Consider the following 72,089-nt stretch of genomic DNA (forward strand, 5'->3'; position numbering starts at 1 on the left):
GTATTACTTCTTCTAATACATGGGTATTAGACACTGGATGTGGAACTCACATTTGCAATTCTTTGCAGGGGTTCAAAAGAAGTAGCAAGCAAGCGGGAACATTAAGTCTCTTTATGGGTAATGGAGCCAAAGTGCAAGTGAAGGCTCAAGGAGACTTTGTATTAAAGCTTCCAAGTGGTTTGGAACTTATTTTGAACAATGTTTTGTATGCACCGGATTTATGTCGAAACATTATTTTAGTTTCCCGTTTAAAACAATGCGGTTTTTATCTTAATTTTGTTAATAATGATATCCACGTTTATTTAGATAATGTATTCTATTTTAAGGCTTCGCCTTCAAATGGAATTTATGAATTGGTTCATGATGATACATCATCTAGTAGCTCAATATACCATACTAGCACCAAGAAACTCAAAAGGGATTTGAGTGATTCCTACTTATGGCATTGTTGCCTTGGTCACATAAACAAGAACTAAATGCGTACACTTCAAAAGAATGGACTCTTGAAATCAAATGAGATGGACTCGTTTGATGTATGTGAATCTTGTTTACAAGGCAAAATGACTAAAGCACCTTTCAAAGGGACCTATGAAAGGGCTAAGGACTTATTGGGATTAATACATTCGGATGTATGTGGACCCTTTAAGACCATAGCTAGGAATGGTGAAAGATACTTCGTTACTTTCATTGATGACTTCAGTCGTTTTGGATATGTCTACTTGTTAAGACATAAGGACGAAACTTTTGAAGCATTCAAAGAATATCAAAACGAAGTACAAAATCAAATCAATAAGACAATCATGGTACTTCGTACCGATAGAGGAGGTGAATACCTAAGCGATGCTTTCCAATATCATCTTAGAAGTTGTGGGATTATCTCGCAACTTACTCCACCCGGGACACCACAACTTAATGGAGTTTCCGAAAGGAGGAACCGAACCCAAATGGATATGGTTCGATATATGATGGCTAGAAGCTCGTTACCTCTATCATTTTAGGGTTATTGTCTATGCTCCGCGGCTCGTATTTTAAATATGGCCCCAACCAAGAAAGTGGAACGAACTCCTCATGAGATGTGGTTTGAAAAACCTCCATCTCTATCATACTTAAAGGTATGGGGATGTGAAGCTTATCCTAAGCGTTACGTCCCTAATAAGTTAAATGCTCGATCCACGAAGTGTATCTTCATAGGATATCCCAAGGATAATATGGGGTATTATTTCTATGATCCTTCCGAGCAGAATGTATTTGTTGCTCAGAAGGCGGAATTCCTTTAAACTAAGTTCCTAATGGAAGAAAATAGTAAAAGGAAGATAGATTTTGAAGAGGTTCAATATCAAGTAGATGATACACAATTGGCTGACACTAGCACTCAACATGAAAATGTTGAGAGTGATCAAATGGATGATCAAAATACACATGACGTTCGCAGATCTGGTAGGATTAGTAATCCTCCTGAGAGATATGGGTTTCTCATGGATGGTTGCTATATGGTTGATTTGGATGAACCAACAAACTACCAAGATGCTTTATCAAGGATTGATAAGGATAAATGGCAGGAAGCCATGAACTCTGAGATGCAATCCATGTATGACAACCAAGTTTGGGAACTTGTTGAACAACCTACTGGCTCAAGGCTAGTTGATTGTAAATGGCTTTTCAAAATGAAAACAGACATACATGGAAACTTGGATACATATAAAGCTAGACTTGTAGCAAAAGGTTTCACTCAAACTCAAGGGGTTGACTATGATGAAACTTTTTTGCCTGTGGCAATGCTAAAGTCTATTAGGATATTACTTGCCATTGCTGCTCATTATGATTATGAAATATGGCAAATGGATGTCAAGACCACTTTCCTAAATGGACATCTTGAGGAAGATGTCTATATGGTTCAGCCTGAAGGTTTTGTTGATCCGAAATATCCTAAAAAGGTGGAATCATCTACGGATTGAAACAAGCATCTAGAATGTGGAATCATCGTTTTAATGAGGAGGCCGAGAAATTTGGCTTCATTAAAAATGGTGATGAAGCTTGTATATATAAGAAAGCTAGTGGGAGCACTATCATATTCCTTGTACTATATGTGGATGATATATTGTTATTTGGAAATGATATTCCGGCAATGCAAGGTGTTAAAACTTGGCTAAGTAAGTGCTTCTCCATTAAGGATCTTGGAGAAGCACAATACGTTTTGGGGATTGGGATCTACAGGGATAGATCCAAGAAACTGATAGGTTTGAATCAAAGTGCATACATTGAAAAGATCTTGAAAATGTTCAAGATGGAGAACTCTAAGAAAGGTTTGGTACCTATTCAAAAGGGAACACTTCTCAGTTCATCTCAGTGCCCCACCACGAAAGATGAACAGGAGAGAATGAAGAAAGTCCCATATGCGTCTGCCATTGGGTCAATCATGTATGCAATGATATGCACTAGACCGGATGTATCATGCGCTCTTAGCCTGACAAGTAGATACCAGAATAACCCAGGTAACAGTCATTGGATTGCTGTTAAAAGTATATTGAAATACCTTAGGAGGACTAAGGATATGTTTCTTATATACGGGTCTGGTGAGGAGGAACTCGCTGTAAAAGGTTACGTAGACGCGAGTTTCCAAACTGATCGAGATGATTCTCGATCACAATCCGGTTATGTCTTCACGTTAAATGGAGGAGCAGTCTCTTGGAAGAGTTCAAAACATGATGTTGTTGCTTTATCCACTACAGAGTCAGAGTACATCGCCGCATCATTGGCAGCTCAGGAAGCTATATGGATGAAGAAATTCATCGACGACTTAGGAGTAGTCCCTTCCATTCAGGACCCTCTTGAGATCTTTTGTGACAACGAGGGTGCGATTGCTCAAATCAAGGAACCTCGTGCTCACCAAAAGACCCATCACATTGAGCGGAGATTCAACTACATAAGGGATGAAGTTGAAAAGGGAAAGATATGTATTAGCAAAGTTCACACATATCTTATTATAGCGGATCCTCTCACGAAGCTCTTACATGGACCAAAACATGCAGGACATGTTTGTGCATTAGGGCTTCGATATTCTAGTGATTGGTCATGATCTGTTTTAAGTATTGTAACGGAACGAAATTGTTCAAACTCATTAATATATTTTTGGTATTAATTTATTGTGAGTTATGTTCCTATTTTGCATATTTTATCCATGAATAAGTAATTATTCTAAATTCCGTAGTCGATCACAGTTGTGGGAACAAGTGTGAGGCTTAGACTATTATGAACTTGGATTGGTATACATTCACGGGATGAATGTGGGGCAAGGTTGCGACCAAGGTTTATAGATATTTGTGGGATACGAATATTGGAAGACCCGCCCTCAAGATTTACTAAATGGAGCCTTTGTGGTTGATCACATATAGTCTTGAGTAAAGACGAATATCATTGTATCCTCTGACCTGAGATGCATATTGGGTTCAGATATTTACCAAGTATTGTGCCTTGATTCTTTCCTTCGCTATTCTGAAATATGGTAGTTCACAAGGAAGATCTCAGGCATAACGTAAGGTACATATTTAAGACGTATGTAGTCAAGATGGAATTTGTCCCTTTTATTTGTTGAGAGTCAGATGTCTAAGGTCTGATAAAGTTAAATCTAAAAGAGAGTGATCACTCCGTATCTCTTGGATTTAACATGACATCTAGGACGAAAGGATATAATGAAAGATTCACCTATTCATATTCGAGATGGGAACTCGAAAAGGATGATGTTATTGAATGGCACAAAGTCATAACATATTGGGGGTGATGGACGGTCGTTAGGTGGTATCCATCACTTGCATTAATTTCTTATGTTTCTCGTGCAAGTGGGAGATTGAAGGTTTTTCGTATGCCCGAGAGACATATTAATTTAATGTGGTTAATATGTTATGATCCAAGTAGGGTCATACCCAATAACAAGCTTACCGACACCCTAAACGTATTCAAGCTTAACTATTAAATCATTAAGTAAATACGCGACACTTGGATTTTAGAAAAATCGGTTTTCTAAAATGTTATCACTTGAGATAAATTATTTGGATAATTTATATATAATTGTTTATAAGTTTTAAATGATTATATTGTGTTATATTTTATAAAAGGTTTATAAAATATGAAAGTAACATAAAAATATACATGTTATATATATATATATATATATATATATATATATATATATATATATATATATATATATATATATATATATATATATATATATATATATATATATATATATATATATATATCAAGTTTATATATATGTAAAGACATTGTTATATAAAATATATGGTGGCAGATTTTGGGTCTCCAAGAATCATATGCATGCCATGTTATTGTTACTTTAAAGAACATAAAAAGTCCATATAAGCATGGGGAACTCTTGGACCAAAGCTAGACTTATTCTCTCAAGTGTAACTAGTATTTCCAAGCTTGAAAAAAAAACTGATTTTCAGCTCCTGCTGCTGTCCAAAACCGTGGGGTTTTGTACATTAAAGGAGGTTCCAAGTTTGATTTTCAAGCTCACATTAAGTGTCTAATTAAATCCTAACTAAAGTACTAGGTGTTGGAAGTTGGCTTGGGGTATTATCTCTTGAGGTTTCAAAGTTTTGGAGCTTACATTCATCATCATCTTCCAAACTTGCTGCTGTCCATTTTCAGCACTCAATCTATATTAAGGAGGTAAATTCTTGTTCCCTCTTTTAGTTTGTAAGTATATGTTCAAGGCTTGATAACACATAATGGAATTCATTTAAAAGGATTTAACATATACACTTGTTTATAAATAACAAAATGCTTCCGCTTGTCTAAATTTTCATAAATTGGTTTTGTGATCAAATTAAACATATGAATTTGTTGTTATGTTGAATTCCATCAGTTAAAACCTAATGTAAAATATTAAATAAATAAAAGACTTAATTTAAAGCGTAAAGTAAATAACGATAATGAAATTGCGAATAATAAAAGTGCGATAAAATAAAATTACGATAATTAAAAAGTGCGATAATTAAAAGTGCAATTAAATACAATGACAATAAATAAAAATGTGATAATTAGAAGTGCAATTAAATATGAAAATAAAGGAATTATGCTTATTTAAACTTCCGTAATCATGATGTTTGTCGCGTTGATTTTAGTTTTATGCCCATGGGTTAATTGTTCTTTATCCTGGATTATTCAATTTGTCCGTCCGGTTTTTGTCCATAACAGTCCATCAGTCATAAATATAAAGTGCGAGTATCCTCGTCAAATTATCCTTATACCCGAAGTCAAATATTCCAACTAATTGGGGACTTAAACTGTAACAAGGTCTTAATACTTTGTTTAATAATTACACCAGGATATCGACTGCGTGTAACCTAAGGTTTTAATACTTTGTTATCAATAATGCCAAGTGTCCTTGTACATAATTTCACCCCTGTTTTAATAATTCCATAGACTATTAATCCATTCTCGTGTCCGGTTAAATGAACGATTATTCGTACATATAAATATCCCGCCCATCGTGTCCGATCGAGTGTATATGGTTATTTATAGGGACGTCCAATTGTAAATCTTTATATTAAAATTAACAAACTATCATTTAGTTAAACAAATATAAAGCCCATTAATAGCCCATAGTCTAATTTCCACAAGTGTCGTTCTTTTGTCCAAACCCCAATTATGGTACAAAGCCCAATTACCCAAATTTAAATATTTAGCCCAACATCATGATTACTTCGTTTTAAATAAGCATAATAATAACTTAGCTACGAGACATTAATGTAAAAAGGTTGAACATAACTTACAATGATTAAAAATAGCGTAGCGTTACACGGACAGAATTTCGACTTACACCCTTACAACATTCGCTAACATACCCTTATTATTAGAATTAGAATTAGAATTAAAATTAAAATTATAATATATATATATATATATATATATATATATATATATATATATATATATATATATATATATATATATATATATATATTATACGTTGAGTAAGAAGAAGGAAAAAGATGTGTTTGATGTTCACCAAAAACACGATTTTTATAGGCATGTGGGCTGGAAAAGTTAGCCATGCGATCGCATGGGATTTCTTCCTCCAGGCCATGCGATCGCATGGCCGTCAGTGACAGCTCAAAGTTCTTTGTTTTCTTGTTTGTCGACGTTTTAATTAAATAAATATAATATATAAATAATTATAAGAATTATTTAAATATTATATTATATTTATGTGCATAGTTGACTTGTAATTTTTAGTCCGTTGCGTCGAGAGTTGAGAGTTGACTATGGTCCCGGTTCCGGATTTTCGAACGTCCTTGCGTATAATTTAATATCTTGTACTTTGCGTTTCGCGTCTTATACTCTTGTAATTTTGAGATGTTTCTCATCAATAATTGGAACCTCTTTGATTATACTTTGTACTTTTGAGCTTTTTGGTCGTTTGCGTCTTCAATTCGTCGAATCTGTCTTTTGTCTTCACCTTTTATTATTTAAACGAATATCACTTGTAAATAGAACAATTGCAACTAAAAGCTTGTCTTTCTTGAGAGATAATGCTATGAAATATATGTTCGTTTTTAGCATTATCACTCTTCATAAATGCTTCATCATGTGCTCCACTACGTCAATTATCCTTTATATCCTTGTAGATCGACAAAGGACAAATGATCCAAAAGGGTAACATAAGTTCCCAAAATTTCCAATCAAGGTAATATGACTTTCAATGATGCCTTAAAAGGATCATATATTTTTATTCTTTCTCAAAAAGGATTATTATTTACTAAAAGTGTAAAATTGAGGTGATATTATCAATTTATTAACGAAAGTAAGTCAAATTTCGTTAAAAATGCAAATTTCGTTAAACGGTTGGTCCCTGAAATAAAATAAAAAAAAGGTAAAATAAAAAATGGTCATTTCGATATTCTTTTTTTTACCTTTTTTATTATTAGTTATTTATTTATTTTTTATTTATTTTCTTGTTTTATGGTATTTTTTTACTTTTATTTATCTTTTTACGTTTATTTATTTTTATACTTTTTATATACTTTACCTTTTTTACCTTTTATATATATTTTTACTTTTATTTATTTTTATACTTTTATATTTTTTTATTAAGAGTAATTATTTTTCCGGAACTAAATTCCAATACAACACAACCACGATCTAGAACATTTGCTACAGATTCGTTGCCCATATGAAGAACATCATTGTCCGGCACAAGAGTCTTGAACTAACAACGATCCTTGCAAGCATGCCATGTGGCACCCGAATCAATCCACCAACCAATATTATAACCATGCACATAAAATGCCTCAGAAATTGTGATACATAATTCTTAACAGGATTAATCAAGTTAAGAAATTGACCTTGGTTTGGAGGTGGATCCTTAAATCCTTGTCCCGCACCTGAAGTGCTTGCTCCATCATTATTCTTTACACGGCAATCCCTTTTAAAGTGACTGGATTTACCGCATCTCCAACAAGTCTTTTTGTCCTTCTTGTTGGAACTAGACTTGTTGCCATCAAACTTCCTTTTCTTTTCATTTGATTTCTTGTTATTGTTTTGTTCCCATGGTTATTATCTTCTATCATATTGATAAAAGATGATACTGGTTCCTCACCCTTCCCTTTGCCACACTCTTGCACCCGTATTGATTCCTCAATACGTAAGTGGCCACCCAACTCGGTCAAATAGGTGCTAGATGCCTAGCCTATTGAATGGGGAGATGCAGGCAAGTACACCGTGGTATGCGCCAATAAGACCACCAAAAGCCTTTGTGGCACTAATGGTACACAGAAGTCATGGGTGATCATTGGTCCGATGCTTCGGGATTCATTTCTTCCTTTATGTGTTTTAATATGTGATTAAATTCTTGCCATGATGGGGGAATTTTATCAATTATACATGACACGTAAATGGATTCATCCATTTTCAAGTCATGTTGAGTAAATTGTTCTAAAATCCTAAGAATTTCATGGAATTTCTCCATAACCGGCCTTGTATCAACCATTTTGTAATTGTTAAAATTACTAACCAAGAATTTTTTACTAGAAGCATCTTCGACCATGTAGTTGGCCTCCAACAAATTCTTAGTTCCTTAGCCGACCTAACAGATTGATAAACATCAAATAAGATATTGGACATACCATTCAAGATGTGGCCACGCCATATGAAATCATTATTGTCCCACTTGTTTCTCTTTCGAGTTTGTTCCAAGATTTCATTCTCCATTTCTTCGTGCATAGGGGTTGACAGAACATACACAACCTTCAAATTTGTCAATAAAAACTTCATCTTTTTCTGCTATCTTCTAAAGTCCAGTCATTCAAACTTCTCAAGTTTTGCAAACCTGGAAGTCATTTCCTTCACCGGATTCACCGACCATGATTCTTACAAATACTTGACTAGAATGTTATATAAATGGGTTTGTGGTAGAGAATATGATAGCCAAATTGATCCTTAATCGTATAGTCACTTTCCTAATCAGGTATTTTGACCCAATTAGCCACGAGTTACACGAAATCAAAATTGAGATAAGACAAGGAATGGATAATTGTCTTGGCTAAAATATGATTATCCTAACAACTGTAGAGAGTATTTTTCGGATGTCTGTGTGCTAAAAGTGTGTTTAGAATCTCAAAATTCTGTAACATTTCTCCATGAAATGGAGTATTCTATTTATAATGGGTCAAAATGTGCATTAAAGTGATGAAACCTTTCAAAGTTGGTTGTGATCAAAAGACACAACCCTTGACAATGGACACTATTGAAAGGGTCCAATTATACCCTAATAAAGCACTTAAACATGTCCCAAAACGTTCAAGCCAACAAGACAACCATTTGTGAAACGTTTCAAAACGTTATGAAAAAGTTGCAACTTTTCAGCAGATTTTGCAATGAGGTGCGGCGCACCATTGCATTCTCCAGCTAGAAGGTGCGGAGCATCAAGATGAGATGCGGAGCACCTGAAATCCCCTGGAACCATGGCCCCTTCACGTTATAAGGTGTGGCGCACCAAGAAGCAGGTGCGGCACACCACCTGCTTGGACAACCAACCTTGTTTGTTTTGCACAAACAAGTTTCCCACTCAAACTAACCCTTTAACTCTTTGATGAACGTGTACTCCACACTCTTCAAATCAGAGTTTTTCAACTTAGAAAATCCAACACACTAAAATGATTTGTCGAGTCACACTAAAATTGAAATGTCCCGTTCTTATTGATTAAAAATGTTCCATATTAATTGATTTCGTTGCGAGGTTTTGACCTCTATATGAGACGTTTTTCAAAGACTGCATTCATTTTTAAAACAAACCATAACCTTTATTTCATAAATAAAGGTTTAAAAAGCTTTACGTAGATTATCAAATAATGATAATCTAAAATATCCTGTTTTCACACGACCATTACATAATGGTTTACAATACAAATATTTTACATCGAAATCAGTTTCTTGAATGCAGTTTTTACACAATATCATACAAACATGGACTCCAAATCTTGTCCTTATTTTAGTATGCAACAGCGGAAGCTCTTAGTATTCACCTGAGAATAAACATGCTTTAAACGTCAACAAAAATGTTGGTGAGTTATAGGTTTAACCTATATATATCAAATCGTAACAATAGACCACAAGATTTCATATTTCAATACACATCCCATACATAGAGATAAAAATCATTCATATGGTGAACACCTGGTAACCGACATTAACAAGATGCATATATAAGAATATCCCCATCATTCCGGGACACCCTTCGGATATGATATAAATTTCGAATTACTAAAGCATCTGGTACTTTGGATGGGGCTTGTTGGGCCCAATAGATCTATCTTTAGGATTCGCGTCAATTAGGGTGTCTGTTTCCAAATTCTTAGATTACCAGACTTAATAAAAAGGGGCATATTCGATTTCGATAATTCAACCATAGAATGTAGTTTCACGTACTTGTGTCTATTTTGTAAATCATTTATAAAACCTGCATGTATTCTCATCCCAAAAATATTAGATTTTAAAAGTGGGACTATAACTCACTTTCACAGATTTTTACTTCGTCGGGAAGTAAGACTTGGCCACTGGTTGATTCACGAACCTATAACAATATATACATATATATCAAAGTATGCTCAAAATATATTTACAACACTTTTAATATATTTTGATGTTTTAAGTTTATTAAGTCAGCTGTCCTCGTTAGTAACCTACAACTAGTTGTCCACAGTTAGATGTACAGAAATAAATCGATAAATATTATCTTGAATCAATCCACGACCCAGTGTATACGTATCTCAGTATTGATCACAACTCAAACTATATATATTTTGGAATCAACCTCAACCCTGTATAGCTAACTCCAACATTCACATATAGAGTGTCTATGGTTGTTCCGAAATATATATAGATGTGTCGACATGATAGGTCGAAATATTGTATACGTGTCTATGGTATCTCAAGATTACATAATATACAATACAAGTTGATTAAGTTATGGTTGGAATAGATTTGTTACCAATTTTCACGTAGCTAAAATGAGAAAAATTATCCAATCTTGTTTTACCCATAACTTCTTCATTTTAAATCCGTTTTGAGTGAATCAAATTGCTATGGTTTCATATTGAACTCTATTTTATGAATCTAAACAGAAAAAGTATAGGTTTATAGTCTGAAAAATAAGTTACAAGTCGTTTTTGTAAAGGTAGTCATTTCAGTCGAAAGAACGACGTCTAGATGACCATTTTAGAAAACATACTTCCACTTTGAGTTTAACCATAATTTTTGGATATAGTTTCATGTTCATAATAAAAATCATTTTCTCAGAATAACAACTTTTAAATCAAAGTCTATCATAGTTTTTAATTAACTAACCCAAAACAGCGGCGTAAATCCGGTTTTACGGTGTTTTTCGTGTTTCCAGGTTTTAAATCATTAAGTTAGCATATCATATAGATATATAACATGTGTTTAGTTGATTTTAAATGTCAAGTTATAAGGATTATCTTTTATTTGCGAACAAGTTTTGAATTAACTAAACTATGTTCTAGTGATTACAAGTTTAAACCTTCGAATAAGATAGCTTTATATGTATGAATCGAATGATGTTATGAACATCATTACTACCTTAAGTTCCTTGGATAAACCTACTGGAAAAGAGAAAAATGGATCTAGCTTCAACGGATCCTTGGATGGCTCGAAGTTCTTGAAGCAGAATCAAGACACGAAAACAAGTTCAAGTAAGATCATCACTTGAAATAAGATTGTTATAGTTATAGAAATTGAACCAAAGTTTGAATATGATTATTACCTTGTATTAGAATGATAACCTACTGTAAGAAAAAAAGATTTCTTGAGGTTGGATGATCACCTTACAAGATTGGAAGTGAGCTAGCAAACTTGAAAGTATTCTTGATTTTATGTAACTAGAACTTGTAGAATATATGAAGAACACTTAGAACTTGAAGATAGAACTTGAGAGAGATCAATTAGATGAAGAAAATTAAAGAATGAAAGTGTTTGTAGGTGTTTTTGGTCGTTGGTGTATGGATTAGATATAAAGGATATGTAATTTTGTTTTCATGTAAATAAGTCATGAATGATTACTCATATTTTTGTAATTTTATGAGATATTTCATGCTAGTTGCCAAATGATGGTTCCCACAAGTGTTAGGTGACTCACATGGGCTGCTAAGAGCTGATCATTGGAGTGTATATACCAATAGTACATACATCTAAAAGCTGTGTATTGTACGAGTACGAATACGGGTGCATACGAGTAGAATTGTTGATGAAACTGAACGAGGATGTAATTGTAAGCATTTTTGTTAAGTAGAAGTATTTTGATAAGTGTATTGAAGTCTTTCAAAAGTGTATAAATACATATTAAAACACTACATGTATATACATTTTAACTGAGTCGTTAAGTCATCGTTAGTCGTTACATGTAAATGTTGTTTTGAAACCTTTAGGTTAACGATCTTGTTAAATGTTGTTAACCCAATGTTTATAATATCAAATGAGATTTTAAATTATTATATTATCATTATATTATCATGTATGAATATCTCTTAATATGATATACATACATTAAATGTCTTTACAACGATAATCGTTACACATATGTCTCGTTTAAAAATCATTAAGTTAGTAGTCTTGTTTTTACATATGTAGTTCATTGTTAATATACTTAATGATATGTTTACTTATCATAGTATCATGTTAAATATATATATATATATCCATATATATGTCATCATATAGTTTTTACAAGTTTTAACGCTCGTGAATCACCGGTCAACTTGGGTGGTCAATTGTCTATATGAAACATATTTCAGTTAATCAAGTATTAACAAGCTTGATTGCTTAACATGTTGGAAAAATTTAATCATGTAAATATCAATCTCAATTAATATATATAAACATGGAAAAGTTCGGGTCACTACAGTACCTACCCGTTAAATAAATTTCGTCCTGAAATTTTAAGCTGTTGAAGGTGTTGACGAATCTTCTGAAAATAGATGCGGGTATTTCTTTTTCATCTGATCTTCACGCTCCCAGGTGAACTCGGGTCTTCTACGAGCATTTCATCGAACCTTAACAATTGGTATCTTGTTTTGCTTAAGTCTTTTAACCTCACGATCCATTATTTCGACGGGTTCTTCGATGAATTGAAGTTTTTCGTTGATTTGGATTTCATCTAACAGAATAGTGAGATCTTCTTTAGCAAAACATTTCTTCAAATTCGAGACGTGGAAAGTGTTATGTACAGCCGCGAGTTGTTGAGGTAACTCAAGTCGGTAAGCTACTGGTCTGACACGATCAATAATCTTGAATGGTCCAATATACCTTGGATTTAATTTCCCTCGTTTACCAAATCGAACAACGCCTTTCCAAGGTGCAACTTTAAGCATGACCATCTCTCCAATTTCAAATTCTATATCTTTTCTTTTAATGTCAGCGTAGCTCTTTTGTCGACTTTGGGCGGTTTTCAACCGTTGTTGAATTTGGATGATCTTCTCGGTAGTTTCTTGTATAATCTCCGGACCCGTAATCTGTCTATCCCCCACTTCACTCCAACAAATCGGAGACCTGCACTTTCTACCATAAAGTGCTTCAAACGGCACCATCTCAATGCTTGAATGGTAGCTGTTGTTGTAGGAAAATTCTGCTAACGGTAGATGTCGATCCCAACTGTTTCCGAAATCAATAACACATGATCGTAGCATGTCTTCAAGCGTTTGTATCGTCCTTTCGCTCTGCCCATCAGTTTGTGGATGATAGGAAGTACTCATGTCTAGACGAGTTCCTAATGCTTGCTGTAATGTCTGCCAGAATCTTGAAATAAATCTGCCATCCCTGTCAGAGATAATAGAGATTGGTATTCCATGTCTGGAGATGACTTCCTTCAAATACAGTCGTGCTAACTTCTCCATCTTGTCATCTTCTCTTATTGGCAGGAAGTGTGCTGATTTGGTGAGACGATCAACTATTACCCAAATAATATCAAAACCACTTGCAGTCCTTGGCAATTTAGTGATGAAATCCATGGTAATGTTTTCCCATTTCTATTCCGAGATTTCAGGTTGTTGTAGTAGACCTGATGGTTTCTGATGTTCAGCTTTGACCTTAGAACACGTCAAACATTCTCCTACGTATTTAGCAACATCGGCTTTCATACCCGGCCACCAAAAATGTTTCTTGAGATCCTTGTACATCTTCCCCGTTCCAGGATGTATTGAGTATCTGGTTTTATGAGCTTCTCTAAGTACCATTTCTCTCATATCTCCAAATTTTGGTACCCAAATCCTTTCAGCCCTATACCGGGTTCCGTCTTCCCGAATATTAAGATGCTTCTCCGATCCTTTGGGTATTTCATCCTTTAAATTTCCCTTTTTTTAAAACTCCTTGTTGTGCCTCCTTTATTTGAGTAGTAAGGTTATTATGAATCATTATATTCATAGATTTTACTCGAATGGGTTCTCTGTCCTTCCTGCTCAAGGCATCGGCTACCACATTTGCCTTCCCCGGGTGGTAACGAATCTCAAAGTCGTAATCATTCAATAATTCAATCCACCTACGCTACCTCATATTTAGTTGTTTCTGATTAAATATGTGTTGAAGACTTTTGTGGTCGGTATATATAATACTTTTGACCCCATATAAGTAGTGCCTCCAAGTCTTTAATGCAAAAACAACCGCGCCTAATTCCAAATCATGCGTCGTATAATTTTGTTCGTGAATCTTCAATTGTCTAGACACATAAGCAATCACCTTCGTTCGTTGCATTAATACACAACCGAGACCTTGCTATGATGTGTCACAATAAATCACAAAATCATCATTCCCTTCAGGCAATGACAATATAGGTACCGTAGTTAGCTTTTTCTTCAATAACTGAAACGCTTTCTCTTGTTCATCATTCCATTCAAATTTCTTCCCTTTATGCGTTAATGCAGTCAAGGGTTTTGCTATTCTGGAAAAGTCTTGGATGAACCTTCTGTAGTAACCAGCTAGTCCTAAAAACTGGCGTATGTGTTTCGGAGTTTTCGGGGTTTCCCACTTTTCAACAGTTTCTATCTTTGCCGGATCCACCTTAATACCTTTTTTGTTCACTATGTGACCGAGGAATTGAACTTCTTCCAACCAAAATGCACACTTTAAAAATTTAGCGTACAATTCTTCCTTCCTCAATACTTCTAACACCTTTCTCAAATGTTCACCGTGTTCTTGGTCATTCTTTGAGTAAATAAGTATGTCATCAATGAAAACAATGACAAACTTGTCAAGGTATGGTCCACACACTCGGTTCATAAGGTCCATGAACATAGCTGGTGCATTAGTTAAACCAAACGGCATGACTATAAACTCGTAATGACCGTAACATGTTCTGAAAGCAGTCTTTGGAATATCATCTTCTTTCACCCGCATTTGATGATACCCGGAACGTAAGTCAATCTTTGAATAAACAGACGAGCCTTGTAGTTGATCAAATAAGTCTTCGATTCTCGGTAGTGGGTAGTGGTTCTTGATGGTAAGTTTTTTCAACTCTCGGTAGTCGATACACAACCTGAATGTACCATCTTTCTTCTTGACAAACAAAACAGGAGCTCCCCACGGTGATGTGCTTGGTCGAATGAAACCACGCTCTAAAAGTTCTTGTAATTGGCTTTGCAGTTCTTTCATCTCGCTGGGTGCGAGTCTGTAAGGAGCACGAGCTATTGGTGCAGCTCCTGGTACAAGATCTATTTGAAATTCAACGGATCGATGTGGGGGTAATCCCGGTAATTCTTTCGGAAATACATCGGGAAATTCTTTTGCGACGGGAACATCATTGATGCTCTTTTCTTCAGTTTGTACTTTCTCGACGTGTGCTAGAACAGCATAGCAACCTTTTCTTATTAGTTTTTGTGCCTTCAAATTACTAATAAGATGTAGCTTCGTGTTGCCCTTTTCTCCGTACACCATTAAGGATTTTCCTTTTTCTCGTATAATGCGAATTGCATTTTTGTAACAAACGATCTCTGCTTTCACTTCTTTCAACCAGTCCATACCGATTATCACATCAAAACTCCCTAACTCTACTGGTATCAAATCAATCTTAAATGTTTCGCTAACCAGTTTAATTTCTCGATTCCGGCATATATTATCTGCTGAAATTAATTTACCATTTGCTAATTCGAGAAAAAATTTACTATCCAAAGGCATCAATGGACAACTTAATTTAGCAAAAAAATCTCTACTCATATAGCTTCTATCCGCACCCGAATCAAATAAAACGTAAGCAGATTTATTGTTAATAAGAAACGTACCCGTAACAAGCTCCGGGTCTTCCTGTGCCTCTGCCGCATTAATATTGAAAACTCTTCCGCGGCCTTGTCCATTCGTGTTCTCTTGGTTCGGGCAATTTCTAATAATGTGGCCCGGTTTTCCACATTTATAACAAACTACATTGGCATAACTTGCTCCGACACTACTTGCTCCGCCATTACTCGTTCCGACACCATTTGTTCCTTTCGTTCTATTAACCCCTGGTCCGTAGACCTCACACTTCGCCGCGCTATGACCATTTCTTTTACACTTGTTGCAAAATTTGGTGCAAAACCCCGAGTGATACTTTTCACACCTTTGGCATAGCTGCTTCTGATTATTGTTGTTGTTGTTGCGGTTATTATTGTTGTAGGGATGATTGTTGTAGTTGTTATTGTTGTTGTTGTTGGGCCGTTTGTTGTAGTTGTGATTGATGTTGCGATTGTTGGGATAGTTGTTGCGATTATTGTTGTAATTGCTGTTGTTGTTGTATTGGTGATTCTTATCACCGTTTTCCTCCCACTTTCTTTTGACTTGCTTCACATTGGCCTCTTCAGCAGTCTGTTCTTTAATTCTTTCTTCAATCTGGTTCACTAGTTTGTGAGCCATTCTACATGCCTGTTATATGGAGGCGGGCTCGTGTGAACTTATATCTTCTTGGATTCTTTCCGGTAATCCTTTCACAAACGCGTCGATCTTCTCTTCCTCATCTTCGAACGCTCCCGGACACAATAGGTACAATTCTGTGAATCGTCTTTCATACGTGGTAATATCAAATCCTTGGGTTCGTAACCCTCTAAATTCTGTCTTGAGCTTATTGACCTCGGTTCTGGGACGGTACTTCTCGTTCATCAAGTGCTTGAATGCTGACCACGGTAGTGCGTACGCATCATCTTGTCCCACTTGCTCTAGATAGGTATTCCACCATGTTAACGCAGAACCTGTGAAGGTATGCGTAGCATACTTCACTTTGTCCTCTTCAGTACACTTACTTATGGCAAACACCGATTCGACCTTCTCGGTCCACCGTTTCAATCCGATCGGTCCTTCGGTTCCATCAAATTCCAAAGGTTTGCAGGCAGTGAATTCTTTGTAGGTGCATCCTACACGATTTCCTGTACTGCTAGATCCAAGGTTATTGTTGGTATGTAGTGCAGCCTGTACTGCGGCTATGTTTGAAGCTAGAAAAGTACGAAATTCTTCTTCATTCATATTCACGATGTGTCGAGTAGTCGGTGCCATTTCCTTCAAAATAGTCAAATGGAACAAGTTAATCATACAGAATATTAAGAGTAGTTAATAGTATTTCGTAGCATAATATGAACTCATTTATAAAAGCTTTTTCTTCATATTAGCATTTTATAAGTTTAAATTCGGGTAGTACCTACCCGTTAAGTTCATACTTAGTAGCTAATATACAATTCAACTACTACAATTTTATATGAAAAACTGATTATAATAATATTTCGCGTTCAAACTTTTACACAATATTTTACAAACTTACAATACCGCTTATTTTACATATAGCATAAAATATAGCACACAATAAATTTGATACAAGATGGTTGTGAAGATAATTCTAGCTAGTACACAAGTCGTTCAGCAAAGACAATAAAGACACGTAATTCATACGTCCAGAAACAAGTCATGCATTGTGGTTTTACTAGGATTACTTCCCATCCTTGGTCTTGTGGAACATAACCGTTATGGCCGTTGATAAGACAGCGTGTTGTAACGTCGTCAAAGGGACGAGGGTTACGTAATGTCCAACAGTCCCGTAACAATCTAAAAACCTCATTTCTTACCCCAATTACCGACTCCGTCACTTGTGGGAACGTTTTGTTTAATAGTTGTAGCCCGATGTTCTTGTTCTCACTTTGGTGAGAAGCGAACATTACTAACCCGTAAGCATAACATGCTTCTTTATGTTGCATGTTAGCCGCTTTTTCTAAATCACGAAGTCCTATATTCGAATATATTGAGTCAAAATAATTTGTTAACCCGTTGCGTAAAATAGCATTTGGGTTCCCCGCAATATATGCGTCAAAGTAAACACATCGTAACTTATGGATTTCCCAATGTGATATCCCCCATCTTTCGAACGAAAGCCTTTTATAAACCAAGGCATTCTTGGAACGTTCTTCGAATATCTTACAAACTGATCTCGCCTTAAATAGTTGTGCCGAGGAATTCTGACCGACTCTAGACAAGATTTCATCAATCATGTCTCCGGGTAGGTCTCTTAAAATATTGGGTTGTCTATCCATTTTGTGTTTTTAAACTGTAAAATAGACAAGAGTTAGATTCATAAAAAATACTTATTAATACAAGCAATTTTTACATATATCATAAAGCATAAGCACACTATATTACATATATTACACCACACGAATACAACTATCTTATTCCGACTCGCTCGTTTCTTCTTCTTCGGTTTTGGTTCGTTTTGCCAAGTTTCTAGGGATATATGATGTTCCCCTAATACGAGCCGTCGTTTTCCACATTGGTTTAGAAAAACCTGGTGGTTTTGAGGTTCCCGGGTCATTGTTACAACTTAAGGACTTCGGGGGTTGACGATACATATAAAGTTCATCGGGGTTGGAATTAGATTTCTCTATTTTTATGCCCTTTCCCTTATTATTTTCTTTTGCCTTTTTAAATTCAGTTGGGGTAATTTCTATAACATCATCGGAATTCTCGTCGGAATCCGATTCATCGGAGAATTGGTAATCCTCCCAATATTTTGCTTCCTTGGCGGAAACACCATTGACCATAATTAACTTTGGTCGGTTGGTTGAGGATTTTCTTCTACTTAACCGTTTTATTATTTCCCCCACTGGTTCTATTTCTTCTTCCGGTTCCGATTCTTCTTCCGGTTCCGTCTCTTCTTCCGGTTCCTCTTCGGGAACTTGTGAATCAGTCCACGAATCATTCCAATTTATATTTGACTCTTCATTATTATTAGGTGAGTCAATGTGACTTGTTCTAGAGGTAGACATCTATCACATAATATCAAACGCGTTAAGAGATTAATATATCACATAATATTCACATATTAAAAATATATAGTTTCCAACAAAATTTGTTAAGCAATCATTTTTCAAGTAAACACGGTCGAAGTCCAGACTCACTAATGCATCCTAACAAACTCGATAAGGCACACTAATGCAAAATTATGGTTCTCTAAGACCAATGCTCGGATACCAACTGAAATGTCCCGTTCTTATTGATTAAAAACGTTCCATATTAATTGATTTCGTTGCGAGGTTTTGACCTCTATATGAGACGTTTTTCAAAGACTGCATTCATTTTTAAAACAAACCATAACCTTTATTTCATAAATAAAGGTTTAAAAAGCTTTACGTAGATTATCAAATAATGATAATCTAAAATATCCTGTTTTCACACGACCATTACATAATGGTTTACAATACAAATATTTTACATCGAAATCAGTTTCTTGAATGCAGTTTTTACACAATATCATACAAACATGGACTCCAAATCTTGTCCTTATTTTAGTATGCAACAGCGGAAGCTCTTAGTATTCACCTGAGAATAAACATGCTTTAAACGTCAACAAAAATGTTGGTGAGTTATAGGTTTAACCTATATATATCAAATCGTAACAATAGACCACAAGATTTCATATTTCAATACACATCCCATACATAGAGATAAAAATCATTCATATGGTGAACACCTGGTAACCGACATTAACAAGATGCATATATAAGAATATCCCCATCATTCCGGGACACCCTTCGGATATGATATAAATTTCGAAGTACTAAAGCATCCGGTACTTTGGATGGGGCTTGTTGGGCCCAATAGATCTATCTTTAAGATTCGCGTCAATTAGGGTGTCTGTTCCCAAATTCTTAGATTACCAGACTTAATAAAAAGGGGCATATTCGATTTCGATAATTCAACCATAGAATGTAGTTTCACGTACTTGTGTCTATTTTGTAAATCATTTATAAAACCTGTATGTATTCTCATCCCAAAAATATTAGATTTTAAAAGTGGGACTATAACTCACTTTCACAGATTTTTACTTCGTCGGGAAGTAAGACTTGGCCACTGGTTGATTCACGAACCTATAACAATATATACATATATATCAAAGTATGCTCAAAATATATTTACAACACTTTTAATATATTTTGATGTTTTAAGTTTATTAAGTAAGCTGTCCTCGTTAGTAACCTACAACTAGTTGTCCACAGTTAGATGTACAGAAATAAATCGATAAATATTATCTTGAATCAATCCACGACCCAGTGTATACGTATCTCAGTATTGATCATAACTCAAACTATATATATTTTGGAATCAACCTCAACCCTGTATAGCTAACTCCATGATAGGTCGAAACATTGTATACGTGTCTATGGTATCTCAAGATTACATAATATACAATACAAGTTGATTAAGTTATGGTTGGAATAGATTTGTTACCAATTTTCACGTAGCTAAAATGAGAAAAATTATCCAATCTTGTTTTACCCATAACTTCTTCATTTTAAATCCGTTTTGAGTGAATCAAATTGCTATGGTTTCATATTGAACTCTATTTTATGAATCTAAACAGAAAAAGTATAGGTTTATAGTCGGAAAAATAAGTTACAAGTCATTTTTGTAAAGGTAGTCATTTCAGTAAAGAACGATATAGTTTAACCATAATTTTTGGATATAGTTTAATGTTCATAATAAAAATCATTTTCTCAGAATAACAACTTTTAAATCAAAGTTTATCATAGTTTTTAATTAACTAACCCAAAACAGCCCGCGGTGTTACTACGACGGCGTAAATCCGGTTTTACGGTGTTTTTCGTGTTTCCAGGTTTTAAATCATTAAGTTAGCATATCATATAGATATAGAACATGTGTTTAGTTGATTTTAAAAGTCAAGTTAGAAAGATTATCTTTTATTTGCGAACAAGTTTAGAATTAACTAAACTATGTTCTAGTGATTACAAGTTTAAACCTTCGAATAAGATAGCTTTATATGTATGAATCGAATGATGTTATGAACATCATTACTACCTTAAGTTCCTTGGATAAACCTACTGGAAAAGAGAAAAATGGATCTAGCTTCAACGGATCCTTGGATGGCTCGAAGTTCTTGAAGCAGAATCATGACACGAAAACAAGTTCAAGTAAGATCATCACTTGAAATAAGATTGTTATAGTTATAGAAATTGAACCAAAGTTTGAATATGATTATTACCTTGTATTAGAATGATAACCTACTGTAAGAAACAAAGATTTCTTGAGATTGGATGATCACCTTACAAGATTGGAAGTGAGCTAGCAAACTTGAAAGTATTCTTGATTTTATGTAACTAGAACTTGTAGAATATATGAAGAACACTTAGAACTTGAAGATAGAACTTGAGAGAGATCAATTAGATGAAGAAAATTGAAGAATGAAAGTGTTTGTAGGTGTTTTTGGTCGTTGGTGTATGGATTAGATATAAAGGACATGTAATTTTGTTTTCATGTAAATAAGTCATGAATGATTACTCATATTTTTGTAATTTTATGAGATATTTCATGCTAGTTGCCAAATGATGGTTCCCACATGTGTTAGGTGACTCACATGAGCTGCTAAGAGCTGATCATTAGAGTGTATATACCAATAGTACATACATCTAAAAGCTGTGTATTGTACGAGTACGAATACGGGTGCATACGAGTAGAATTGTTGATGAAACTGAACGAGGATGTAATTGTACGCATTTTTGTTAAGTAGAAGTATTTTGATAAGTGTATTGAAGTCTTTCAAAAGTGTATAAATACATATTAAAACACTACATGTATATACATTTTAACTGAGTCGTTAAGTCATCGTTAGTCGTTACATGTAAGTGTTGTTTTGAAATCTTTAGGTTAACGATCTTGTTAAATGTTGTTAACCCAATGTTTATAATATCAAATGAGATTTTAAATTATTATATTATCATGATATTATCATGTATGAATATCTCTTAATATGATATATATACATTAAATGTCTTTACAACGATAATCGTTACACATATGTCTCGTTTAAAAATCATTAAGTTAGTAGTCTTGTTTTTACATATGTAGTTCATTGTTAATATACTTAATGATATGTTTACTTATCATAGTATCATGTTAACTATATATATATCCATATATATGTCATCATATAGTTTTTACAAGTTTTAACGTTCGTGAATCACCGGTCAACTTGGGTGGTCAATTGTCTATATGAAACATATTTCAATTAATCAAGTCTTAACAAGTTTGATTGCTTAACATGTTGGAAACATTTAATCATGTAAATATCAATCTCAATTAATATATATAAACATGGAAAAGTTCGGGTCACTACAAAAATCACCAACATGTTATGGCTAAGAAGAATCATTAAAATTGACTATTATGATCATCAATATAATTCATTGGTTCGGTATTGGGCAGTGTATAAAGGTCAATAAAAAAAATTTACGCATTACAAGTATCTGATGAAATACTCAAATGATCATCGTCTGTCACGTCTATAAGTCATGGTATACACTTATTCAGCATTTATACAATAGGCAGTCAATGCATGAATCCAATGCATATGCTAATTCTTTTGTTTCTAGAATCACTAAATGTTGTGCGGCGTTCGAATTCTTGTGAGTTTGTGACTGTTTTAAACTTTATACTTGTATATATCATAGAATAGTTCATGCTCAAGATTTAGTTGTGCACATTGTAGCCTTGTAGGTACAATTGATGTCATAAAACGTAAATAGTCAAGCAATGACATTAAACTAATTAAGTACCAGTCAAGGTGTCAAATGTTGTTGCAATTTTAAATGACATATTTGGGAATTAAAAAAAATATGAACAACGAAGTAAGTCAATGAGATTTTAATGTGTGGTGCAGCAATGAAAAGTTCGGCGCAAGTTGGGAAAAAATACTAAGAGGTTATAAAGATGTCCTCTTTGAAGTAGGCTATGATACTGCCGAATTTATAAATGCAAATTGGTTTTACATGAAATTTTAGATTTTAAAGTTAACACTTTACTTCTCTCTCTTAAATGTACCGAAATGTCCCGTTGTAATCAGATCATTTAACTTGGATAATCAATGTTTTATTATTTTGTAGTTACCGACTAAGCTGGATTCCACCTGATAAGTGTAACTTTCTTTATTGTGTAATCACGAGTAATTAATAGATCCAGTTATTAGATAATGGTAGTTTTGTCATAACATGCTTTATCATATTATACTTTTTTAAATGAGTTGTCTAAGAGGGCTCCCAACGTTGCCATCCACCAACCCGCCCAAGCCACCGCCCTGCTGGGTGCCGTTGGTATTAAACCGCCCAAGGGGCCGCCCAGGTTGCCGTCCACCAACCTGTGTTCCAGCTCGTGCTTTTTTGTCATTTTTGTGGACGGAGCAATTGAAGGCAAAATAACTCCAACGGTCAAATTTTTTGCCGTTGGAGATGAATATGTTTTTTTTTTCTTTTTTAAACTCTATATATATACACTCATATTTCATACAATTTCATACGCACACATACACTCATATTTCATACAATTTCATCAAATCTATCTCAAATTATCAAACACTATATATATCAATATGAATCCAAATAAATCAAATTCCGATCCGGATATGAATTTGGTATTAACGATCTTGAATACCACAAATAATCGAGCGCTTAAAGATATCGCAAGACTTTGATCATTTAGATGAGTTAAACGATGAAGAAGAAGTTGAACCCATTCCAAGGGCACCGAGAAGATATTTATATAGAGATCGTGAAGGCCGTGCAAAAGCTTTATGGAATGATTATTTTTCCGACAACTGTACGTTTCCCGACGATTATTTTCGTAGACGTTATCGAATGCGCAAACCTTTGTTTCTTCGTATATGCCAAGGTATAATGAATTTTTCCCAAACTCCGATTCCTGAGTATTTTACTTATTTTCATCAAAGACGTGATGCTTGTGGGCTACTAGGTTTTACTATTATTCAAAAAGTAACATCAGCCATACGTCAACTAGCGTATGCTGCGACGGCCGTTCTTTTTGACGAGTATTTGCATACGGGTGAACAAACCGCATATGATTGTTTAAATAAATTTTGCAAATGTATTTTTCACTTGTACGCAACAGAGTATTTGAGAAAACCAACCGCACAAGATGTGCAACGTTCGACCACTAAACATGCTCAAATACATAGATTTCCGGGGATGTTAGGAAGCATCAATTGTATGCATTGGAGATGGAGAAATTGTCCGGCACGTTGGAAGGGTCATTATACACGAGGTGACCATGGTTACACGTCAATTATGCTTGAAGCGGTAGCGTCTTATGATGGATGGTTTTGGCACGCTTTCTTTGGTACTGCGGGATCAAATAATGATATCAATGTACTTAATCAATCTGATTTATTTAACGACTTCTTAGCCGGCGAGGCTCCACCGTGCACGTTTACGGTGAATGGGTGTACGTTTGATAAGGGTTATTATTTGGCGGATGGAATTTACCCGGAATGGTCCACGCTAGTTAAGTCGTTCAGAAATCCGATTGATCCAAAACAATCAAAGTTCAAGGTATCAAGAATCTGCAAGAAAAGATATTGAACGAGCATTTGGAATACTACAAGGTCGATGGACGATTGTGCAGCATCCGGCAAGACCATATTATATCCGAAAAATTAGAAGGATTATGTTAACATGTGTGATATTAAACAATATGATAACCGAGGACAACGGTCGTGCATTTTGTGGACTTGAAGAGAATTATCGTCTAATTCGACGTGCACGAGGAACATTCCAAGAAAGGGTTGACGCGCATATCCGGGCGGACGCGGAATTAAGAGATGTGGTCATTCATCGACTACTACGAGATATGCTAGTAGAACACGTTTATAATCTTCCACCTAATTATCGAATTCGACATGATCCAACGAGAAATCCAAACAATCAAGATGAGGCGGGACCTTCACACGTTAACGATGACGAAGACGAAGAATAATTATTAAGTTTTTATGTAATTTTATTTTGAATTCTATGTTTTAATTTTAATTATTTGTAATGTTTTTTTTTATTTATCAATGAAATTTTAGTTTTATGTTATTACATATTTACGGCTCTATTAAGCGAGTCAACAGTAAGCGTCGATTTATTGGCGGCTTGACTGTCGTTTATAGCCTAAATTGAACTCCAGGCATGCTTTCAAACCCATGAAAATTTGATACTACCATTTTCATGGAGTCTCTTTTGATTTAATTGCTTATTTTTCTTTTACTCACTTTTATAGTTTTTTTTTTCCTTGTATTATTTTTTCTTCTTTTGGCCGGAGGCCCCTTGGAAGCAATCTCTTTATCCGTCGGATAGAGAGAGGGAGGACTTTCTCGATTCTTGGAGTGTTTCACTCGGGGTGGAGAAATGACCTCTCTTTATCCAAAGATAGAGGTGCGATTGTCTACGTCTCACCTCCCCCATACCCAACGCATGTGGGATTGGGTATGTTGTTGTTGTTGTTGTTATTACATATTTATTATTTATATAATATTTATATATAAATTAATATTATTTTGGAAAAAATAAAAAAATTAAAAATTAAAAAAAAAGAAGGAAGGAGTGTCATGGTTGGGAGTGTTTAGTCCTGAGAAGGAAGTGGGAAAAAAGTGCTGATGTGGCGCTGATGACTAAGCTGGAGACATGTCTCCATTGGGAGCACTCTAACTATAGCTTTTTGAGAGACGTTTAAGAAATTATTATACGCATAGTCAAGGTTGAAAAAGACGCGGGACGGGGCCGAAACGGTAGTGACCTCAAAACGTCGCAACAGAAAAAACGGGGCCGAGACGGGGTCGAAACGGATGTTGACTAATGTTGACTTTCATATATATATAAATATATATTTACACATATTTTAGAGCTAAAAAATCTTCGTTGACAAGTTTATACCTATAATTGCTATTAGCGTTAATATAATACAAAATGGAATGCTAAACTAAGTCAATTTTGATTGATTTGACCGACTTTTGACCGATTTTAACAGGATCTCTGACTTTTGACCGGCGTTGACCCAATTTTTCCTGCATTTGACCTGACTTTTGACCGTTGACCGGCTTATAAGAAAACAGGACGGGGTCGAAACGGTTTAGTCACCAAAACGACGCAACGGGCGTCGCAACGGACGCAACGGACGCCGTTTACAACAGTGCGCATAGTTGATGGTACATATGTCATCTAACTTTTTTTTTTTTCTCTTTTTTTGAAAAGCAAGTTGATTATATATATAAATCAACAACAATTACAAGAAGATGACATATATGTCATCTAATTTTAGAACTTTTATTGCATAGTTGCGGTTTTAATGAACCATATTAACTTCTTCACGCTGTTTTTTTATATTAATTTTGACTAAAATATATAATTGGTTATACAATGATGGTTTTTATAGGTGGTTCCGAATATGGCGAAAGATCCGAATATGGACGTACTGATACAAATATCTCGAAAGTAACTCAATGGATCGAATGGTATGGGTGGTACATTGGATGGCATGCTTCGTTTGATTCTAAACAGCGTATGTATGTTATTATTACCACTTTGCTTTGGTACACTCGGAGGCTAAGGAATTGTGTTTTGTTTGCTTATTTATCGTTGAAGGGAAACTTGATTTTGACAACATTTGGCTCTTATCATTTAAATGGTTTTGTCACAAAGTTTAATGTGTCATGGAATATTTGGCTTATAAAGCTTTTGTAATTCACTTGTATTTCTGGTTTTTTTGGCATTCTTAGCTCTTGCTGTGTAGCCTTTATCAACAAAATTTCACTGTTAAAAAAATAGGTGGTTTCGATTTTGATTTTATCGTTTCTTAGATCTCTAATATTGATCATTTAATTGCAAGCAAATATAATGTATTTTTAAACAACTATTGAAATGTTGAAATGTTGTTATTGCATCATTCGATTTAGTAAGATCTAGTAAGATCGATATTGTAAATTTCTTTCTTAATTACGTAAACTCGCGGATTAAACTAGTGTTAAAGTAAAACGAAACATAATTCTACTATGTCTTAAGGTGCATATGATAATACTGAATGATTAAGCGTTGAATTGTTCATACTCTGAATAATTCAAAGACTCTAAATAACTGAATTACAATAACATGTTTGACAATTCTTGAACGAAGAATGTGAATGATACAAAATTACCTTATTAACCTCGATAAGAATAAAAACTACAATAGATTTCTTTAATAAGTGTTATGATATAATTTAAAAGGAACATCAACTCAAATTTAGGTGTTTAATGATTAAGAAAGAATTACACCTTTGAATGGTACAACACTGAATGTTGAACCATTCAGCACAATCTGTCATTCAAAGGTCAAAAACAGATGTATTGAATGATTAATGGTTCAGTATTCAACGTTGAACCATTAAATTTAAGAGATAAACAAACACACCGTTTTTCAAAATTATTACTTTTATTGGAGATATAGTTTTAAATTATATGTCCACTATAATATTCACAAATATCTTCTACTCACTAACTCCATTTGTTATGATAGATGGTATGAGTTGACGGTGTGAGTGTGAGTTATGTTCTTTTATGATTTAAAATGTTGTGTTAGATCACTTGTACGGGGAGCGGATATTTTTGGCGTGCTAGTGAGTGAAGTGAGGTAGTTGACGATGACATTTCAAATTTGATGGGAAAATGGAAAGTATTGAGATGACGTGTTAGGGTGAGGTGTGGTTATTAATATTTCTTATTCCTTTTTTAAAAGGATTATTTTATTTTATATTTTGTTTAGTCGTTTAAACGTTGCAACTGGTCTTATTGTGATGTGGGTTGAAGGCTTGAATGTTGGTGTGACATTTTACTTTTGTTTTTTTTTTTTTTTTTTTTTTGTAAATAATATGTTAATGATTATCCTTGTTAATGATAACTTTTAAATAATAAATTGAAAGAGATATGTAATTTTTTTGATAAATTTAGTAGATGATTTGGGGTTTTCGATTGTTTTTTGTTTTAACAGAATGTTAGAGCACCAGGTGTGGAACAAACAAACCCGGCGCCGGGATCCACATTTCCTGCAGGTGACGGTCGGACAACACCGACCCGGCGTCGGAGGTCCCGACGTCGTCTGCTCGACGTTGGCTGAAGTGAAGAAAGTGGGGCCCAAATTTAAAAATTTTAACGTTTGATGATGCTGTTGGTTTTTTTTATAACACATTTCTCTATCTCTATATAAATAAACACATACAATCTCATTTTACACACACTTTTTATACACAAAATTCTCTCTTTTCCATTATTTTATACAAATTCACAACAAAAAAAATGGCCAATCGTTGGTTGATCAACTTCGACGTCCATCACGACGGTGAGCTTTCCGATAACCGCTAGTATGTGTACGGCAGGTTCACAAAATCGTTCGAAGCTCCAGACGTTACCGGCTTCGATGTAGAACGCGTAGTAAGCTTTATACGCGATAGGGTAGATTGCGAAGCCGCCGACGTTTGGTATTGTGACGAGGTCACAGATTTGTTCAAGTAATTTCGATTCGAAGCCTTGTGGGAACGAATGGTCGTAAAGGCCAAATTGAAGAGCAAACGTATCACGTTGTACTGCAGGAATGTGTGGAGCCTTCCCGCTTCAAACGGTCGAGATGATGATACGTCTTCGCATGAATCGGGATCTCCCACTCGCTATGGTCGTTAAATTGTTGTTATTTTTAATAAGTAATTTTTAGGATTTAACTTTAGGTTTTTAATTGTAACCGTTTTACGACTTTTTTTTTAATAAAAGTGTATTTTAGGACTTTTAATGTATTTTGTAATTTAATATTTGTTCGTATTTTTATTAATTATATTTAATAATGTGTTAGAAATATATAAGAAAATTTATAAATAAAAAATTGGTGGACCCTATCTTCTCTCTACAAGACATTGAACTGACAATCTTTCTAATTCCCCTGTTTTTTCACCAATGTCAGTTTACAATGTCAGTTCAGTCAGCATTCAGTCATCAGCAAGACACTGAACTAACACTGAACTGACGCGTCACGACACCCTGTGCTCTTAGACCACACCCTATGGTTCATTACCCGTTCGTTACCCACACTTTACCCGTAGCCACCCGTAACTAACCATAGGCACCAATTAGTTACCCATGTCATAACCCGTCCTTAACCATAAGAACGTGTTAGATAACGTATGATTTCATTGCGAGGTATTGACCTCTATATGCGACATTTTTTAAAAAGGAAAACTGCATATATTATACATTACAAACCAAACCATTATTTTTGTTACAAGCTTTAGACAATAAAAAGATGATTATCGTTTAACGATAATCTTCGACTTACAAACTTTACAAATGATAATAACAACACGATTTCTAGCATATTTTACAACACACGTCCTCGGATATGCAGTTTTATTTTTGACACAAATATGAGTACGCATGATCCTGCTTAGATTCAACATAATGCAGCGGAAGCTTTAATTATCACCTGAGAATAAACATGTTTAAAAACGTCAACATAAAGTTGGTGAGATATAGGTTTAGTGCGCAGCAATATATATATATAGACCACAAGATTTCGTATATAAACATTTCAATAAAAATATTCTAAGTGGTTGAGCACTTGGTAACCATACTTAACATTTTTACGTCGCATATTCCCTTTAATATGAAATCTTACTACACCGTACCAAGTGTAGTCACAAAACGAAGTACTGTGCAACCGTTGAATACTGGTCGTCCAGTCCGGTTGGGGTTGTCAGGCCCGATAGATCTATCAACAGGATTCGCGTTTACAATACCGCTGTAAATATTAGTTACCAAGCTACAGGGAAGTATGCCAGTGGTACAACTCAACGTAGAACATATTTTTCAGTTACTTGTGTCCATATCGTAAAACATAAAATACATGTATTCTCATCCCGAAATATTTAGAGTTTAAAAGTGGGACTATATACTCACTCTTGTCTTGATGATATATATATTTTGACTCGGTCTTCCGGTTGATATCACGAACCTATCCATATATAATATATCAATATGTTTTCATTTTTAAACAAACGTTATAAATATATACTTGTTATACTTTTAATACTTTGAATAATTCCTTAGTCCGTAGTTAGCAGTCCGAGGTTAGCAATTCAATTTTAATGGTTCATTTTTAGATGTTTAATATACCCGCAATGAATAAATATAACCCCCAACGAAATAAATAAAACTCCCGTAAAACCCCATCATAAATGTATTGGTCGAGATTAATCTTGACCCATGGTACCGGTGTTGTCAAATGACGTGTTGCGTACATAAAGTACCGGTGTTGTCAAATGACGTGTTGCGTACAATCATGGGATCTTATGATTAATCTTCTCGTGTTGTTTACGGGTGATCCTGAACCATATAAAATTGAATTATAAGTACATATATATAAAATATCATGTTATCTTAGAAATATGTGATTTATATCATTTTTTCCAATTGATCCCGTAGTTGAAATGATCTAGGATAACCAATTTTGTTTCGGTCATAGTTTCTTCGTTACAAATCCGTTTTCGTTGATTCAAATTGCCATCTTCTTGGATCGAGTTCTTCTTTAAGACTATGAACTGTAAATACCTTGGTTTGTATTCAAAATCATACGGCATAAGTGAAACATTAGTGAAACATATGAAGTTAAACATTTTTGTTACAACAAAATCATTTAATGACCATTTTTCTAAAAATACTTATACTTTGAAAAACCAAGTTTTACCTTGTTAAATTAGTATATACATAAGTTATATTACAGGTCTTGAAGTATTTTAAAAGTTAAGTTAGAAGGATCTATTTAGTTTGCAAACAAGTTTGAAAACATTCAAACTATGTTCTTGTTGTTAAACTTTTGTACCACAAAATAAGATAGCTATATATATATGAATCGAATAAGGTTATGAACATAGATTCTACCTCAAGTTCCTTGGATAAGTTTGCTGTAAAAGAGGAGTAAGAAGCTAGAATCAAAAGGGTGATAGAAGTGGATGAAAGATTGGAAGTAAGTTGGTGTTCTTGGAGGGTTTTCTTGAAGTGTTTTTGTATGGTTTTTGTATGGTGTTTTAGTATGGTTTTTGAAGCTAGATCTTTATGGAACTTTGCTGGATTGTTATGGAGTTTAGAGAGTAAGAAAGAGTGTGTGTTTTTAGTTAAGAGATTGAAGTAAAAATGAATCAAAAATGATGATACATATATACTCCTAAAAATGTGATCTTTAAGGATAACATGACAAAATTTTAGTTTGTATTTTTGTAATTAGTCAAGTAATCATCCAAAAGTAATTACCTAGCTCTAAGGGCATGAATAATGGCTGGTTAGGTGGTGATTTTGATGTGTATTTACTATTAGTAAATACGTATAGAAGCTAGGTATGATACGAGTACTTATACACTAGATATACGTATAGAAATTTTGTGAAAAATGGAATGAGGATTCAAATATAGCTATCTTTTGTGAATACACTTATATGATTTTATGTATTTAAGTTCTTAAAAGTGATTAAATACATTACTTATACAATATATGTATAAACATTATATGTCTTAAGTATTTATGTCAAATAACGTTACGTATAGTTATCGTTTTGAAAACTTAAGTTAGTAGTTTCAAAATACACATATAACTTGTTGTTATTAATATAAAATGAGGTATTAAAACATTCCTTAATCATGTTAAATATGTATATATACATATATATACACAAACGTATAATTATCATATATTGTATGGTTCGTGATATCATCGGTCAAACTAGACGGTCAAACGTTGTGTAAAACTCTTTTCGGAAATATCAGTCTCGACAATTTGGATTGCTTATCATGTTGGCAAGGTTTAATTTATGTAAATATTAATCTTATAAGTATAGAATGATCGAAAAAGTGCGGGTCGTTACATTACCTCCCCGTTAAATAAATTTCGTCCCGAAATTTTAAAATTGTACCTATTTTGCGTTATCGAGAAACAAGTGCGGATACTTTCGTTTCATCTGATCCTCTCGTTCCCAAGTAAACTCAGGACCTCTTCTAGCATTCCAACGAACCTTAACAATCGGTATATTGCTCTGTTTGAGTTGTTTAACTTCACGGTCCATGATTTCGATTGGTTCTTCGACGAATTGTAGTTTCTCGTCGACATGGATTTCTTCAAGAGGAATGGTAAGGTCTTCCTTTGCAAGACACTTCTTAAGGTTCGAGACGTGAAAGGTATTATGTACTCCGGCGAGTTGTTGCGGTAACTCGAGTCGATAAGCTACCGGTCCAATGCGTTCGATGATCTTAAACGGGCCTACGTATCTTGGGTTCAGTTTACCCCTTTTGCCGAAACGTATTACACCTTTCCAAGGTGACACCTTTAGCATAACCATGTCCCCGACCTGAAACTCTAATGGTTTCCTTCGGACATCGGCGTAGCTCTTTTGGCGACTACGGGCTGTTTTCAATCTCTCCTTGATTTGTACTATCTTCTCGGTCGTTTCGTGTATGATCTCGGGACCAGTTAAATGTCGATCTCCTACTTCATTCCAACAGATAGGAGATCTACACTTCCTTCCATACAATGCTTCGAATGGTGCAGCTTTAATGCTCGCATGATAACTATTATTATACGAGAATTCTGCTAACGGTAAATACTTATCCCATCCGTTTCCAAAATCGATCACACATGCCCTGAGCATGTCTTCAAGAGTCTGAATTGTTCTTTCACTCTGCCCGTCGGTTTGCGGATGATATGCGGTACTCATATCCAGACGAGTTCCTAGTGCCTCCTGTAGTGATTGCCAGAACTTTGAGGTAAATCTACTATCACGATCAGATATAATGGAAATAGGTATTCCATGCCTTGAAACAACTTCCTTTATATACAATCGTAATAGTTTCTCCATTCTATCCGTTTCCTTTATAGGCAAGAAATGTGCAGACTTGGTGAGACGATCAACAATCACCCAAATGGTGTCGTAACCCCAGGCAGTCTTTGGTAACTTCGTGATGAAATCCATGGTAATACCATCCCATTTCCATTCTGGGATTTCTGGTTGTTGAAGTAACCCTGACGGCTTCTGGTGTTCTGCTTTGACCTTGGAACAAGTTAAACACTCCCCAACATATGTTGCTACGTCTGTCTTTAAATTAGGCCACCAATAACGTGTCTTAAGATCTTGATACATCTTTCCAACTCCAGGATGTATCGAGTATCTTGTCTTATGTGCCTCGTTCAATATCAACTTCCTTAATCCACCCAACTTCGGTACCCAAATACGATTTGCAAAATATCTAATTCCGTCTTCCCGTATAACGAGTTGCTTCTCATACTTCTTCATTATTTCATTCTTTATGTTTTCTTTATTGAGTGCTTCTTGTTGAACTTCTTTGATTTGTGAGTTGAGATTCATGCGAATTTTTATATTCATTGCTCGAACTCGAATTGGTTCTCGTTCCTTTCTGCTTAAAGCATCGGCCACCACGTTCGCCTTTCCGGGATGATAACGAATTTCACAATCATAGTCGTTTATCAGCTCGACCCACCTACGTTGCCTCATGTTCAGCTGTTTTTGATCGAAAATATGTTGAAGGCTTTTATGATCAGTAAACACAGTGAATTTAACCCCATACAAGTAGTGTCTCCACATCTTCAATGCAAACACGACTGCTCCCAATTCTAGATCATGCGTCGTATAATTTCGCTCGTGAATCTTCAATTGTCGGGATGCAAATGCAATAACTTTCTTCCGTTGCATAAGAACACAACCAAAACCTTGTCGCGAAGCGTCACAATATATTTCAAAATCATCGTTCCCTTCAGGTAACGATAAAATAGGCGCCGTAGTTAACTTCTTCTTCAATAATTGAAATGCGTTCTCCTGCTCCGAGGTCCATTCGTATTTCTTCCCTTTTTGCGTTAATGCTGTCAACGGCTTAGCTATTCGAGAAAAATCTTGAATAAACCTTCTATAATAACCGGCTAAACCCAAAAATTGGCGTATCTGCATTGGTGTCTTAGGAGTCTCCCATTTTTCAATGGCTTCAATTTTTGCTGGATCAACCTGAATTCCTTTGCTACTAACAACGTGGCCAAGAAATTGTACTTCTTTCAACCAGAAAGCACACTTAGAAAATTTAGCATAAAGTTGTTCTTTTCTCAACAACTCCAGTATCAACCTTAAATGCTCTTCATGCTCTTGCTCACTCTTGGAATAGATAAGAATATCATCAATGAAAACGATAACAAACTTATCTAAATACGGACTACAAACTCGATTCATGAGGTCCATGAATACAGCTGGCGCATTCGTCAATCCAAACGGCATAACCAAAAATTCGTAATGACCATAACGTGTCCGAAAAGCAGTTTTCGGAATGTCCTCTTCTTTGACGCGTAGTTGATGATAGCCCGATCTTAAGTCGATTTTCGAATAAATACATGATCCTTGCAGTTGATCAAATAAGTCATCAATTCTCGGTAGTGGATATCGATTCTTGATAGTTAACTTATTTAATTCACGATAGTCTATACACATCCTAAAAGATCCATCTTTCTTCTTAACAAACAAAATTGGAGCTCCCCACGGTGAAGTACTCGGTCGTATGAATCCACGGTCCAGTAATTCTTTTAACTGACTTTGAAGTTCTTTTAACTCGGACGGTGCAAGTCTATATGGAGCACGAGCCACTGGTGCAGCTCCTGGTACTAAATCTATTTGAAATTCTACCGATCTAAATGGAGGTAATCCCGGCAATTCTTCCGGAAAAACTTCGGGAACATCTCTTGCCACAGGCACATCATTGATGCACTTCTCTTCCTTTTCGACTTTATTAACATGTGCTAAAATAGCGTAACATCCCTTTTCTAAACACTTTTTGGCTTTCAAACAGCTAATGAGTTTTAGCTTTGAATCACCCTTCTCTCCGTAAATCATCACCGGCATTTTATCCTTACCAGGAATACGAATTGCCTTCTTGGCACAAACAACTTCCGCTCCTACTTTGGACATCCAGTCCATGCCGACTATTACATCAAAACTTCCTAATTCTACGGGTATCAAATCAATCTTAAATGTTTCTCCGGCTAAATTTATCTTACAATCACGACAAATTTTATCGGCTTTAATTAGTTTACCATTAGCTAACTCAATCATGTACTTAGCATCTAGAGGTAATGATGAACAATTCAATTTAGTGTAAAAATTTATACACACGTAACTTCTATCGGCGCCAGTATCAAATAAAATAGATGCTGATAAGTTATTAATGGTAAACGTACCCGTAACAAGCTCCGGGTCTTCTCGTGCCTCTCTAGCATTAATAACAAACGCTCTTCCACGTGCAGGTCCGCCATTCTGATTCGGGCACTGACTCTTATAGTGACCTTGTTTTCCACAACCAAAACAAGTAATGGTAGCCAAAGCAGTTCTATTTGCGTTGGTGGCAGGAGTCTTGTTGCCATTTGTAACGAGAGCCTTACAATCTTCCGCAAGATGTCCCTGTCGATTGCAATTGGTGCACAACACACTACAGTAACCAAAGTGATGTTTGTGGCAACGGTTGCATAAAGGACTTTGTCCTTTATAACCAAAACCTGAACCACTACTCGCACCTTTTGTGGTTTCTTGTTTCTTATAAGGTTGTTGTTGGTTACCTCGATCATAACTTCCATTCCACTTTTTCTTGTTTCCCAATACCTTCACCTCAGTATTGAATGCTTTCTTGTCCAAAATGACCTGATCCATTAGCTCGTTCGCCATGGTTATAGCTTCATGAATTGTCTTAGGTTTCGATGCTGTAACATTTGCCTTGACCTTTTTGGGCAAACCAGCTTTGTACATTTCAATCTTCCGTTCTTCGGTTGGAACCAATTCAGGACATAGCAAAACTAATTCCATGAATCGCTGGTTGTAGTTGGTGATTTCAGTACCAACCACCTTCAAACTTCGTAACTCATCTTCTAACTTAATAACCTCATTCCTTGGACAATACTCGGTGATTATCATTGCTTTGAATTCTTCCCATGGAGTATCATAAGCTACATCTCCTCCTACCGCCTTCACATAATTCTTCCACCATGTGAGTGCACTATCTTGTAAAGTGCACGATGCAAACTTGGTCATGTCTTTTTCATCACAACCGCTGATTTTGAACACCGTCTCCATCTTTTCTATCCATCGGGTTAAACCGATAGGTCCTTCCGTTCCACTGAATGATGATGGCTTGCAAGCTTGGAACGTCTTGTAGGAGCATCCTACACGAGGATTTGGATTAACTGCAGCAGCTCTTGCAGCCTCAACCCATAACATTCTGTCGTTCACTCGCTGGTTGATGAGTTCCTCGAGTTCTTGTTCCGTCATTCGATTCAATCGCGCCATTTCCTAATGAAAGAAAATAATTATTCACATGGATTATTATAGATGTAGTGTGTATTTATAGTACATTATAGCTTATTAATAATATGAACTAGGTATTATTATAAAAGCCTTTTCTTCTTATTAGCGTTTTATAATTATATCTTGGGTAGTACCTACCCGTTAATGTTCATACTTAATAGCTTAGTACAGAATCAATTACTACAATCTAAATAATACTTAACCATGGAAAATTATTGCATTTCATACTTCAATATTTTACATATGCTTATCTTACATCGAACATTAAGCAAACCACACTATTAATATTATACAAAACATTATTCGGTTCCATGGTTTGACACAGCAGCGCATCGTTTGATCTATTTTCTAGGACGTTTAGACACAAAGATTTGCTTAACGCTTATCCTAACTGTCTGCCTATATTTTGGCTGTGGGACTGAAGAACTGGATGCCGGGACAGAACGAATAGGAATAGCGGGGATAGGGGTGGTAGTGTTGAGTGGAATTGGTGCCACATCATTCTCATTAAACTCGGGATTTGGATTTTCTAATTCATTAGCCTTTCGTTTCTTTCCTAGTTCGAACTCGTCTTTTGTAATTTCCTGTATTTCTTCCTCGGGTTCACTTTCCTCCTCGGGTTCACTTTCCTCCTCGGGTTCACTTTCCTCCTCGGGTTCACTTTCCTCCTCGGGTTCACTTTCCGGAATTTGTGAGTCTTCCCCAAGGATATCATTTTCGTCATCGGACAGGTTAATGACTGGAACGCCATCTGAAGATTCTGATTCGGAGTCGTTGATTGTGATAACAATTTTTGAGCTCGACATCTATCACACAACAACTAACCCATTAGTACTTATATAATATTTACATATAAATTTTAACCAACAGTGATAAGCAATGTTTTTTTTTTTTTAAATCAGACCCGGTCAAAGTCCAGACTTACTAATGTATCCTAACGGCTTCTCGGTTAGACACACTAATGCAGACCTGGTTCGCTAAGACCAACGCTCTGATACCACATGTCATAACCCGTCCTTAACCATAAGAACGTGTTAGATAACGTATGATTTCATTGCGAGGTATTGACCTCTATATGCGACATTTTTTAAAAAGGAAAACTGCATATATTATACATTACAAACCAAACCATTATTTTTGTTACAAGCTTTAGACAATAAAAAGATGATTATCGTTTAACGATAATCTTCGACTTACAAACTTTACAAATGATAATAACAACACGATTTCTAGCATATTTTACAACACACGTCCTCGGATATGCAGTTTTATTTTTGACACAAATATGAGTACGCATGATCCTGCTTAGATTCAACATAATGCAGCGGAAGCTTTAATTATCACCTGAGAATAAACATGTTTAAAAACGTCAACATAAAGTTGGTGAGATATAGGTTTAGTGCGCAGCAATATATATATATAGACCACAAGATTTCGTATATAAACATTTCAATAAAAATATTCTAAGTGGTTGAGCACTTGGTAACCATACTTAACATTTTTACGTCGCATATTCCCTTTAATATGAAATCTTACTACACCGTACCAAGTGTAGTCACAAAACGAAGTACTGTGCAACCGTTGAATACTGGTCGTCCAGTCCGGTTGGGGTTGTCAGGCCCGATAGATCTATCAACAGGATTCGCGTTTACAATACCGCTGTAAATATTAGTTACCAAGCTACAGGGAAGTATGCCAGTGGTACAACTCAACGTAGAACATATTTTTCAGTTACTTGTGTCCATATCGTAAAACATAAAATACATGTATTCTCATCCCGAAATATTTAGAGTTTAAAAGTGGGACTATATACTCACTCTTGTCTTGATGATATATATATTTTGACTCGGTCTTCCGGTTGATATCACGAACCTATCCATATATAATATATCAATATGTTTTCATTTTTAAACAAACGTTATAAATATATACTTGTTATACTTTTAATACTTTGAATAATTCCTTAGTCCGTAGTTAGCAGTCCGAGGTTAGCAATTCAATTTTAATGGTTCATTTTTAGATGTTTAATATACCCGCAATGAATAAATATAACCCCCAACGAAATAAATAAAACTCCCGTAAAACCCCATCATAAATGTATTGGTCGAGATTAATCTTGACCCATGGTACCGGTGTTGTCAAATGACGTGTTGCGTACATAAAGTACCGGTGTTGTCAAATGACGTGTTGCGTACAATCATGGGATCTTATGATTAATCTTCTCGTGTTGTTTACGGGTGATCCTGAACCATATAAAATTGAATTATAAGTACATATATATAAAATATCATGTTATCTTAGAAATATGTGATTTATATCATTTTTTCCAATTGATCCCGTAGTTGAAATGATCTAGGATAACCAATTTTGTTTCGGTCATAGTTTCTTCGTTACAAATCCGTTTTCGTTGATTCAAATTGCCATCTTCTTGGATCGAGTTCTTCTTTAAGACTATGAACTGTAAATACCTTGGTTTGTATTCAAAATCATACGGCATAAGTGAAACATTAGTGAAACATATGAAGTTAAACATTTTTGTTACAACAAAATCATTTAATGACCATTTTTCTAAAAATACTTATACTTTGAAAAACCAAGTTTTACCTTGTTAAATTAGTATATACATAAGTTATATTACAGGTCTTGAAGTATTTTAAAAGTTAAGTTAGAAGGATCTATTTAGTTTGCAAACAAGTTTGAAAACATTCAAACTATGTTCTTGTTGTTAAACTTTTGTACCACAAAATAAGATAGCTATATATATATGAATCGAATAAGGTTATGAACATAGATTCTACCTCAAGTTCCTTGGATAAGTTTGCTGTAAAAGAGGAGTAAGAAGCTAGAATCAAAAGGGTGATAGAAGTGGATGAAAGATTGGAAGTAAGTTGGTGTTCTTGGAGGGTTTTCTTGAAGTGTTTTTGTATGGTTTTTGTATGGTGTTTTAGTATGGTTTTTGAAGCTAGATCTTTATGGAACTTTGCTGGATTGTTATGGAGTTTAGAGAGTAAGAAAGAGTGTGTGTTTTTAGTTAAGAGATTGAAGTAAAAATGAATCAAAAATGATGATACATATATACTCCTAAAAATGTGATCTTTAAGGATAACATGACAAAATTTTAGTTTGTATTTTTGTAATTAGTCAAGTAATCATCCAAAAGTAATTACCTAGCTCTAAGGGCATGAATAATGGCTGGTTAGGTGGTGATTTTGATGTGTATTTACTATTAGTAAATACGTATAGAAGCTAGGTATGATACGAGTACTTATACACTAGATATACGTATAGAAATTTTGTGAAAAATGGAATGAGGATTCAAATATAGCTATCTTTTGTGAATACACTTATATGATTTTATGTATTTAAGTTCTTAAAAGTGATTAAATACATTACTTATACAATATATGTATAAACATTATATGTCTTAAGTATTTATGTCAAATAACGTTACGTATAGTTATCGTTTTGAAAACTTAAGTTAGTAGTTTCAAAATACACATATAACTTGTTGTTATTAATATAAAATGAGGTATTAAAACATTCCTTAATCATGTTAAATATGTATATATACATATATATACACAAACGTATAATTATCATATATTGTATGGTTCGTGATATCATCGGTCAAACTAGACGGTCAAACGTTGTGTAAAACTCTTTTCGGAAATATCAGTCTCGACAATTTGGATTGCTTATCATGTTGGCAAGGTTTAATTTATGTAAATATTAATCTTATAAGTATAGAATGATCGAAAAAGTGCGGGTCGTTACAACCCGCTTTAGTTATCCGCTTTCACCATAGATTTAACGGAAAAGTTATAGGAATTGTGGGTTCCAGTGGCTTTTTATTGTTGGACTTAATGCTTTATTGCTTGTACGTTGTATATTAAGAGGAGTATTGTTTTAGCCATGATAGAGAGTGTTTAGTTATGAGTTAGTTATAGGATATTGGTGTTGATGTGGCGCTGATGTGGAAGGTTAAGATGATGAATAGTTTAGTTACGATAGGAAGTGGCCTTAGGAGTCACTGACTGGGCCCTAGGGGGTGTCACCCACCCGATTATATTCGTGGCACGTGTCGGAGGGAACCGCATTGGGGAAAACCCCCCTTTGAGGATCGAAAATGCGCCGAGTTCCACCAAATACTTAGATTAATTAGAGTACCATTCGGGCGATGCCTAGTTGGTGGTATTTTAATTGTTGATTAAGCTTAAACAGGTTTTTAAGAGAAAAATTGGAATAAATATAAAATTTTGTTTAATAAAATTAGTAGATATATGTTAGTATTTATAGGTAAAAAAGATTGTGTTGTAGGGGTTTTGTGGCTCGGTCGACGCACGTTTCTCCGTGTTTTTGTTTTTGTTCATACTTTTCTTGTAGGGTTTAAAAAACATAGGTCAAATTTATCTTTTATAGGGTTTAAAAATGAGGAGCCGTAATCGTAATTAGAGAAATATTCAAATGAAACCAAGTTTTAAGTTGAGATTCAAGGGACCAACCAGAGTGCGACACGTGGCGCGATAATTGGAAGAAAAAAAAATTCAAAAACAAAATTTTTTTTCAAATTTTCTTTTTTAATTTTTTTCGATTTCTTTTTTTGTTTTTACGAAATGTTTTTTTAATCACATGTGATTGAATTGACATGCAGTAAATCACATGTGATTCTGCATGCCAATCACATGTGATTGTAAAATCCACTTATATGTGATTCTGCATGTCAAATCTAATAACATGTGATTGAAAAATTTTTATTTAGTAAAATGTCGAATTTCAGTAAATTTGTGCTAAAATCTTTAAACACCAAGTTTTTGATCAAAACTTGATCAAATCACCGAATTAAAGTCTGAGATTTTGAAGATATAGTCATGAAACGCTAACAAACTTAATGAAATCACCGAATTAAAGTCTATTTCCTGTTAAAAAAATTTTAGAAAAAAAAAATTTGAATTTTTTTTTTCAATCACATGTGATTGGATTTGTCATGCAGAATCACATGTGATTGTGTTTTACAATCACATGTGATTGAATTTGATAATCACATGTGATTGAATTTGACATGCTAAATTAAAGAAAAAAATTTTAAAAAAAATTTTGAAATTTTTTTTTGAAAAAATAAAAATTTTTAAAAAAAAAATTTCAAGAATTTTTTTTCAACAAAAAAAAAATTTGATTTTTTTTTCAATCACATGTGATTGTCGCGCCACATGTCGCACTCTGATTGGTTCGTTGGATTTCAAGTAAATTATTGGATTCAAGGGATTACAACTCGCCGTAATTAAATGAATTACAATTGAGTGAAATTTTGTTGTACCCTTTTTTTTTTATTGAAAACAAGTTTATAAAATGTTTTATAGAATGGCTTTTATAAGAAATTAATTAGTTTTTTTAATTATTAATAATTTTTTAATTCAATTAAGTGAATTGTTTTAATTAATTTATATAAATATAAATAATTTAATTTTTAAAAATGTAATAAAAAAAACTGATTAACACTCTCACTATCTCATGCCCTTAACTTTTTTAGACTCGGCCAGTTAGTGGTGACTGTCAAGTGACTTAGGTAATTACTTCTTATGCTCTAACACCCTTAAAGCCGCAATACACCAACTAAATCCAACTTAATTTCCCTGATACTTTAATAAAATTATCCCGTTCCGTGATAAATTTCCAAGCATTCCTTAAAATATATTAAATTTTATAGGAATTTGAATAATCCTTTCTTTTAAACATTCAAATGAAAATATAAGACTTCTTTCGTTCCATATTGATCGTCCAGTATTTCTTTTTGAGTTTTCTCAAATTAATAGTCAATTTTCTATAAATAAATAAGAATAACAAGGTAGATTTTCTTTATGCTTTTAACTTTTGCATATACGACAAAAAATAGGTAAAGCGTAATGAGTAAACTGTAAAATAAAAAAAACATACAGTGTAATAATGAGATTTTTTAAACTTTATTTTTTTTATCTGTAAATTATTAATATGGGAATGGGAATGGGAATGGGAATGGGAATGGGAATGTCGGAGTGCCTTTTGTAGGAAATTGATGTATAAAAGTTGAATTATAGCTTTTAATGGAATTTTCTAAATATGTTATGATTGTCCATCTCAAGAAATAAATGGAAAATGAAACTTGTAGCAAAACTGTACTGGTCAACTTGGCGTATGTTCATACGAGTCACATCTGACGCGGAAGTCTTTGCGTGTTCCCTCTTATCACATACGCATCATGTTTCATGCCTAAAGTTATTCTGGAGCACAATAATAAATAATAAATAATAAATTTATCATCATTTTTGAAAGATTTAAGAAAAAATTACATGGATAGTCCCTGTGTTTTACACAATATTACATCTGTAATCCTTGTATTTCATTTTTGACCTTTTTAATCCTTGTGATTTACATTTTTTAAACGGATAGTCCTTAGCTCAAACAGACGTTTAGATCTAACGTCAAGTGACCACACGTGATAAACACGTGAGGTTATATTTGTCTTTCACCTTCTCAACTGGTGTAAACCCCTTTATATATCCTTTTTCCCCAACCCAATCGTTCATATTACTACCGTCATTTTCCCTAAATCAATTCAAAATCAGTCAAACGATTCAAACCCTAATTCGCCATGGTACAATGTGATTGTGGTCGTGAAGCAATAATTCGGACATCCTGAACTCGGAGGAACCCTGGTCGTCGTTTTTATGGATGCCCACTAAAGGTATTGTAACCCTAAGTCTTTAATAATTGATTTAAGTGATTAATTGTGAAAGTTGTTTATTTTTTAATAATATTTGTTCGCAGAATTCCAGTTGCAGGTTTATTGATTGGTACGATCCTCCAATGTGTGCTAGATCAGTTGCCATTATACCTGGTTTGTTGGAGGCCATAAATAGGGCTGAAGCAGGGATGAATGCAGCGAAAACTGAAGTTAAGATCTACAAATGGTTGCTTGTTGTTGTCTGTGTTTGGTTTGCTTTGTCTAAGTTTGGTAATTAGGGGTGATCAATGTAATGTATGGTAGTAGTTGTCTTATGTTGTCTTTTGGTAATTGTATTAGATGTTATCTTTTGGTAATTGTCTTAGATGTTGTATTTTGTTTCAATGTAATGGTTGATCAATGTAAGATGTGTACTCTTTGTTTCTATCAATGAAGAGATATTATGGTTTACAATCAGTTTTGGCTTACAAGTTACATGTTACACAAAGACATTCATTACCATAATAAGTACCAAAATAAGTACCAAAAGCATTAACTTAGATGTTGTATTTACCAGAATAAGTACCAAAAGAGATTCATTCTTCATTACATAGTACCAAAAGACATTCATTACAACCATTGTTTCATTACGAACCATTGTACCAAAAGACATAGAACCAAATTTACATTACATCAACCATTGTACCAAACGACTTGGACCAAATTTACACTACATCACCCATTGTACCAAAAGACATTAACATTACATCAGAACTACCAAGTTATCATTCAAAAGACATAAACTAAAATACATTCACTACCATTGAAAAGAGATTAACAAAAGACAATAACACTTGGCATTTGATTCATTAATTACCTGTTGCATCATTAATCTGGGATTGAGCCCTTTCCCCCCTTTTCCCCTTTGAACTTGTTTTTGTTCCAACACATGTTGATGCTTCATTTGGGCAGCCCCTTTTATTGTGTCCATATGTGCCACACTTCCCACATTGTTTAGACTTACATTTTCTTGAAATTTTTCCCTTTTCATTCATCTCTGAAATTTCCTCAGCAGACTTCCTCCTGTTCTTTTTAGGCCAACCAGCAGTAGCTATCTTCAAGGGTGGTAATATCTTTGTTGGATCATTTGATTTAGGCCACATTGATTTACCATTTAATGGTACAATGTGAAACTTGTAAGTCTCCTTCCATCTCATTAACCAGTGTACTTGATGAACCCATTCTTCAGGCACTCCTACTTGATGAACCCATTGTCTTGATCATCATTATGAACTCTTCAAATACTTCTTCCTCTAACTCAACATTGTGATCAAGTCTAACACTAGCATCATGATTTTGATCAACTAACTCTTCATCATGATTTTGATCAACTAACTCTTCAACATTGTCATTTTCAGTCCCAACAATGACATCATCAACTAACACTTCAACATTGACATTGACAGGCTGACTTTCTTGAGCAACATACTTAGTGTAGATACTTATTATTTTATGATCACCTAAGTAATTTATCAAATTTCTAAAATCATTGTCACAGATCAGTGGTTCTAAGCCATTTTCAATTGTAAACCCTGGTTTTAGAACATGGTAGGTCATATTTTGGAAATCAAGATATCCTAAGTCTTTCATTATTTCATGTAACTCAAACATACCAAACTTGTCTTTGTTCATACAATCAATGTGTGTAATGAAACCGTTCTTATACCTTACGTTTGGAGGCACAGTGAATACACCTCCATGATGAAGTTTGATTGAAAACAAATCCGGATAATCAGCTGCACAATCAATAAACAAACATAAATTATATTTTCGTCTAATTTTATTGAAATAATCAAGCATTATTGTTCATAAATACGTACCATATATTACTTCCAAATTCAGACGATCCAGACATGTTCTAATCGTATAATCTCTTGCAGACGAAGCCATTCTTTCAATTTCAATCGATTTGATGTTCTTGAGCTGGTACCATAAGTTTGAAACTCTAGGTTTATGTTTGAAAATGACGGCACTGTAATCAATGATTGGGTTGGGGAAAAAGGATATATAAAGGGGTTTATTTGGTTGAGAAGGTGAAAGACAGATATAACCTCACGTGTTTATCACGTGTGGTCACTTGACGTTAGATCTAAACGTCCGTTTGAGCTAAGGACTAGCCGTTTAAAAAATGTAAATCACAAGGATTAAAAAGGTCAAAAATGAAATACAAGGATTACAGATGTAATATTGTGTAAAACACAGGGACTATCCATGTAATTTTTTCAAGATTTAACTTGAACACTACCAAGTTACTGTATATATTAGTAATATAGGTTTATTAAAATTAATGTACGTTTATGATAATTTACAAAAAATATGATGAAAATATTACATTACTTATTTTATTATTTAATTTACTCAAATACTTTAGATTACACATATCTAGATATTATCGCTTGAAATCAACATTCCACCAAGTTATTTTTTAGGTTATTTCCTATCACCTACCCATCATGCTTTTAGGGATGGCGATAGGCGAGAAAAATCCGCGAACTGCAGGTATTCGATCTTTGATTGACGGGTGATATTATAAAACTATGGGTCACAGACAGGTCATGTGTATGCACTATTCGTCGTGGGTAAAACTAGATTCACTGATGTCCAAGTGCATGCAATTTGAATCACACGAATGGGCTTTACTAGATATGGTACAAGCACGATTTGAACACCAGATAGTGTAGTACATTAACATCCATGACACAATCAAAGTACATTTTACCTTTTTGTTCTTGTGTTACTTTATTACAATAGCTTCCAAACCCTTGGGTTCGTCCACGGTCATGGGTATATGCGGGTTATGAACATGGGCAAAATTGTTACCAGTTGACGAGTATGTAGTCCTTGATGGATATTTTTTAGCGACTAAATCGCTGATATAAAAGATCCGCATTCGTTACCCACGAGTGTCATCGTATGAGGTAATAAATTTAATGTTTTTAGGTGCAAGTGACGAAAAAAATCTTATATGGCGACGTTACTTATAATCTCTCTCATTCAACTCTAGAAGACAAAAATATCACTACTCCCTTTTATCATCATCATTTAAAAAATAAAACAAAAAAATACATAATTTAAAAATGTTATTTTCACCCTTTAATTTTTTTATTGGTTTCAGAGAGGAAACCTCTTTAACGACAAACACATAAGGTTCCTACTAGTGAGTAAAACCCCGAAGTGATAAGCCCTCCAGTGATGAGACAGGGGTAATCGGGTAAATTGCACACATTGGTGCCCCTTCCAATCAAAAGCCCATTTTTAATTCGATCTTGAGTGTTACCGAGATTCAAACATGAGTCTCCTGCTTCACAGGGAACTCGGTGACCATTGGGCTATGCCCAAGTGGTTATCACACTTTAATTTTTATTAACTATATAGGTTTACTCTTTTTACTTACATTTATGCTTTACATGTATAATATAAAAGTACAAAAAACTTTACCTCATTATGTTATCTACTAATGAAAGTAAGTTATAGATTTGGAACAACGTAAAGAAACAACTAGATTATTAATTTGAGATAGAAAGAGTATATAAAGAGTAATGAAAAACTTTTGACAATATAAGATATATAAAATCATTTAAGAGCACAATAAATGAGAAACTTTTTTTCTTTCTTTCTAAAGCTGAAAAAGTAATCAAGTTTGGTTGAGGTTAAGTTTAAATAGGTGTATGTTTGACAGGGATACCCCGGCCCTATGTTTCCTTTGAAAACCCACAAGACTCACCCGCAAGAGTCAAATGTAAGAAAATTACATGCACCGGGTCCCCACACACATGACAAAAGGAATCATCATCCCATTTGCCACAAGTTGCAGCTATTGAGGATCAAACATGCGCTTGTTTTAAGTTCAAACTTTTACATGAGGATCCCAACTTCAAAGGTACTAGGTCTCAACTTTAAAGCCAGCGGGTATCCCTGTGTTTTCTTTGATTGGAGTTATGTTAGGTGGTTGAGAATATTTAATTGTTGTATTTAATCAATGTAAATATAATAGCTTTTGTATGTCGTTCTAGGTTTTTTTTTTCCGACAAAAAACAATAAATATATAAACGTAAATCATCAAAGCAATGATTTGAAGAGATACCAAAGGCAAAGCATTATCTAAGACTAAGAGTATGTTTATCTTTCACTGAATGATCTGTTTTGTACAACTATTATTTCAGTAAGTAAAATTATCTATAATCTGCAACTTAATCCGAAAACGAGTCTGTTTCTAGAAAACATAGAATCAGGCACCCATTCCGAAACAAAGGCAATGAAAACAGGCTTTCATACAGAAAAAAGTAAACAGCCCTTTAAAACCAAAAATAATGTGAGACCTACATGGTAAGTACACAAAATTGCTTAACCACATGGACATATAGTAAGAACACCAAAACTAGCATAAGAACCGTTAGTACAACAAAAGCAAACAATGAAAAACTTTTATTTTTATTTCTTTGAAGATGTGCGTCAAACATGAGACTTCGTCTTCAAATAAAGCTGTGTTTTTTGCTGTAACACCGTACTTTTTTCAAATACACAACGGAAGACTTTATAAAACACATGACACACACACAGATATATATATATATATATATATATATATATATATATATATATATATATATATATATATTAAATGCACATCATATACGATTATACAAAACACCGGTGTGACTTAGTTACATGCCATATATGTATGTTTAAATAAAATATCAGGCATAATTTTGTCAAACATCACTTCATTCTCTGCTATACCCATCCCAAAAGCATGTTGTACTTGCAGGGAAAGAAAACTGTGAGGGGATTAGCGCACCGCTAAGTGAATGAAAATATTTAAAGGATATCACTATAAGCTTCAAGCACAGCTTAAGGCACATGCACTAAGCACATAATCACAATGGGAGGACATACATCTATGCTTGATCAGGCTATACAAACTCAACACACTTTCGTAAAGGCAACACCATGAGCGGAAGGGATGACCTCTTGTATCAAGACAACATCATGATGAAAGAGGAGTTATCGGCAAGACAACACCATGATAGGATAATTATTCCTCATCAAGACAGCACCATGACGGGAATCACTGGGTGCAGATAATCACACATAATCACTTACACGGGTCACAACTTACACTACACAGGATCACAGTCTACATTATACAGTATAATCATAGTAGCATGACATCGGTCACTATATAATCATATCCATAAGAATAGTTCCACTCACCGATATCAGCAAAACTCAGTGGTCTAATATTACTGAGTCTTCACATTCACTTTGTCACATGAGAATGATACATTTCAAGTCAGTAAACATATCTCAATTATGCACTGAATCAAAAGCACTGATTATATATAATCACATCAAAATGGGTCGAGATGACCACTGACCCAAATATAATAACCACAATTCAGTTAAAGTCACAGTTAAATATGTACAAATTATTTACTAACATAATATGACTTAAAACAGTTAAATGTATTACATGTGTAACACCGTACTTTTTTTTAAATACTCACAGCGGAAGACTAATTAATTTACATATCATATGTTATTTACAGAAACATGTGATTACACAAAACACTGGTGTTACGTTATTACTACAAGCCATTTAACGATATAGTTTATTACAAAACACATAAGAGTGACACTGTGTCAAACATCTTCGGTTGTCCTGCAAAACCCACCAAAAGCTGCTAATACACACCTGCAGAGCAAAACACCGTGGGGGAATTAGCATAACGTTAAGTGAATGGCAATATCTAGGTGGACATCATTACAAGCATCAAGCACAGCTTATAGGTACTGATCACTAATCACTTATAGTCATAAACAAGAGGACCGGCAACCCATCGCTGATCAAGCTAGAATATACCGATAGCCCACACTACTGAATCACTGGTATAGTCTTCCAGAAGTGACGCACTCGTCATTCATACTATACCACTAGTCAGTAATGCTTGGACCCAATTCGATTACCCCAAATGAGGTAAACACAATCGACCTCTTACGTTGCACAAAACACCTCGACGTAGTCACATCACTGGTCAAAGACTCCTACACAGTCTAGTTAAGCATGGCACAAATCACTATACTTGTCACTGTATAATCACATCCATAAAGATAATCCCACTCACCTGGAAGTACAAGTACTCAGTTGTCTTATATCACTGAGCCTTCACCTTTCCGTTTATCACCTGAGAATATCAGTTCTCTAGTTAGTACACTTTTCAATAAAATTACTAATCAGCATTAATATCATAGCAATACGGTAAATGAGTCAGAATTGCACTTGACCCAAACATACAAACACTGTCACTCGCACGGATGAGGTCTCACTCATGCGACTGACTATGCTCACTCGCACGGGTGAGTATCCTCACTCGCATGACTGACCTATCACTTAATAATAGTGATTATAAAACCTACTCACACGGTTAAGTGTCTCACTCGTGCGAATGGACACCTCACTCGCACGAGTGAGTGCCTCAGACGCACGGTTGAGCAAGTACAGCAGCACAGTTGCAATCCGAGCTTTTTACACCCAACCTAAAGTTTGATTCAGTGTTTTAAAACCTTATCATTAGAAGCTACTCCTCAATAAAATTCCAACGATAGTTTATTCGTCAAGAACGGAGTTACGGTTTGAAAGTTACAGCCTTTTTAATTTTACCAAAAACTGACCAGTGCTCACTCACGCGGACGAGACCTCACTCGTGCGAGTGAGTCCTCAACCACGTGGTTGAGCCTCAAATGCGTGGTCACTCATACGAGTGACCTTTCAGAAGTGTGGAGAGCTGTTAGAACATTCCAGCTCGCTGTTTTCTGCCATTTTGATCCAAAAACTCGATTTTTGCAAGTTTTGATCAATCCAATGACCCAAGAACACTATATAACACATATATGATCTATTTCTAACCTCAAACAAACATCACAAACACATTCAAAGCAAGAATCAAGTATAAAATTTAATTTTTTCAAAACCCACATAAAACCCATTTGAATTCACCAAAATCTGAGATTTTTACCTTGTTTTGATGCTTGAAATCACTAAAATCTGATGAACGAAATTACTAACTTCGATGTGAACTTCTTGATTTTAAGGATTTGAGAGCAAAAGGGTGTTTAGGGTTTGATATTTCTAAAATAGGAAATGAAATGAACGTACAGAGTATATATTTAATTTTAGGTTTCTTCACACTAAGGTAAGCTCTCCCGTTTAACACACGGGTATTTACCAGTTATCTGAAACCCAAAATATTTAATAACTTATTCGTTCTAAGTCCAATTCACAAAAGAAAATATGTTCTGTGACCCTTGTCACAAAACGCACATTATCCCATACCCAATAATTATAAAACACATAATTATTAAAATCACATTAATAACACAGAAGGGTAAATAAGTCATTACCTACTAGGCCCAAAGCTAGGATATTACAAATCTACCCCCCTTAAAAGAGATTCTGTCCTCGGAATCTGGTCAATGTCAAACAAATGAGGATATCTAGAAGTCATCAACTCTTCGGTCTCCCATGTCAGATTGGTGCCTAAACTATGCTTCCATTCCACAAGCACCATTGGAATCTGCTTCTTGCGTAATCTAGTCACTTTTCTGTCGACGATCCTCACTGGTTCTTCCACCAATTTCTTACTTGAATCTACTTTCAGATTTTGGAGCGGAAGAATTTGATTTTCATCGTCCACTTTACACTTACGAATATAGCAGATGTTAAACGTGTCAAGAATACCTGCTAACTCTGGAGGGAGATCTAACACTACAGTTTGATCGTTCAGCACTTGATGAATTCTAAAAGGACCAATGTATCTCGGAGCTAGTTTTCCTCGTTTACCGAATCGAATTACACCCTTCCACGGTGACACTTTTAAATATACTCGTTCACCCACAGTAAACGTCATCGGTCATCGACGAGGATCTGCATACATCTTTTGTCAATCTCTAGCAGCTTTCAGCTTTTCACGTGCGATAGCCACTTTTTCTGCAGTCTGCTGCACAATCTCTGGACCCGTAAACTGTTTCTCACCTGCCTCCAACCAACACGATGGAGTTCGATACTTTCTACCTTACAACATTTCATACGGCGGCATGCCAATACTTGAATGATAGGAGTTGTTGTAAGCAAATTCGATCAATGGCAGATGATAATCCCACGACCCACCATACTCTAAGACACAAGCCCTTAACATATCCTCTAAAGTCTGAATAGTTCATTCACTTTGACCGTCAGTCTGAGGATGATAAGCTGTACTTAAGTTGACACGAGTACCCAAATTTTCTTGTAGACTATTCCAGAAACTAGACACAAATACCGAATCTCTATCTGACACAATGGACAACGGTATCCCATGTCGCGATACTATTTTATTCAGGTACAACTGAGCTAATTTGGTCAACGAATCTGTTTCACTAGTAGCTAGAAAATGCGCACTTTTGGTTAAACGGTCCACTATTACCCAAATCATATCATTTCCTTTCTGGGTTCTGGGTAGTTTTGTCACAAAATCCATGGTGATATGTTCCCATTTCCACTCTGGAATCTCTAATTGACGCAAAGACCCATACGGTTTCTGGTGTTCTGCTTTCACTTGGGCGCAAATATGACACTTTTCCACGTATTGCGCGATGTCTGCTTTCATAGTTGGCCACCAATATAATACTTTCAGATCATGGTACATTTTTGTACTACCGGGATGCACGGATAATGTCGATTTATGTGCTTCATTTAAGATTAAATCCCTCAATCCTCCAAGTAACGACACCCAAACTCGTTCACGATAAGTCTTTAATCCTCGAGAATCATTCATCAATTCTTCTTTTCTTTTTACCATTAACTCAGATTTCAAATGTTCATCTTGCAATGCTTCAAGTTGAGTTATCTTTAGTCGATCCACTAAATCAGACACAATCTCAATTCGCATAAACTTTACACTGTCAGCGGATTTATTACGACTTAACGCATCAGCCACAACATTTGCCTTGTCAGGATGATATTTGATCTCACAATCGCAATCCTTAATTAGTTCTTGCCACCGTCTCTGGTGCCTATTCATCTCTTTCTGCGAAAATATATAATGTAAACTTTTATGATCTCTCTGGATAATTCTTTTCACTTGGTTTTAACTGTCGAGACGCATACACAATTACACGATCTCTTTGCATTAATACACAGCCCAAACCGGATAAGGACGCGTCGCAATACACAACGAAGTCGTCGGATCCCTCGGGTAAGGCTAACACTGGCGCTTGACACAACAAACTTTTCAAAGTCTGAAACGCAGTTTTCTATTCATTACCCCACTGAAAAGACACATCCTTCCTAGTTAACTTTGTCAAAGAACTTGCAATCTTTGAAAAATATTTAATAAACCGTCGGTAGTAACCGGCCAATCCAAGAAAACCCTTGATTTCTGTCGAATTCTTTGGGGAATTCCAATTCATCACAGCTTCAATTTTAGATGGATCCACTTTTATACTTTCCGCACAGATAATATGACCCAAAAATTGAACATCACGTAACCAGAACTCACACTTGGAAAATTTTCCATACAATTGTTCACGTTTCAAAAGTTCCAATACTTGTCTTAAGTGCTCAGCATGCTCGGATTCGATTTTGGAGTACACTAAGATGTCGTCAATAAACACGATAACAAACTTATCCAAAAAGGTTTACACACTCTATTCATAAGATCCATGAAAATTGCTGGAGCGTTGGTTAACCCAAACGGCATCACTAAGAACTCATAATGACCTTAACGAGTACGAAATGCAGTCTTAGGAATGTCAGATTCAGCAACACGAACCTGGTGATATCCCGAACGTAGATCTATTTTTGAAAAGAACGAAGCTCCTTGAAGCTGATCAAATAAGTCATCTATTCTAGGAAGCGGATACTTATTCTTCACTGTTCTTTTATTTAGTTCACGATAATCTATACACATTCGGAGCGTACCATCTTTCTTTTTTACGAATAACACTGGTGTACCCCACGGCGAAGAACTCAGACGAATGAACCCGCGGTCCAACAGTACTTGAATTTGGGACATCATTTCGTGAATTTCTGAAAGAGCTAATCTATACGGAACTTTAGCAACCGGCGTAGCCCCTGGCACTAACTCGATCTTATATTCAACTTCCCTAATCGGCGGTAAGCCTGGCAATTCATCAGGGAACACTTCTGGATATTCAGACACCACCGGAATATCGGACACTACTTTCTTTTCCTTGTTTACATCGATCACATAGGCTAAGAAAGAATCACATCCCTTGGCTAAAGATTTCTGAGCTTTCATCATCGACAATAATGGACAACGGAACCCGCCGCGATCACCACGAGCCACCACCCGTTTCCCACCAGCCACCAGAAAAGAGATAATTTTTCTATCGCACTTAATACTGGCCTTATGATCACTAAGCCAATTCATGCCTAACACTACATCAAAGCTTGGTATAGGCATCACTAAACAAGTCACAGGGAAAAGCCTACCCTCTATGTCAATAGTAATTCCAGGCACAAACTTTGTGACTGGAATAGTTCTACCATCACCCACTTTGACACTTAAGGGTTCATTTAATACACTAATAGGCACATTTAATTTAGCACAAAATGTAGTTGACACAAATGAGCGATTTGCTCCACAGTCAAATAGTACACGAGCTGGCACATAATTTACTAAGAACATACCTGTGATTGCATCGTTAGTAGCAGTGGCAGCGTCTACTGATATCTGAAAGGCTCTAGCTTCTGGTGGTAGAGGATTCTTGCACTTCTGCCCCACAAAGGAAGTAGATGATCCCCCAGCTGACACAGCACGTACCCCTGACCCGGACCCCGCCCCGGAATAACTCTTTCTTGCAGCTGGACACTCTACAGATCTATAACCCTCTTTATGATAGTTCCAACACACATTATTCTTAAATGAACAATCTTGAGGCTCATGTCCTACTATACCACAACGTAAACAACGTTTCGCCAAGGTTGTACACTGTCCACTATGTGAAGACTTACACATTCTACCCCATGTCTTCTGACCACTTGACACTGATCCACCCTGGCTAGATTGCCCTTTTGGCTTAAACCAACTTGATTTCTTTGATTGCTGGCTAGACTGACTTGCCGCTGGTTTCACTTGCGACACACTTTCAGTTTTCACACTTCTGGCCGCCTTAATGTCACTTTCAGTTACCTTTGCCAACATATGCGCTTGTGACAAAGTAGTAGAAAGTCTTGCAATCGTGCGATACACAGGTCACAAAATTTCTACAAACCGTTGCACTCTGGACTGTTCTTCAGGTATCCATTGATGCACAAACCTTAACTTGTCCATAAACTGCTCGAATGCTTCATCGACTATCATTTCTTCAGTCATCATCATTTGCATGAACTCTTGCTTCAATCGATTGATATCAAATGCGGTGCAGTACTGCTCCTAGACCTTTGCCGAAAATTGTTCCCATATGACCTGATTGAGTTGTTCTTCGGACAACGGAGCAGTAATTGTATCCCACCAAACCATAGCTCGATTCTTTAACAGTCGGCTAGCATAAATTACCCGCAATTCTGGTTCACATTGACAGGCTTTCAATGCCCATTCCACTTCCCTTAACTAATTCATTGTTACAATCGGATCGCGATAACCCGAATACTCAGAGGGCTTGCAGTCCATATACTGCTTGAAAGTACACTTCTTCTTCTCCTTCACCATTTGCTGAAACATAGGAGTTTGAAATGGATTCGTTATCGTGTACGGATATTGAAAAAGGTACTGGTATTGTTGGGAAGATTGATTTGGCATTTGAGGTTGAACTTGAGGTTGATACTGGAATGGTTGAGAAGCACTACCCGATGGGCCAGATGTATATTGAGTACCAGTAAACCCTGGAGGTATCGGTGGATCACTAGCTTCAGACACCATGGTTGAATGCCTGATTTGGGCCTCTAGTTCCTTCACTTTTTCTCGAGTTTCCTGTAATTGACCTTCTAACGGTTGAACATAATCATCTGGATCACGTTCCGGACTATGCTTCACTGACGGCGCTCTGAATATTTCGGGTCCGGGAGTCAAAGGGGCATCGTTATTTCTGGTTTGGTCAGCCATACCTATCTGCAAACACATCATCTCACAAGAGCTTAGTTGATAACCTGTTAGCACCTATCACTAAGCACAATCACCTAAGCACATATTTCTACATTCACTTATTCTCTACTCGGATGTTTGACACGACACATTCATAAGTTTGGGAGTAAGTCACTTACATAGTGCACATACTGCCAAACCTATGCTCTGATACCAACTTGTAACACCGTACTTTTTTTTCAAATACTCACAGCGGAAGACTAATTAATTTACATATCATATGTTATTTACAGAAACATGTGATTACACAAAACACTGGTGTTACGTTATTACTACAATCCATTTAACGATATAGTTTATTACAAAACACAACAGAGTGAAACTATGTCAAACATCTTCGGTTGTCCTGCAAAACCCACCAAAAGCTGCTAATACACACCTGCAGAGCAAAACACTGTGGGGGAATTAGCATAACGCTAAGTGAATAGAAATATCTAGGTGGACATCATTACAAGCATCAAGCACAGCTTATAGGCACTGATCACTAATCACTTAAAGTCATAAACAAGAGGACCGGCAACCCATCGCTGATCAAGCTAGAATATACCGATAGCCCACACTACTGAATCACTGGTATAGTCTTCTAGACTTGACGCACTCGTCATTTATACTATACCACTAATTAGTAACGCTTGGACCCAATTCTATTACCCCAAATGAGGTAAACACAATCGACCTCTTACGTCGCACAAAACACCTCGACGTTAGCACTGGGTGCGCACATAATCACATATAGTCACATCACTGGTTAAAGACTCCTACACAGTCTAGTTAAGCATGGCACAAATCACTATACTTGTCACTGTATAATTACATCCATAAAGATAATCCCACTCACCTGGAAGCACAAAACTCAGTTGTCTTATATCACTGAGCCTTCACCTTTCTGTTTATCACCTGAGAATATCAGTTCTCTAGTTAGTACACTTTTCAATAAAATTACTAATCAGCATTAATATCATAGCAATACAGTAAATGGGTCAGAATTGCACTTGATCCAAACATACAAACACTGTCACTCGCACGGATGAGGTCTCACTCGTGCGACTGACTATGCTCACTCTCACGAGTGAGTATCCTCACTCGCACGACTGACCTATCACTTAATAATATTGATTATAAAACCTACTCACATGGTTAAGTGTCTCACTCGTACGAATGGACACCTCACTCGCACGAGTGAGTGCCTCAGACGCACGGTTGAGCAAGTACAGCAGCATAGTTTCAATCCGAGCTTTTTACACCCAACCGAAAGTTTGATTCAGTGTTTTAAAACCTTATCATTAGAAGCTACTCCTCAAGACAAATCCAACGATATTTTATTCGTCAAAAGCGGAGTTATGGTTTGAAAGTTACAACCTTTTTAATTTTACTAAAAACTGACCAGTGCTCACTCGCGCAGACGAGATCTTACTCGTGCGAGTGAGTCGTCAACCGCGTGTCTGAGCCTCAAGCATGTGGTCACTCGTACGAGTGACCTGTTAGAAGTGTGGGGAGCTGTTAGAACATTCCAGCTCACTGTTTGTTTTGCCATTTTTACCCAAAAACTCGATTTTTGCAAGTTTTGATCAATCCAATGACCCAAGAACACTATATAACACATATATGATCTATTTTTAACCTCAAACAAACATCACAAACATATTCAAAGCAAGAATCAAGCATAAAAGTTAACTTTTTCAAAACCCACATAAAACCCATTTGAATTCACCAAAATCTGAGATTTTTACCTTGTTTTAATGCTTGAAATCACAACGATCTGATGAACGAAATTACTAACTTCGATTTTAACTTCTTGATTTTAAGGATTTGAGAGCAAAAGGGTTTTTAGGGTTTGATATTTCTAAAATAGGAAATGAAATGAACGTACAGAGTATATATTTAATTTTAGGTTTCTTCACACTAAGGTAAGCTCTCCCGTTTAACACACGGGTATTTACCAGTTATCTGAAACCCAAAATATTTAATAACTTATTCGTTCTAAGTCCAATTCACAAAAGAAAATATGTTCTGTGACCCTTGTTACAAAACGCACATTATCCCATACCCAATAATTATAAAACACATAATTATTAAAATCACATTAATAACACAGAAGGGTAAATGAGTCATTACCTACTAGACCCAAAGCTAGGATGTTACAACATGGGTCAATATTGCACTTGACCTATTAACAGAACTAAGGTGTTCGCACACGTGACATATGGTACGCATGGATAACTCAACATGCATATCAAAATCATCATTTCATATAGCAAACACATTTATATAACTCCATATTCCATATTTGACATGTTTACATGGTTTCTCTTTTAATCGCAATTGTCGAACGCGTGTAAAATGGGGCATACACACAATATTATCTTTTAGATCCCATTTAAAGTTTGATTTAATGTTTTAGATAATAAATACAGAAGTTGCGATCAATAAGGTAGGGATCATCAAAACACCAAACCATCCAATGTAAAGACGGTTTTTGGAAACCTTTATCATTGAAAAGTATACGTTATTACGTTTCCAAAGACAGCTGATTCATGAAAAATGGAGTTACGGTTTGAAAGTTATGACCAAAACAAATTTCACAATATGCTGTTCATCCGGATCCGTACAGATGCACCCGGATCCGTACGGATGCATCCCGTATTCGTACGGTTGCATCCCATATCCGTATGGATGCAATTCATCCGAGATAGCACGTTGTTTTCGATCATTAAACCCCAAGTCACGTTGTGGACTTGTTTTACACTAAAAATCACTTAGGAAACATATATAACTCATATATATACTTTAATCAACATCAAACATGTATAACAAACACATTTTAGCAAGATTTAAGCATAAAACTCACTTTTCTAACTTATGAAACAAACCCTAAATTAAACAGAGATTAAACCAATAAATCGTTACACATACCTCAATATAGATCACATAAAGGTCATGAATCAAAGTTCTATTCCTTGATTAAACCAATTTCTCACAAGATTGTTTATCGCTTCAAGGGTCTGTTTGTGTTCATGTATGTGTGTGTGTCGTGGGTTACCAAAAAAAGGGGAAGGAAACAGAACATGTAATACATGTAAAAGGGTTTCCTTATAAGGAGGGAAACCTTTTTTGTCCAATACACATATATGTACCAGTTATCTGTAATGCCACGCACATCATTAAGTGGTCCTAACGAGGTCCCATTTAAATAAAGAAATATGTTATGTGACCCTTGCTACAAAATGCACTCAAGTAAACATATAAATAATTATAAACATATAATTATTTAAAGCCACATATAATAATACATAAGGGCAAAATGGTCATTACCACTAAGCCCGATTCGAGGGTGTTACACTTGCAACCCAAGTGGCCCATAACACCAATGTAGCAGTAGCTTTGTGGTACTCAGTACCTTAGAAGTTGTGACAAGTCATGTGGAAACGTGATCCCAAATGACCCATAACGTTGCAAGCCCGATTAACCTCCAAAATTTCAAAGCATTAACACTCATCCTCATAACTAGTGGGAAGCAAACATGATTAATGTGGATTAAATCATCTACCTAACCAAACCAAAAATGCTAAACGGAAATGTAGTAATAATTGAGATGTCATATATCACACCCCAAGTTAGGGCCTGGGTGAATGTGACATTAATATCAAAAATACCAACATATTATATAATGAGAACGACACTATATGATAAAAACAAACTTTATTGAGTATGCAGTGGAAAATAGAATGTCGTTACAAGAATTGAATTACAAGAATGTAAATAAATGCATAAATAATAAATGTGACTCTTTCTTCAAGTCCTAGAGTCCAAGTAGCATCACATATATAAGTGCAAGCTAATCAAACTGAGATAAAACATGCTAAAGTGTCAACCAAAAAGGTTGAGTGAAGGTCATAGGTTTAACAAAATAGTTGATCGTTGTTTAGACCACAAGATTTTTATTTTCAAAGGTAGATCTCGGAGGGATCTAAAAGTAGTGCCAAGTTTGTGATATTTAGACTAAACAGTTTCAAAGTTTGCCCCGTGACAAGTTGTACTGTCCTTGTCGGTTTGAATCATTATTAAGTAATACAATGACTTGGTCAAATGTATTGGGGACGTTACTCCCGATAGGCCTACCCCAATAATTAAGAATGCGTTATGTAAAAGCAATTAAAAATATCATAGTGGGGACTTGCAGGACATAGCCAGGTATAGCACAGTTTAATAGTTGGTACTTGTGTCTAAGTTGTAAATATTAAAAGTAGCATGTGTCTCACCCCAATAAGTTAATATAAATTGCTAGCAATAAAGAGTGGGGCTATGAAGTTCACCTTAGTGAGTAGGAGAAGAGTTGTTATTCCTCAGATAAGAAGAGTTGGACGAATGTGAGCAGAAAGTCAACCTAATGACATTTAAGAGTAGTTAAATGTTTGCCCAAGTTTAAGTTAAGTATGTAAGTGTTTAAGTATAGTTCGTTTTACTAAGTTTCCATTTTTAGTAAGTTTCCACTTTTAGTAAGTTAGTGTTGAACACTAGCGAGTTGTTCTTAATAAGTCCACCTCTTATTAAGTGTGCAAGTGACCAAGTGTTGTTCACTTAGTGAGTGTATGATTACTATAGTCGGGTTTGATATTGTGCACCATACCCAAACATCTATTCCACCGCCGAGTCACTTGAATGATCAATTGTTACCGGTTGGCCCAGGATCTCTTGACCAAAATCTAAGTTTGGCATTCGAGATACACAAGCGTCCCATAATGGTACCAAGGATCACCCTAGGCCTTAAGTAGCGTTGACGTTCGAGTAATTTTACATTATCGTGAATGACTATTGTAATCGTATGTTATAATGTTATAATCTAAGTATTATAATATAAGTAGTACATTATATGTGTTAGTAATAGTACTCGTATTATTATAATATAAGTATTTAATATAAGTATATAGTTTAAGTATATGTGTTATATTATAAAATGTTACTATGTAGTTATAATATATGTGTTATATTATAAGTATAGGTTTAAGTGTTATTATATATTATAAATGTATAAGTGGTAAGTAATAATAATAATAATATTATTATTAGGCATTTACTAGCTAAAATAACTTTTCAATTCCTTTTCAAAGTAGCCAGTTTTGTCACAGCTCCAGCAAGTTAACTTCGACTTTTCAGTCGAACTAGCCTTATTATAACCTTGATATATACGTTGCCCTTTCGCCATCGATACCAGGGAATCGTTTATGTTCCATCACATTAGCAATAAACTTACCAACAACTCCACTGGCTTTCGACTTTTCGCAAAAATCATTATATCGAAACCCCATCATTTACTCATCCGCACCTTGTAACAAGAATTACCAAACCAATTATTGAAAAATCAGCAATCAGTATTTTGAAATCTCGCAACATGTCTACGTCAACAGTTATATATACGTATAACGTCTATCTCCTAGACTTACTTATTTCGAATGTGAAGTTTCTGAAAAACACCATGAACTGCGAACTAGTTCTCAAAATGCTGATGAAGCAGCAAAAAAAAAAAAAAAAAAAACTATAAACAACCTTAACAGTAAAAAGTTTGATGATAAAGAGTAGTGTGTCGGCAAAGCTCAGAAAAAGAAAAGATTTGGTACTGAAAAACGGATTGAGCAAACCATGAAGGAGGCTGTGGATAGATCATAAGGACGAAATCTACTTTCAAAGAATCCAAATGATTCCGTGTTTGCTGAAGTCATTATCGAATACCTTACTCCTGACTCTAAACTCTTGTGGCCAATATCTTTCATCATCCTCTGATATTAGAAAGTCTAAGATATCATCGTATCTTTCATTATAAATATCCTCCATATTTCTGAAGATATTTTGTGATGACCCAGAAATTTCGACTAAATTTAAACTTAATCTTTGTATGATTAACATTTCCGACACGATAAGCAAAGTCTGTAAAACTGAATCTCAAAATTTTTGAATTACTTTTATATATTTAAATACCTTCGGTTGTTTTCGACGATTCGCGAACAATTATATGTAAAAAGATACATATATACTATAACATGAAAAGGTAACAATGTATTAATTGTTTGATACCGAACATTAAACTTATTGGTTTAAATATCTATTTTAATGTATATGATAAATTTAAATATTTATTATTAAAATTTATTTATAAATAACGTCCAATGTGTATTTAAAAACTGATTTATGTATATTAAAAAGATATATACATATATATAATAAACGATAGTAACATTCGTTTATTGATTCAATTGATATTTAGATAAGTTAACTAAAGCGTTTAAGATGAACCAGTTAAACACTAATTTGCTACAGTGTTTTCAAATTGCCACATTACTCAAAATGCTACAGTGTTTTCGAAAATCACTATTTGCTACAGTGAAATTGACTTTGCTACAGTGAATTGCTACAGTAAAATTTGAAAATCACTATTTGCTACAGTAACTTTGCTACAGTAAAACACTATTTTAAAATGTATTTTTAGCAAATAACGAGATGATGATTTATAGAAGTAAATGACCAAAATACTCGAAAGTTTAAGATATACTATGAGTGGTATAGTTTATGGATAACTTAAGGCTATATTTTGACAAAGGTACGTGTCACGAAACGTAAAATGCAAGTTTTCTCAGCGTACGAAAGGACATTCGAAAAACCAGAACCGGGACATAAGTCGAGTGATGACGTACGACTTATCGGAACAAAAATTACAAGTCAACTATGCACGTGAATTTAATATAATATATAATTAATTATTTAAATTATATATATTATATTAATATTTAATTATGTCGACGAGCTAAATTACAAAACAATGTGAGCTGTCCCTGGTCCTCATGCGAGTCGCATGGCCAGAAGGCCATTTCCATGCGAGTCGCATGACTCCAGATTTCAGGCCAAGTGCTATAAATTCTCGAGTTTTGGCCAGATAAATCACACACACATATATATTATTTTTACTCCGTATTTATTTATTTTATTATTATTATTATTATTATTATTATTATTAATAATAATAAGATTATTATTAATCTTATTATTTTTATTATTAGTGTTATTATTTTTGCGATACAAAAATAATAATGTACATAAAATATTACGACGGAGTGCTGTCCAAGTAATTTTCAAAATGAGTTTTCGAGCAAGCTAGAGCTAAGGAAATTATGGGTTATTGCCAAGGAGGTTATGGGTAATGTTCGGGGGTATTTTTTTGTGAATCAAACCTCGTGTTTATCATCTCCGATGCGTCTACGTGCTTTCCTGCAATATTGTATATCAATATTAAACAGTGAGTTCATTTGATCCCTTTTTACATATATTTTTGGGCTGAGAATACATGCAAATGCTTTATTAACCGATATACAATATTTATATGCGTGAGTTTCATATGATCCCTTTTACTCAATATATTTTTGGGCTGAGAATACATGCAATGATTTTATATCTATTTTACTAAATGGATACAAATACTAAAACTGATTTTGTGTGAGTTTCATTTGCTCCCTTTTTAATTGCTTTTGCAATATACATTTTTGGGCTGAGAATACATGCACTTTATTTTAAACGCAATGGATACAAGTACATACTAAATTCTACACCGAGTTTGAACCGAAAATCCCTTAGCTTTGGTAACTAGTAACTGCCGGTTATAGGAACTGGTGGGCGCGAGTAGTAGTATATGGATCCATAGGGCTTGATATCCCCGTCCGAGCTAGAGCACTAGCCTTTTAACGGACGTATGCTATTTGAGAAGCGTACACGTTGGTTTGCGTGTATTATTAAGATGATTATACAAAGGGTACAAATTATATATACGTTAAAGTTTAGTTACCAGGGTGCTCAATTTCGTAAAATATTTTGATAAACGTTTCTGGATGAAACAACTAAAATCTTGTGATCCACCTTTTATGTAAAACCTATTGATAAACGTTTTGAATAAAACAACTGAACTTTTGTAAATCCACATTGATATACGGATTATGTGTAATATTAAAACTATGAACTCACCAACCCTTGTGTTGACACTTGAAGCATGTTTATTCTCAGGTTTCTAGAAGTCTTCCGCTGTCTGCTTATATGTTAGACAAGCTATGTGCATGGAGTCATACATGGCATATTTTTCAAGGAAACGTTGCATTCACCAAATCATCACCATGTATCTTATTTTGACTGTACTGTCAACGGAAGTACTATTGTAAATTATTATTTACAGTGATTGTCTATATGTAGAAATCATCAGATGTTGAAAACCTTTGATTTAAATATTCATTTATGGTGTGCCTTTTCAAAAGAATGCAATGTTTACAAAACGTATCATATAGAGGTCAAATACCTCGCAATGAAATCAATGAATGACGTATTGTCCATATGGATTTGGAGCGATCGTCACAGTTGGTATCAGAGCATTGGTCTTAGCGAACCAGAATTTGCATTAGTGTGTCTAACTGGTTATTGTTAGGATACATTAGTGAGTCTGGACTTCGACCATGTCTGCATGATAAAAGTTGTTGCTTATAATTTTTTTTTGTTAGAAATTACCTGCTTATCATTCCTTGTGTGGAAAATTACCTGCTTATCATTTGTAGTCTAGACACACCTTATTGCATGGATTGCATGACTAGTGTATAGACAAAATGAATATCTTAGCGTATCTGTTACTGTTACCTTTACTTGACAGTTTCCGAAAGTTTCTCCATAATTTACGGATCCTTTGTACTATATAAAGGTATTCTATGTAATTAAAATATCATCCGATATCCGAAAATCATTTCACATCGAAAATTATTTATCTAACCGTGTAAGATGAATTCTGCAAGTAATTCGAGTTCTTCGGATTCCGATATGAATTTCCACCTGAGTTCCGAAAGCAGTGTAACCGGAATGAATCAACCAATCAGTCATCACCAATTCTGGATGAATTGGGGATGGGTTCGTAATCAACTTAATCAATGGAGACAAGAGGAAGGCGATCCTTTCCACCAACCGAATTCACCTCTTAGTGAGGAACCTGAGGCACTTACCGGCGAACCCGTTCGAAACACTATCTTTACCCTCATTTCCAGGATATTTCGCAACGATTATATGGTAACTAGAATTTTAAACTTTATTCATCCTCTCGTACCAACCGCCAATCATCCCGGAATAATAGAAGAAGTTAACGAGCTTCGCGCTCGAGTTGTGGCTTTGGAGAATATGATGCACAATTTGCAGGCATCACAGGCAGCACCGGTAGCACCACCAGAACCAGCAGCACAACCAATAACAGTACCAGTACCACCAACAATAACATCCGCACCGTAAACCTTAACCTCACAATCTGTTCCACGAGTATCAACCTCATACGCACTGTAGGCACCGAAGAATACTAATAACCATAAACGATGAAGTATTAATTCATAACTTCATTGGAGAAATATCCTGCAACGATTATGTAATCTTAATATAGAAGAGATTATTCGTTTCTAGTTCCAACCGAAAATCAAATGAGTTTAATAACTCATTAAATCTATATTACATCTGAAGGAAATATACATACATATATTTTCATAAAGATTGTAATTGAAAATCCTTTTGTACAAACTGTTAATGATGAGAATATTTTAACGGGTAGGTAATACCCTAGAGATATATAAATTCACAATTAACATGTTACATTTTTCGATTCTGATTCAACCAATCATCAACTACTTTCATAACGAGAAACATTCTTTCATAGAAATCAAAACAACCATACTCATTCAAAATCAATTACATATTCTGATTTTAACATATCAGAATCCAAGTCGAGATATACCCGATATCATCACTTTTAGATCCCTACATCTTTCAAAGCTATACTTTGATTTCAAAACTGTGCTAGAACATCATATGTATATTAACGATTACAATATGTATTCAAACCGTCCGAAATTTCTGAAAAACACTTCAAACAATGAACCATCGAGATGATGATCCAACCACATGTTACTCAAAGTTATGCACCTGAAAAACTCTCGAAACCAAAGTCACAGTTTAACACGTAATCGTGTCAGACCATTTGACATTTATTAGCAAAAATAACTTTTTAAACCCTTTTCAACATAGACAGTTTTGTCACAGCTCCAACAAATCAACTTCAATTATTCATTCGAATAAGCCTTATTATAACTTTGATATATAAGTTCGCAATTAATATGTTACACTATACATTCTTCAATTCTGATTCAGCAATCATTAACTATACTGCTCAAACCTATAGATATACGTATCTGTTCATCGCAGAATAACCATTTTCATTCAATTTCATATTCTGATTTCGATAGATCAGAATCCAAGTCAAGATTAAACGAAAAACATCACTCTTAGATTCCTACATCTTTCAAAATCATGCTTCGAAAACCATGCTTTGAATTCAGAACAGTACTAGAACATCATATGATTACATTTTGCGTTCAAACCCATCGAAATTCTTGGAAACACTTCAACTAATGAACAAACGAGAAGACAAACCAACTACACGATATCTACGAGAAGAAAGATTTGTACTTATAATCGTACATCTGGAAAGCTCTCGAAACCTAAGTAAAACTTTAACACGTATCTGTGATAAATCCTTCGGCATTATTATTACTGAAAATAATCTTACAATTCCTTTTCAAGTATCCAGTTTTGTCACAACTTCAGCAAGTCAACTTCATTTGGATAAGCCTTAATTAAACCTTGACATATAGGATTACCCTTTCTATTGTTGTTACCGGAGAACCTTTTATATCCCATCATATTAGCAGTAAATGTACCAGCGACTCCGTCACTCTGCTATTTAAATCTCTCCGGAAATCACTATATATACCTTGAAATCTGATCATGTACTCATCCACATCTTGTAACGGTAATTTCCATACCAACCACCGGGAATTAACAATCAGTATTTTGAATCTCGCAGCGTTTTCTACGACAACAGTTATATATAAACATATAACATCTATCTTCTAGACTTAGATACTTCGAATGTGAAGTTTCTGAAAAACACCCCAAACTGTGAAACTAGTCCTCCTAATTTTGGAAAAATGCTGATAAAGCAGCAAAAACGGTAAACGACTTTAACAGTCAAAAGTTTGATGATAAAGAATAGTATGGTGGTAAAACTGAGAAAAAGAGAAGGTTTGGAATTGAAAAACGGATTGAGCAAACCATAAAGGAGACTGTGGACAAGTCACAGGGACTAAATTTATACATAAAGAATCTAGATGATTCTGTTTTTGATGAAATATTTAGCGAATATCTTGCTCCTTACTTATTTCAAATTCTTGCGGAACATATTCTTCATCATCCTTCGATATTAGAAATTCTAAGATATTATCATATCTTTCATTATAAATATCTTCGATATTTCTGAAGATATCTTCATAACTATTATCATCCAAAATTATTTATCTCTTCACACTATCTGTGTTAAATCATAAAAGAAACTATTTTAGTTTCTAAAATCTGAAAAATTCGAAAAAAATGGATGTTTTGAAGTAATGTTGGGAACTGAAGCATGAGTTAGTATAATATAATGACACTTGATCAACGTGATTATATTACAGTAAGTCATGCTGAGTTTCTAATGGAACGTGATAAAGGTTCACAGATCCCACCCTCATAATGAACCATGTTACATAACTCTTTTATTCTATTTAACCTCTAAACATATCAAGAAAATATTTTCTTGATGATTCGGTCTTTTCCGGATATTCTAGTAATTTGACAAATCAAGATCGTGCCATTACGATTACCTTCTTAGAACATTAACTATGTTCATTCTGAAATGTATAGCTACGAATTCTGGACCATTATAGGAGACAGAAGCTGGGACATCGAAATGTAAGGGAAGATATAAAACCCAACAATAACCCAGAAACTATAAAATGTAGATATCGATACAGATAGCAATATAAAGACACGGGAGAACTAAGAACACTATAAAACCCAAAATATAGTAGAAGTAAATAGATTCTTCTGACGACAGGTGAAAAAGAAGAATGACTGATATGAAAGTTAGGAGTATATCGAGAATCAGCACTGGATGAAGCATATTGACGAATAATTTTAAAGTATGAATTGAGGGAGAAAGAATAGAAGGTGTGAGTTGTAAGGAAACGAAGGAGGTGGATTTATAGTGAAACATCCGACAGAGAAATCAAGATGGATTATTGCATTAATACGAAGAGGATCATAATTTCCTTAATCGCCGAAGAATCAAATCCAATATAGATTACAAAGATTTTCTTTAAATCCGAAGACCAATCGTGATGACGTCAAAAGATATGACGAATCACTATAATCTTATTTCATTCACTTACGATAACTTCACTCATACGCTTCGAGTAATTGAATTATTTTATCCATACTTCTTAAACATGATGAAACTCTATAATTGTCATAATAACATTCTCATTGTTAGCCATGACGACCTCTATCAAATTTCGGGGACTAAATTTCTTTAACGGGTAGGTACTGTAACGACCCGGAAATTTCCGAACAAATTTAAACTTTAATCTTTATATTATTCTGACATAATAAGCAAAGTTTGTTTAGTTGAATTTCAAGAAATGTAAACTGTGTTCACACATTCATTTAACCTCTACCAAATTCCAATGATTCACGAACCATTATATGAACGGATATGATTATATATATATATGTGTATATATTATAACTTGAAAACATTAACAAAGTATTAGATGTATAATACTTTACATAAACGTATTTGTTTCAGAATATATTTAGAATAATTATCGATGAAATTAAAAGATAATATCAAAAGGTTGAAATATTAGATACATTGAATTATGATTTCGAGTCTCTGTTGAGAGGTCCACCTTGATCTAGGAAATCTGTTCCTTTTATCGGTATTCGGAATATTATTAACGTGATTTATAAATAAGAACAAAAGTGTCATTAACAAGGATTAGACAAAAGTTAGTGGAAGACTAAAGTTAATAATAATGATTTAGTTACAAGTGTACGAAAACGTTTTCTGATATAATGGAACTTGACTATTAAAATATCCTTGTTTAAATAAAGTGGATTAGAATATTAGTTGTTGAATATATATAGATAACTTACAACTTGTATTTAAAACGTATTCATTAAAAATATATGTTTTCAAATTAGTGAAGTACGCAATAGAACACTCGCTTAGTAATGCGATTGATATTAAAACGTTAGTACATAAATGAATAGGATCTATTTTAATTTAAAAATGAAAACGTTACGTGCTGTAATATTTTTCTAAAACGAAATAAAAACGAACTTTGAAATATAATTAGTTTTGAAAAACTAAATATTATATCATTAGATAAATATTCCAAACATATATATTACGTACAAATTTACGATTCTAAATAAAAATATATATATATATATATCTATATATTTTAACTTAATCATAAAACGTCCTGATTTAAATAATATATTTTGATAAACAACGAGTCACTGATTTATAGAAGCAAATGATTACAACGCTCAATTTTATAAGTTACATTTTTTATAAGATAATTTATTGATGAGTAAGTCAAATTATTAATAAGGGTACACGTCGCGTAATGTAAAAGGCTAGTTTTCTAAACGTACGAAAGTGCGTTCGAAAAACCGAAAGTGGTACATGAGTCGAGTGACAACGTATGAGTCATTTGAACAAAAATTACATTTTTACTACGCACGTAAATATAATATAATATTTAATTAATTCTAAAGATTAAATATATTATATATTAAATAATATATAAATATATGTATCATATGTAAACGATGGGAGTGTCGGCAGGTTTAAAGAAATTGATTGTGGCCATGTACATATAGCCATGCGATCGCATGGCTATACCTCTCAAGTCCCATGCGATCGCATGGTAGGTTAGGTGAGCTCAAGTTCCTTTAAAAACGCGTTTTTGCTCGAACTGATTTCATTCATCACTTCTCAATCTCTCTATCTCTCACGGTATATATATATATATATATATATATATATATATATATATATATATATATATATATATTATTATTAACTAGTAGTATACATAAAATATTACGACGGAGTGCTGTCCAAGTGGTTTTATGAGTAGGATAGGGCTAAGGAAATTATGGGTTATAGCTATGGAGGTTATGGGTATGGATCATGGGTATGCTCGTGAGGTCAATCTAGTGTTTATCATCTTCGTTGCATCTACGTACCTTTCCTGCAATATTGAATCTCAATATTGATATGTAAGCACTCATAATTTAATTTTTACATACTAATAGTGTATCCCTGACTAGTGCTCGAGTATATAGGATTATGCATGCTTGTACTTTTGATATTGCCGTTAGATAGGTTATGTTGAATCCTGAATTAGTTACATATGCGGTTGAGATAAGGTATAATATATGCATGTCGTTGGAAAGCTAGCGAAAAATTAAGAACTTTTCATTTAGATATCGGATGAATGGATTAGAAGTTATAGTCAATTGAATTTTTGTATTATTAATAAAAATGATTATTATTATCGTCGTTATATCGTCGTTCTAGTTTTTATCTTATTATTATTATTATTATTATTATTATTATTATTATTATTATTATTATTATTATTATTATTATTATTATTATTATATTATTATTATTATTATTATTATCATTAACAATAAAAAGTATTATCATTAAAAATTGTTATTTTTATTATTATTACTATCGTTATTATCGTTAAATTTATAATTAGTATTATCATTAATATTATCATAATATTTATTATCATTAGTATTATTATAATTAAAAACTAATATTAGTAACACCTAAATTATTATGATTACTATTATTATCATTAAGATGAACGCGATATAAAAGACGATTAAAAGCTATTAAATGAATCAATTAGGAAATAATGAGTATGAGTATCATGATAAAATTAAAATATTGTAAGATATTGATTTAGATAAAAATTATCGTTCATATTATTTTTATCATTACTATTATTATTAAAAGTATCGTTAGTATTAACACTATCATTTTAACAAAAATTATTATTTTAATAGAAATGTCATTATTATTATAAAATAACATTATTATTATCATTTTAAATAAAATTATTATTTTAAAGTTAATATTAAAAAGTATTGTAAATATTAAAGTTATCATAATTAGAATTATCATTTTTATCATAATATCATTTTTAGTAAATATAAATATTGATATTTTTATTAATAGAATAATAATAATTATTATTACAAAATAATACAACATTTACTTATTATTATTATCAATGTTATTTTATCAAATAAATATGTAATACAAATAATATAATTACCTTAATAAAATCTATCATAATAATATTTCTATGATATTAAATGAACTTTATAAATTTTAATATTTAAGATATATAAAAGTATATTTTTATATAAAGTTTTATTTATTAATAAATGAATTATAGTATTTACTCTAATAAATCTTTTAAAAATATTTAAAAATATAAAACGACTATATTTAAACTATATAATAATCATGTATAAATTTTGGAAATCATTTTGAGTCAAATTGACTTTTGTTGACTTTTGCATATTAGTCTCGAGCATTAGGATTGTGGTACACTATGACTTGACCTAATTTGTTAGACAAATATTGACCAACATATAAATATATATAATTAATATAGGTTCGTGAATCCGAGGCCAACATTTCACTTGTTCAATGATGTTATATGTATTTTTACTACGAAATACAGTATGATGAGTTTCATTTACCTTTTTACCCTTTATATTTTTGGGCTGAGAATACATGCGCAACTTTTATAACTGTTTTACGAAATAGACACAAGTAATCGAAACTACATTTTATGGTTAAATGATCGAAATCAAATATGCCCCTTTTAGCTTGGTAGCCTAAGAATTAGGGAACTGGCCCCTAATTGACGCGAATCCTAAAGGTAGATCTACGGGAACTAACAACCCCCATTCTGGAATTTGGAACGCTTTAGTACTTCGAGTTTATCATGTCCGATGGGTGTCCCGGATTGATAGGGGATATTCTATATGCATCTTGTTAAGGTCGGTTACCAGGTGTTCACCATATGAATGATTTTTATCTCTATGCAGTTTTCGAAATGCCTGATACGAGATGTGTATTTATGAGAAATGAAAATCTTGTGGTCTATTAAAATGATGAAAATGATCGTTTATGATAAACTAATGAACTCACCAACCTTTTAGTTGACATTTTAAAGCATGTTTATTCTCAGGTATTAAAGAAGTCTTCCGCTGTGCATTAGCTCATTTTAGAGACCTTAATTGGAGTCATTCATGGTATATTTCGAAAGACGTTGCATTCGAGTCATTGAGTTCATCAAGATTATTATTAAGTTAATTATAGTTGGATAGTGGATATTATGAAATGGTATGCATGCCTGTCAATTTTCGATGTAAAGAAAGTTTATCTTTTAAAAACGAATGCAATGTTTGTAAAATGTATCATATAGAGGTCAAATACCTCGTGATGAAATCAACTATTATGAATCATTTGTAATTGATATGGACTTTGTCCAGATGGATTAGGACGGGTCATGAAAATTTGGCCATCCGTTTGCGGATGCTAGATTGTACTCATGTCGAGTTGAGTTCCAAGAGCAGATTGCAAAGTTTTCCAGAATCTAGAAATGAATCGACTGTCGCGATCAGAAATAATTGAGGTAGGAACTCCATGACGTTAGACAATTTCTTTAATATAGAGTTGTGATAACTTCTCCATCTTGTCGGTTTCCATGATCGGTAAGAAATGTGCAGATTTGGTAAGACGATCAACTATGACCCAAATAGTATCGTTACCGTTTGAAGTCTTAGACAACTTAGTAACGAAATCCATAGTGATACATTCCCACTTCCACTGCGGGATATCGGGTTGTGTCAATAGACCAGAAGGCTTTTGATGTTCAGCCTTGACTTTCAAACAAGTGAGACACTTACTAACATAAGTAG

General features: G+C 34.4%; 1 protein-coding gene across 1 annotated transcript; it reads left to right on the plus strand.

Annotated features, from left to right (window-relative positions):
* Positions 1–23,720: 23,720 nt before the first annotated feature.
* Positions 23,721–43,226, plus strand: LOC139902273 (uncharacterized). The gene is made up of 2 exons (XM_071884914.1): positions 23,721–24,392; positions 43,032–43,226. The coding sequence occupies exons 1-2, from the start codon at positions 23,721–23,723 to the stop codon at positions 43,224–43,226; spliced, it is 867 nt and encodes a 288-aa protein (XP_071741015.1).
* The last annotated feature ends 28,863 nt before the right edge of the window (positions 43,227–72,089 follow it).

This window comes from Rutidosis leptorrhynchoides, chromosome 3, assembly GCF_046630445.1.
Source record: "Rutidosis leptorrhynchoides isolate AG116_Rl617_1_P2 chromosome 3, CSIRO_AGI_Rlap_v1, whole genome shotgun sequence".
Lineage (NCBI taxonomy): Eukaryota > Viridiplantae > Streptophyta > Magnoliopsida > Asterales > Asteraceae > Rutidosis > Rutidosis leptorrhynchoides.

Bases quoted from the DNA above. Each gene is read 5' to 3' on its own strand.
- LOC139902273 (XM_071884914.1), top strand. From the start codon at position 23,721: ATGAATTTTTCCCAAACTCCGATTCCTGAGTATTTTACTTATTTTCAT. The intron at 24,393-43,031 runs GTATCAAGAATC...ATTTGTTCGCAG, and splicing joins CAAAACAATCAAAGTTCAAG to AATTCCAGTTGCAGGTTTAT.